Source organism: Miscanthus floridulus, chromosome 19, assembly GCF_019320115.1.
Source record: "Miscanthus floridulus cultivar M001 chromosome 19, ASM1932011v1, whole genome shotgun sequence".
Classification (NCBI taxonomy): domain Eukaryota; kingdom Viridiplantae; phylum Streptophyta; class Magnoliopsida; order Poales; family Poaceae; genus Miscanthus; species Miscanthus floridulus.
In genome coordinates this window covers 90,547,578-90,617,913 of record NC_089598.1, presented here as the reverse complement: position 1 = coordinate 90,617,913, position 70,336 = coordinate 90,547,578, and the positions used below count along the sequence as shown (strand labels likewise).

Sequence of the window (70,336 nt, the reverse complement as noted above, 5' to 3'; positions counted from 1 at the left end):
GCCTGCAGGTTTGCTAAAGCCTCTTGATGTTCCCGAGTGGAAATGGGAGAGCATATCCATGGATTTCATAGTTGGATTACCCCGTTCACAGAAAGACAATGATTCCATCTGGGTGATTGTTGATCGCTTGACCAAAGTTGCTCACTTTGTACTAGTTAAGACCAAGACCAATGCCGAAAAACTAGCAGATCTATACATTGAACATATTCATAGACTGCATGGAGCTCCCTCTAGCATTGTATCTGATCGTGGCCCTCAGTTTGTGTCTCGATTTTGGGAAGCCCTACACAAGTCCATTGGAACTAAACTTGACTTCAGTACTGCTTATCATCCATAGACAGATGGATAGATTGAACGAGTAAATCAGATCTTAGAAGACATGCTTCGCGCTAGTGTATAGAATTATGGCTCTGATTGGGAGAGATGCTTACCCTATGCAGAATTTTCTTACAACAACAGCTACCAAGCCAGTATCAAGATGTCGCCGTTTGAAGCTCTATATGGCAGACCTTGTAAGACACCTTTGATGTGGTCCCAACCAGGAGAAAGATCGTTCTTTGACTTCGCTAAGATTCAAGATGCCGAAGAAGGAGTTGCTCAAGTAAGAGAGAATTTGAGAATTGCTCAAAGTCGATACAAGAGCTATGCTGACAAAAGGAGAAGAGAACTTGAGTTTAATGTGGGGGACTTTGTCTATCTCAAGGTATCCCCGCTACATGGGACTATCAGATTCCATGTGAAAGGAAAGCTTGCCCCTAGATTTGTTGGACCATACAAGATTTACAAAAAGATTGGAAAGCTCGCCTACAAACTTGAGCTACCTGAGGAATTGGTGGGTGTACATCCCGTATTTCATGTCTCACAGCTACTCAAGTGTTTGAGGGTGCCCGATGAAGTAGTCCCAACTGATACACTTGACATTCAAGATACACTTGAGTATAGAGAACATCCTATCAGAATTCTAGACAGAGATACCAAAGAGACCTGAAGCAAGACTATTCCTATGTGCAAGATCCAATGGAGTAATCATACTAATAGAGAAGCAACATGGGAGAAAGAGTCAGACCTCCGGCTACGATATCCTTACCTCTTTGAAGAGTATGTTACACTTTAATCTCGATGACGAGATTCTATTAAGGGGGTAGGACTGTAACAACCCAAAAATCCATACACCCAAAAATACCAACTACAAAAAAAATTTTAGAACTCCTATGTGATGATGAGTGTCATGTATAGAAACCCAACCTAAGAAATGCATTAGGTCTGACCCAACCAAGACAACACATAAGCATGGCATGTCATTTGTTGATTATGATTATTTAATTTCTAACAAAATAAAATGTTGCATACAATGTTAACTTAAATTGTGATTTGGATTCTCATTTGCTTTATGTTATGCTTAACAATTCCATTAAAGTAATAAACCATAAAGTTATTATTAAACAAAATTCCCTAAACTACAATGAACAAGTTACCTCAGTTTTAAATTCAAATTCTAAACCAAATTTGAATTCAAACAATGGAAAAGAAATGAAAAACAGAAAAAAGAAAAGGAGAAGAAGGCCTCCCAGCCAGCTGCTCGGCCCAACCCGCGTGACCAACTACCGGCCCAGCCCTCCACTTCTCCCCCTTCGCTAGCCCGCGCATGCGCAGTAGCAGTCCAGCCCCAACTCGCGCGCAACAGCCCAGCTCGTGGCCCAGCGCGTCGCCCACGCCCGCGCGCCCTGCTGCCTTCGCTAGCTGCCACTGCCACTTGGCCCCACATGTCAGCCACACGTCGCCCACGCCCGCGCGTTTCCCCATCTCCCTTGCAGCCGCTGCCGCTAGACCCCGCATGTCAGCCCTCCTGTTCTTCTTCTCCACGCCGCGCTCAACCACTGTGCGACCAAGAGCCGACAGCGGTGGCAGGGGCGGGCCAGGGGTCATGCCCAGGGCATGGTCCTGTCTCCCCCTTGGCGCATCACCCACGCGACCTCCACGCCAACCACCCCATGCCGCAATGCCGTTCGATGCCCACGGTGCATCACCAACCGTCCACCGTCCGCCGAAGATGGAGCTCAGAGCTCTGGCTATAAAGCCACGCCCAGAGCCCTAGGGTTCTCCCAACGCCCCGCCGCCACCGTGGTGGCCGACCACAGCACACCTGAGCCAAGAGAGAAGAGTGGGGGAGAAAGGGGGAAAACGATGATGCCGCTGCGAAGGGGAAAAGCTCGCTAAAGTCGTAGGAGCCGAGGGCGACGCCATCGTCTACATCACCGACGTGGTTCGGTATGGCACTGCACGGCTATCAGAGCTACATGGCCTCGAATCGACACGACACCACCATCCATTCTTCCATGCCACCCACGGTGAGCCCTCCTTCTGGTCTCTCTCTGCCGCCGAACCTCACCGTCGGCCATGGCGCTCCACACCTGGAGCGCGTAGGCCAGCGCCTTGTCTCCGGCCACTCGGAACACACGCACCCACGCACACCCCGCGACCATGTCATGACCACCCCATGGGAGCCCCCTTGATCAACCATGCACATCACCGTCGTCACCATGTCACCATGGCCGCTGGAGCCCCCACCGGCCATCGGGAAACCGAAACCCTGCCTCGAGCTTGGGACGCCCTCGCCACGTCCACACGAAGCCGTAGAAGCCTCATCTACCCAGCACTAGCCACTAGAGGGCCTGCGTGCGCGGCCTCGCCACCGGCGAGCACTGCCGAGCCGCCGGCCGCCGTGGCCAACGCACTGGAGGACCTCGACCACCACTTAGACCTCAGGATCATGATCGCCGTGGCCTGGGGAAGCTTTCCCCTCCCCAATCGGACACCAGCACTGCCATGGAGGCTCACCGGGCACTCGCCGCCGATGGGAGCACCGCCGCGCAAGAAAATAGGGGAACACCCCCTCGCCGGCCACCCATGCGTGAGCTCAGTGCACGTGAGCCGAGCCAAGGAGAAGAGACGGTGGACTTAGTCCACCATGCGCCCTACCGTAAGTCCATGGACCATGAGCGCTGGTCCACCATGAGCCACATGGTGTGAGCCGCACTATGGATGAAGCCCAATAAGAGCCCACGGCCGTGACGTGGCAGCGTCACAGCGTGCCACGTGTTTGGCCCGGCCCGGCCCAGACCAGCCCAACCCGAAGCCCGTTTGAGACCTGGCCGTGTTGACCGTTGACTGGTCAACGTTGACCGTTGACCTGGCCCCACATGCCAGTGACACGGACACTTTGGACCCACACGACAGGCGCTGACGTCATGCTGACATCACATGGGACCCACATGTCAGCAGCCCACGCAGCTAGGGTGACGTCATGCTGACATCACATTGACATCAGCTACTGACGTCAGCAGCCCAGGCCCTACATGTTAGTGACCCTGATTGTTGACCGTTGACCGTTGACTCACCGTTGATCGACGTTGACTTTGACCGGACCCACCTGTTAGTGACCTAATAGCCTTTGGCCCCACCTGTCGGTGTGGATGACGTGATGACGTTATGCTGACGTCAGCTGGACCCCACCTGTCAGCTCGGAGCCGTGATGCTGATGTCATGCTGACGTCAGCAATCCACGTGGACCAACCACAGCATGACACGTGTCAGCCCCGGATTAATTCAGCCTTTTTCCATTTTCAGAAATAGATTTAAACTTCGGAAATTCATAACTAATTCATATGACCTCAGAAAAATATGAAACTAGGACCAAAATTCATCTAAAATCAAGCTCTACGCAATGAACCCATGTTTGAGTACATTTGGCTCTTTTGAATTTTCATTGCTTCTTTGTGCTATTCTATAGACGTCGCTAACGCGACTATAATGCGATCGTTTACAGACTCAGAGGAGAATTGGACTGACGAGGATCGTGAGTACCGTGAGGAGTACAGAGATGACTACACTAAAGGTGCCACATCCCATCCAATCTCGTAGCACCTATTACGCATGGCTAATGTAGAACTGCTATTGCTTTACTTTACTGTTATAATCATACTATGATAGGACTTGCATGGTAGTATGCCTTCTTGATGGCCTTTACCTTGACGCAACCTTACCCCTGCATACCCTGCTATTAGGTTAGACACACGCTTACTGCTATATTTTATTTGCTGGTACTTCTATTATGCTTATACTACATTAATGCGTGGTGTATTCTGGACTACGGGGAGAGTGCTGCGTGTGTGACTTGGGTGTGTGGAGGGTGAGGGTTGTGTCAACCAAGTTGGAGTATACGACGAGCCTAGGGCAAGTCATGCTGTGTGGTGCTACCTGGGCACCCTTGGAATGGATACCTGTGGTGGGTAAATGGTATACGAGGTGGTCTTGGGTGTGAACCAGTGATGGGAGGAGCCCGGGATGGAGGTGTTGTGGTGGCATGATAAATGGAAACCCTGATGAAGACATTCTGGCTTAGTCACCCCTAAGGACTTACTAGTACTCAGATTCACCGGGAAGCCTTACGTACCACTCGCCCTATATGGTGCGGGACGGCCGGACTACTTGGTAGGATATTGCCACTACTGCTAGGTTGATAGCGGACAGTGTAAGGAGGTACAGGGCGTGGAGGATTTCCCCCACACCCTTCCGAGACTTCATGGAGACCTTGTGGACCCGGCTCATGACTCGCAGTTTCAGCCACCCCAGATTAGACTTGGGGTGTACCAGGGCTGAATGGTAGAGTGGCATTATCCTAGGCTAGCAAGCAGCCGAAATCAGCCCAGTTGACGACGGTCAGCGAGGAAGGTGGATCTTGTGGTTATGTAAAACCTCTGCAGAGTGTATGGTTGATCGATCGATACATGCGCCGACTTCTCAGCTATGGACCTTTCCTGGGTTTCGCTTAAACTAGATAGAGAGATGAGTCCTTCTTTTCTCCCCCCTGGAAGTGAGTGTTCGGTTGTAGCCAGGGGCTACGGGCCTTGAGATAGTGCCGAGAGGGAGTTGGCCTGTCGACTGAGCGATGGTATGGTTATGGTATGGTGATGGTGTGGAGATGGTGGTATATCGATCCCAGGATCGAAACCTGGCTCTAGAATGAGAATGGGTGGAATAGGTGTGGGAATGGTGTTAAAACTTGACTATTATATACTTGATAAGCTAAATGCATAGGAAACCCCAGCCTTATAGGTTCCTCTTGACTATATCCAACTTGCATCCAATTTCCACAAAGCAATGCTCATAGGGTTGGGAGTGGCCAGTACAAATTGTACTGATAAGTTTTGGCATACAGGTTCTGCTGAGGAGTATAGCTCCGAGGAGTTTGACGGTTGAGGGGTTCGTGCCTACGCTCGAGTTTGGTGATCTTATCTTCAAGCTGTTCTGAATGAATGCTACTTTTGATTCTGCCAATGCGGCGATGTAATAATTTATGTAAATCTGCACTATTTGTACTCTGATATTATCGTTGTATGGATGTGATATTCGACTGGAAATTGGGTAATATGATCTACAACGGTCTTATTACACTTCGACGCTGTGGATTTCCCTTCGTGGAAATCGGGGTCATTTCAGGAACCTTACTGGAGTAGACTGGACGCTGGCACCCAGCGTCCGATCACTCACCTCTCAGTGTCTGATCATGTCCAGACGATTTCACCTTGATCAAATGAACTGACCGGACTCTGTGCTAGGGTCCGGTCACTCCAGAACCAGCGTCCGGTCAGCATTTGACCCTCCATTCACTTCCAACTCTCAATCATACGTGAATGAAGTTTGCTCCAATAGATCTAAGGGCTTTTTAGGAGCTACCTAGTGCTAGATTTAGCAAGTGTGCACCACACCTAACTCACTAAACTTACCTAGGTCAAGTTGCCCGTCCATACCCCCTTAATAGTACGGCCAAAGGAAAAACAAAGTCCTAAACTACTCTAAGTGTCTCCTCAACACCAAATGACACTTAGAACTAGTCCATCCTTAACCTTGTCGTCCATCCTTTAAAAACCAAAATGATTTCCATCGTAGGGGCATGACCACCATGATAGCCCAATCGATCTCCATTACCGTGACCTAACTTAATTGCCTCTGCAAAACACACGTTAGTCACAGTAATCACGTATTATCATTAATCACTAAAACCCAACTAGGGGCCTAGATGCTTTCAATTCCATTATTTTATGCAGTTATAGCTCAAATTCAATTTATATCAATTAAAATTCTATAATTCCACTTAATAAATTAAAATTATCAAACGGATCCAAAAATTTACCAAAATTTCACATGAAACAATCTATGTTCTCTATTTCCAATAGAAAAAGTTTTGAAGTCAAACCCCAATTCGACCATCACTTTGACTCCAAATCTTACTGAATCCTTCTCAATGCTACGATTCTTCTTCTTAGATGCTTTAGTTTGTAAACATCGTACGTGACAAATTATGTGAAACCTTCTCAATTTTTTACCATAGTCTCCACGTATGATATCATCACATCATGACAAATCTCATGATTTTCAGACTTCGCTTGTGTTTTTTAGAATTTAAAAACCATTCGGCCACACGTTCGTGATCTTGTTTCCTGAATAAGATGTTCGAAATTTCTTTTCATTTCCTAGGTAAGGCCTCACACTAGACTCAATAACATGAATATCATTTTTCTACTCATTTTATTCAATTATTGGAATCACTTGCAGTTAAAATTTGACTTGATTCAAAAAATTGCTTGAAATACAATAAATTAATTAAATATAGCAAACAGATTCAGAAAATATACTAAATTTTAACATGGAGTACCACAGGTTCTATGTCGAGTGTAGAAAAAGTTTCAAGGTTAGAAGAGGAAAAAACTTATTTCTTTGCCAAGTGCCAAAAAACACTCGGCAAACTTACTTCTTTGCCGAGTAGTTTGTTTCAGCACTCAGTAAAGAGTTTGTTTACTTAGTGCAATTATTTTGCCGAGTGTTTTTTAGCAGCACTCGACAAAGAGCTTGTTTGTCGAGTGCCCGAGGGAATGCACTCAACAAACATAAAAACACTCGGCAAAGAGCCGGTTTCTGGTAGTGATTGTCTAACAATCTACATCTAGGCATAGCATGAAGTGTAGCAAATAGCATGAACATTGAGCATAAGGCGGAGCTTGATCTTCCATGAGCCCTTTCATCGGAACAAATATTTTGAAGCTAGAAGTCATGAGCGTATTCATAAACGAGAGTGTGTCATCTGAAAATGATCAGATCAAGTCAAACTTTATAGAGGGTACAAGTTTTACCCAAATAGAACGAGGCCGCCGCCTGTATATATATGACCCTAGCTAAAAGGATCTATGGATGGCTAGAGAAGTGAATAGCCTAATAAAATCTTCTACAAACCCAAAACACTAGGCAAAGATTGTTAGTATAATCCTAATAGCCACTACTTCCCTGACCTAGTCAATACAAAGCAAGCCATACAAAGCAAGCCCCCTACATAAGTCTAGTTGCTAGAACAAGTAATTAAACACTCAAACAAACAAGCAACTAGAACTACCACCTAGCAACTAGTGAGCTAACAAAGAGAGCAACTAAACTACACTACTCACTAGAGCTAAGTTAGGATACCAAACAACAACAACACAAGCACAAGTTATGAAAGTAAATGTAATTGTTGAGAGCGAACCAACGAGAGCAAGTGACACAAAGATTTTCCTCAAGGTCTGGTTGCTTACAAGCAACCTACGTCTCTATTGAGGTGGATCCTTAGATCACCACTTCATATAAATATGGTAGATCATTGTCACGACCCAATTGTGACACGATCATTTTCATAATCATCATAAGCATCATTTGCATTGCAATCTCAATTTGGAAAACTACATATGCATAAAACAGTATTTTCTAGGCTCTGACATGTTCCCACAGACTATCAGGTGCACCCTTGGACTGTCCGCGAGAGCATCTCCATAGACTTAGCAAAATTTCACTAAGTTAGTGTCCCCGCGAACTGTCTGGTGCACTCCTGCAGTGTTCGCCAGGTCACATGCATAGAAGTGAGTTGTCCTCACTAGGGCTTCCCTAGCCCCACTTGTTAGCACAGGTGTTCACTTTGTGGGGAGCTTCAGCAATAGCAACTCTTCAGGAAGACACTTGATTTGAGTGGGGGCGCTCTATTTGACGAGTTGATGGTACGCATGTGCTTGTTTTCGCATGGAAACTCAACTTTGCGGAGAGTAACAATGAGTGCGAGCAAACCTTGCCTGCTTATGAGAGCCGATTTCGCTTGTTTGTGCAGCCAAAGAAATCCGAGGCTTTTACATTTTTACCATTATTAAGATTGCCGCTCATCCGATTATCACTCTTAGGATGGCACTTACAACTTTACCACATGAGAGAAGTTTGAGTTCTTAATTTACCACATTTGCGCATGTGGCAAGCCACGCCAGCCCAACACGCTGGCGCCCAGTCAGCATGGGCACGTGAAATGTCCTTGCTACCCCTGCCTTGCTCCTCTCTCTCCATCTCCGACAGCCGGGTCCCACAGCACATGTCACTGCCAGGTGGGCCCCACTCATCAGCTTCGTCTTCCAGACGATGCGCGTGACAATGCCGCTGTGGAGGCAGCGCGCGCACGGCCTCCGATGGTGCTAGATCCGCGGCCAAGCACAGCGACACGCGCCGAGCCAAGGTACCGGGCGAGGACCTCGAGCGGTGGCATCGGCGTCAGCGCCAGCGGTGAACAGGAAGGCTCAGAAGAAAGGCTTGGCCATCGGGACAGGCGGGGGCGTCCAATGCACAAGCACACCCGTGCTAGGGCGTGGGACTAGGAGGCGACGGTGCGCAAGGTGCAGCATCCGCATCCCATGGGTAGGCACCGGGTATCCCTGATGTTGGCCGTGGACAACTCTGAGATGGCATCCTCCTCGGCGTCGTCCTCCTCGTCGGCTGGCAACGACGACTGCGAGCATGTGCATGGGCACATGGAACGTGGCCTCCCTAACGGCGACTTCTACATGGGCCAGTGACGCGGCGGCGCGTCGCACGGGGCCAGCAAGTACCTGTGGACCGACAGGTGCATGTACGAGGGGGAGTGGCGACACAGCAAGGCCACGGGGTGGGGCAAGTTCTCCTGGCCGTCGGGCGCCACCTATGAGGGCGAGTTCAAGGACGGGTTCATGGACGGCTCTGGCACCTACACCTACTGAGGGTCCTGGTCCATGAACCTCAAGCATGGTAGCGGGAAGAAGAGCTACGCGTCAGCGACGGTGGACTTCGTCCCCAACCTCCGCACGAAGCGGATGACGCCACCGCTTGTATCTCCTAGGCCCGCGCACGCCCGGGGTTGGCCTTGCCTACAAATCGAGGCTCCCCAGTGTGCCGCGTCACCTTAGAAATCCTAGCCGCCCATAGCCCTAGCGCTCCCTAGCTCCCGCACGCAGCCGTCGTCCATAGAGATCCCGCCGCCGGCGATCTCCGTAGTGGCCGCATCCACGTTGACGAGAACCGGCCCACGATCTCCGCACCGAGGTGAGGAAGCCTCTGGTATCGCTCTCATCCTCCCTCTCCCTCTCTTCTGTGCGCGGTAGCTCGCCGAAGCCGCCGCCTTTACCTGAGCCGCCCAGCCGCATCGTTCGCCGTCTTCGGCCGCCGTTCGTCGGCGAGATCCACCCAGCGGAGTTCGACGTGTCGAGCTTCGCGCCCCTGTGCCACCCGCATGCCTGGCAGAGCCCCCTAGCGCCTGCGCTGCCGTCTTCCGGCGATGCTCCGCCGCGCCTTGCGTTCCACCACCGCGAGCAGAGGAGCTGGCTGTCGCCGCCGCCAAGCCGGCCGAGCCTGTCTGGCTGCCACGGGCAAGCCCCGCGGGGCAGCGTCGCCTGCTAGCGCCGCCGTCTAGCCGGCCGGGGAGCCCCTGGCCGGCTGCCCTCTCCCACGCTGAGGCCCCCTTCCTCTGCGTGAACGGTGCAACCATGGCCATGGGCAGGAGATGTGGGGCCCACCTGGCAGTGACATGTGCTGCGGGACCCGGCTGTCGGAGAGGGAGAGAGAGGAGCAAAGCAGGGGTAGCAAGGACATTTCACGTGTCCATGTTGACTGGGCGCCAGCGTGTCGGGCTGGCGTGGCTTGCCACATGCGCAAATGTGGTAAATTAAGAACTCAAACTTATCTCACGTGGTAAAGTTGTAAGTGTCGTCCTAAGAGTGATAATTGGATGAGCGGCAATCTTAATAATGATAAAAATATAAAAGCCCAAGAAATCCTTGCCGCAACAAGCAGGATCACCCAACAAAAATAAGTTTTTTTATTCTCTCTACCCAATAGTTATTTTTGCTAGAGGAGGCTAAACAGTAAGAGGCAAACAACCAGCGCATACCCTAGCCAAAAATCGTAGATTTCGTCTCTGTAGCCACGCGTGAGCTAAATTGAAGAGCCTTGACCTTAGGTGACATATATTTACTGGTCGTCATTCCCTCATTAAAAAGGCAACCGGGGCCGACAGTGTATGCACCTGCAGAATCTGAAAGTGGGCTCAGTTCATTAATGTGGGATGCAATATGGCGTGGTTTGATTCTTAAGATGTGTTCAGGAGGTGGCTTTAGCATCCAAGTACTCCACTAAAGCAGTTTCAGCTGTGATCTGATATCCTTCTTGCTTTTTAAGCCAAATAAAGCTAAAGAGGCCACTCAGTATATTGGTGAGTTTGACAACTCTGAGTGGAAAAGGGTAGTATGTCACTAGCTAGGAAACTAATGTCTCCTCTGTGCCAACATTTCCTCTTTTTTTGTTCGAAAGAAAAAAAACATCTCTAATTTTGCAAATGTTGAAGACTGTCATGTCTTTCCAGGTATCGCTCACAGTGATAGTGGACAGACTACCTACAGCTGTGTGAGGTCATGTCCAAAGGAAAATTAGTTGTGGTTACAAGCCGTTTAATCAATTAATTTGATGATGATGCTCTATGTGGATCCCACACGACAAAACCTAGTAGCTTATACCTAATCCTGTTAAGATTCAGATTTGCAAATATAGTTTGTGACTTTGTGGCACCTCTAGCTCTCAAGTTGTTTTTTTTTAAGAAAAAAAAAGGTAGAAATGATGACATCAGCTATAGACTTCACTAATCACTAATTAAAATGGAGATCACTGTCACAGTGTCACCCGGCTTTGATTGGACGGCATCCTCTACCAACCAAGGAAGGGAGCCCTACCTCCGTATTGCTCTAACTAAAAATGACCTGTGAGCTGTGACCCAATGATGTTGTGCCGTAGGCCCGTAGCCTAGCTCTACATGGTACATTCCTTTTTTGGACCTTCTTCAACCCACACCACCATCTGCTGCTTTATGCAAGAATATATGTCAGTTCTAGTTGTCACTAATCATCACGCCGGGCTAATCAGCTGACCGGTGGGCCCGACAGAAAGATGAACCCTAAAATTATCCTGTGCAAAAGCGAGCATACAAGAGGAAGAAGGGAAGGGAAGGCACGCCCGGTGGGGCCAAGGCCAAGCATGCATGGAGGCTGTTGTGTCTGCAGTCCGCGAGTGCCGGTGCCCTCGCCAACATTCCCATTGGAGAAGAGGATATACTAGCTCACTTTACCAAAGCATGCATTCTCTGTGCCAGCAGCTTCCTCAACCCTCACGGCTGATGCAATCATGAGCGTTGATCGTCTTTTTACAGCCTGTAACTGTCTGTATCTGACTTGGCTTATCAGCCAGCCAACAGTGTTTTCCTCTCATACCAAACCAACCAGCAGTACTTCAGCCATGAGCTTATAAGCCAATTCAGCCGAAACGAACATGCTATTAACCTCCATCTGTATAACGGTATGGCTAGGGCCGGGTTGCACTGATGCACTTCCAATTGATGGTGTTCACTTTCTATATTATCCTCTGTTTTTGGCTTTTTATAGTTAGGACATGTTACCTCCTCCTATCCATTTTATTTTATAGGGTGTATTAAGACTTGGAGAAGTCTTCAAAAGCCTATTATGATCATCAATTACTCTTATACTACATCATCAATTACTTCTTATATATAATACATAATCAATTGTTTCAAAATTAATTTATATTAAAAGATACGGGGATGTGAATTTATTTGTATAGCTTTCATGTACCAAGCACACGTATAATTTGAGTAATTATTAGTCACAATCTACAAAGTTTTATTTTTCCTAATGCAGCTTGTATTATGAAAAAAGGGGTATTTGGTTAGAATGGGAAAGAGATATCATATTCTCCTCGTCCCCCAAAAAAACTTGTTTTAAGATTTTTAGGATAGGTTAGTGCTCAACCAAAATTATCCATGTGCCTCCTATTTATTGAAGGTGGATCATGCTAATTAAGGAATAAACCCTTCATTAAAAGAAATACACGGAGGCATGCATACCGCAATCTCAAGCTGATGTGAGCCCAATCTATAATCCAAGATAAAAAACTAGGATGGAGCAGTAAATTGTAATCCAATCTCTTGATCACTTAGTGTTGTGAAAATATGCATCTCCTAGGTTTGGGTAATATGTTACACAAGTGGGTTTGTTTGGTAAAGATTCTCCAAACCTTTTTTTTCTCTAGAAAACAACATATACTCTCTACCAAGTGGAAACTCCAAGAGAATCCTTGTCAAACGATTATGTGGTTCAAAGTTATAATCAGATGATGTTTCTTGGGTTCACCTAAGAATTAGTCAGGAAAAAACCCGCTTCATCTAAGAATTCATAATGAGTTTTTCAAGAAATTAAATCTCTACCAAACACACAATATATGTTCTTAGTGTTTTCTTCTAAAACATAGTGCAAATGCAACAACCGATCTGCATGTATGCACACGCGCGCACTCTGGCATAGGAAATCTAAACACTGTCTTGTTGTCGATAGACATGTTGCTATCACCGAATGATATAGTGTTTTCTTCTTCCTACACAAATAGAAAAGCAGTGTTATCCTTAGTGTCATTCTCTTATTCCTCATGTTGAAGTATTCATAAATAAATAAGAGAGGAAAAGCTTAAGACTTCCTCTCCTAAAAGCAGGGTAGAAGACACAAAAGAGAACCACCATCAATAATCAGCTCTCATGCATTAAGCTCCGAGAGTCAACACGTGTCCTAATCAGATCCGCACATCGCGTTTCGTTTGGCGTAATCCACCAAAGATAAGACCACACGATCATGCCCTTAATCTACTTGCGAACGCACTTGATTTGCCAGTAAATTCTTTACTCTGATCCTGGATTACGACGAAAACTTTCGTCCGACCTGGATTCATATTTTTTACGGTGTACATATATAGTATAATATAACTGCAAGTGCCACGGTTGTTTTGTGTAGTTTGTCTCGTTTCGTAGCCTGCATTTTGTCACCACCAGCAAAGCATTAGTTTTCCCATGGCACTGTCATATTGTTTGCCTAAGATTCCTTGTACCTTGCCGTCTTGTGTTAGCTAGCGACAGACGCCGGGCAGTCAAAGTCGAGACTGTGTTCTCATCTTCATTCGTCTGATTTTTTTTAGACGATGGTCTCACTTCATCCAATAAGCATAATTGCACTATTTTATATATACCCAAACGGTTACGATCAACCAAAGAGGTTGAATTAACAAGTTGTAATTGTAACGCTGTTGAGCCATTACGTGCAGTTTCCTTCGTTCCTCTCGGGAAAAAAATCATACAGTATGAAATAAAACTATTATATAATAAAGAAGTAAATAAAAAAGATGCAGTAACCTTAAAAGTTCACCAGCACTGCACATGAAACCAAGCATGTTCGGCTGTCCTTTTAGCTTGTTTCAGCTTATTCTCTCCCACATAACACTATTGAATCAGCTAAAATAAGCTCCAAAAGCGACCAGCCGAAATCCGCATCCATCTCCGCTCTCAAAACTCATCACATGACAGCAGGAGCCTGCGGCAGTGTTCGACTGGCTGGTGGCCGGCTGGCTGGCTAGCCACCTCACAAAATCATTATTCACGTCCTGCTAGAACAGTATTTTTTTCTCACAACAATCAGTCGAAACAATATTTTTCAGTCCTGCCGAACGGCCGCACATCTGGATTGAAGCCAGTCAAGTCAAAGCAGTGGGAAGCTCATGGTCACAGTCACAGATCTGGCTCCACGCAATTTTGGAGATTGTTACTCATGGAGCCCACACATTACCACGGGATTTTAGTACAAATCCAAGGAAGATGTTGTGGCTGTGACAAAACAAGTTTGGACAACCGAGCAATAATAATATATAGGAACAGGAATATTTGTGATACTTCTATACGCACCGCATTGCTTAGGTGAGAGATGAAATCAGCGAGGGCCTCGTTTAGTTCCCCCGGTTAGTAGTATCATCATCAGTCAACCTGTTCGTTTGACTGTGGCTTGTCGTAAATGATCGTAAATTTCTAGCCAGAACAATATTTTTCTCTCACACAAACCAGCCAGTAGTATTTTTTCACGAACCAGCAACGATACGAACCAGCCAACCGAACAGGCTGACTCAGGCTCTGTTCGGCTTACCCTATATCGGCTTGTTCGGCTTCTTATTTTAGCCGGAACAGTATTTTTCTCTCACAACAATTCAACTGAAACAGTATTTTTCAGCAGTTTTAGCCAAGTTTGTACCAGCGAATGGTGCCTCAGTTTAGGTGCCGCGAGGAGTCCGGCCGGCCCCACATGGGTCCGTGACGCGGGCCATGTGTCCGCGCCCGTCCCCTGGAATCCAGCTCGGCGGCCACCCAACCCAGATGGCTTGCAGCCGCAGCGCCCGCGGCGTCCTTTTTTGCACAGCCTCGTGCGGTCCTGCCGGTGCCGGCCTCCCGCCCTGAAACTTGCGTCCGCCTCCGCCTCCTCCTCCTCTCCAGTCTCGGTCAGCCTCCCTCACCGCGCTCTCGCGTCGCGCGCCGCGCGCCCGTGCCGCTTTGTTGAATCCTCCCGTCCCATGTCGGCATCCGGCTCAGCGTGCCCTGGCACCGCAGCGCGTTAGCCTCGCTCGCCTTCGCTGCTAATCCCTCCGTGTTTGACCGCCGGCTAGGGCTAGTTAAGCTGCTGCTGGCACTGCTCTGCTGTGACTGTGTGTAGGCTTTGCTAGCTTCCATCCTACTCGATACACCATGTTATGGTTTTTCTTTTCTTTCTTTTTTTCCTTTTGGCTCATTCCATCTGCATGTGTGGAGATGGCATGCATGGGAAAAGAAAATAACGGAATGACGAACTCGTTGCCTATATATATATATATATATGTGTGTGTGTGTGTGTAAATTTTCAGAGGTTACATCATCTGATGCCCTCGATTCAGATAAGGTTCATATATAAACAATTGTTGCTCGATGTTAATCTATCTGTTACATTGTGCCGTCAGCCAAGCAGTTGGCACTAGCCGCATATAGGACCAACCAATGCAAATTATTAATGTGTGTTGATAAAGTCCAGTTCCCATTGGTATGTACCTACTACTACCAAGCACTGTTGTTAGTACTAGATCATCATGTAGCTGCTAGCTGCTAGGGAGCAGGGAATCATCATAGGAGGGTTTTGGATTCAACTTGCATGGCTTAAGGACTAATTGCATATATACAGTAGCCTACCCTGCATTAAGTGCTTAGGGTATCTTAGCTTTCCGACGGCTTTTACCAGGCAGATCTTGTAAACACAATGTTCGCTTGGGCTTGTTTGGCTTATAAGCCGTACTTTTTCAGCCAACGAACAATATTTTTCTCTCACACCAAATCAGTCAACAGTACTTTCAGCCATGGCTTATCAGCCAAACAAGCTCAAGCGAACAGGGCAAAGTAAAGTACTCTCGAAACAGCAGCAATGCAAGTACTCGTGTATGCATTTGCATGGATCATGAGATCTGAGGACGAGCCTGAAGAGTACTCTATATACAAACACAGCAAGGACAATCTGGGAAGCGGCTCGACGTGGGCAGGACAGGAACAAAAATATATATACATCATGTACCGGTGCATGCAGCATGCTCCCTCTTTATCCTGCCTTTAGGCTACTGGCTACGGCCGATTTGGTTGGGGCAGCTGGACAGCCTGCCCACACAAACATGCATGTCTAGCTGCAAGCCTGCAGGCACCATCTTCTGTAATCACAGCACCGGCAGCAGCTAGCAATCTCCGACGCTTTATTAGTTACTTTTGGTTAGTTTTAGGGCTACCTCCGCCCTCAGGTACCGTAATTTGTGCAGCCAAACTTCTTTTCATTCTGAACTTCTGATGAGATACTCTTGTTCTGTTTGGTCTTCCTTTGCGCCTACAGGCTACGCATTTTCCATTCATCTGTAGACTAGGCTTGGCCCAGCTATTAGTCCTGTGGAGGAAGAAGTACTAAGTGGGCTCAGTGCCCACCAGGACCGGGCAGATAGTTTTGGGCTTTTCTTGGTCCAGGAAGGCTCTCTAACTGCTAAGTTTCTTTTGGGCTTTGGGGGCAAAAGTCCATTTTTCCTCCCTCATCTCTTGCAGTCGTCCAAATTTCCTCCCTCAACTACAAAACCAGGAATCTTTCCTCCTTCATCTATAAAAACCAGTTATTTTTGCACCTTGGTTGGTTCCGCAGACTGTTTGTGCCTACGTGGACCGCCGACACGGCAACCACGCCCACAGCCATATCCTGTGCTCATGTAGATTTACAGTTGCTCTCTACATGAGCACTCTTTGTAGCCTACAGCCATATACAGTACTATATATAACTGTTTGTAGCCTATGTGGATAGCTGCCAGTATCTACATGAGCACTCTTTTTTATCCAAGTCAACTGTAAATCTACGGAACCAACCAAGGTGCACGTAGGCGGTCCACCTAGGCACAAACAGTCTGCGAAACCAACCAAGGTGCAAAAATAATCGGTTTTCATAGATGGAGGAGGAAAGATTCCTGGTTTTATGGTTCAGGGAGGAAATTCGGATGACTGCAAGAGATGAGGGAGGAAAAATGGACTTTTGCCTTGGGTGAGACCATCTTCTGTTGTCTCTGGACAAACAACATTTTCGGCCCTGCTGCATGCTGTACATCCGTCGGAGTTTGGCCCATGTTAATTTCCTTTCCCTGAAATCAGCCTGAACATGAAACTGCCGGGCTGAGATTTGGCCCAAGAAGGGTGCGGTACGGTGGCACCAGTGGACGCATACCGTCCCCTCAAAAAAAAAAAGTGGACGGATATCGCCGATCCCGGGAGGCCCAAACTATCGGAAAATCCCAAATGATTCTTGAGTACCAGTGTACCACCAAGTCATCTGCAGTCTGCAACAGCAGGAACAATAACTTGGCACGCTCCAATCTCACTGCTCCCATGATGATGATGATGTTCTTTCTTTCTCAACTGGGATCCAATCCGATGAAATTCCCGTAAAAGACAGGTGCCGTTGCTATCGCAAAAGGCACAGGAAAACCGTGCCAAGCTATACGGAGATGAATTGAGAGCAGGTTCTTGTCTGTACGTGCCGACGACACGCACGCCCCCTCAAGTCAAGTGGCCTTGCCGATGATCAGCCAGTCCACAGACTGCAACGTCCACCCGTCCGTCCTGCCAGCTTCACTCAGCAACATCACACGAGTAAAGACAGTGACAGAGAGAGCTCGACACCGATCACGAGCAATCCAAGTGGCCAAGACAGGGCTTGACAGCAACTCGTTGAAAGTTGAAACCTTCCAACGTGCTGCCCGTTGCAACCTGCCAGTCACCTCGCACGCCTGCTGGCTTGGCTCCTGCAGTCAATCCAGAGCAAGTGCCTTGCAAACGGCTACCCCCGGCCCGGTCAGTCTCCGCCTCCGGCATCGGCTCCCAGGCTCCCAGCCGCGAAATCTGGCCACACTGACAGCTTTTACTGGCAGCGTAGCGAGCGCCGGATGAGGACACGCGCGGTTGACGTCCGCGAGTCAGCAACCGACAGCGTCTGATTCCGCATGCTTTTTTTCATCACGGCTTCGTCCCCAGCCGCAAAATTCCCCCTGCCTCCGTCGATCACACGCGCGTCCACACGTGACAGCAGATTTTTTTTTCTATAAAATTACCACACGATTTTTCTCATCTTAGATTATTTTGCAGAGGAAGATTGTTTTGCCTTTTCTCAGACAAAAGACATATCACATAAGGGATAAACAGAGTTGATTCTTCACGAGGCAGAACAAGAGGAGATATTTCGTTGTGGAATCAAAGCCCGCACGCAATTTCTAGGGTTCATCACCGCCACTTCCCACTTCCAATCTGTACTAAACACATTGGAACATTCCTAGATGTTGCTACTATTACAAGAGTAACAATAATAATGCACTAGAGTACGTCGCTGCACAGAGGAGCTTAAGAACTCTCTCGCTCGTTTAGTAGATCGTACAGTTACAGGAGGGGGGCCAAAAAAAAAAGGTGCCATCACGGAGCGATCTTAATTCTAGGCGATGGCGATGGCCGTGGCCCGCTGCCGCTGGGTCCCCACCGCGGCAGCGGCGGCCGGCGAGGGCGGGAGGCGTGCGTTGAAGTTCCTGTACCGGAAGGCGGCGGCGGGGTCCGCGTACGCGTCGTCGTCCTCGCCCTCGTCGAAGTTGAGCGCGTAGCTGAGCGCGTCGTACCGGAACTCGCCCGCGGCCGCGCCCCGCCGCCGCCACCTCGTCCTCTCCGCGCCGCCGCTTCCCACGCCGAAGCAGCAGCACACCGTGGTCCGCAGCTTGTCGCGCAGCTTCGACGGGGACGACGGCGACGAGGCCTGCAGCGCGGCGGCGTCCATTGATCTCGCCAGTTAGTTCCCGACTGAAACGAAGGGTCACTGTTCCTCTTCTTCTTCTCTCTCGACGATTTGCTTCGCTTCGCCCTAGGGCAGTGCGCGCGGTGGTGCTGCGGCGATTAGCCGACTAGGAAGTGGAGGAAGAAGTGCTGCTGAGATTTGGGAGGAGGACGAAGAAGTGCAGATGCGTTGCGAGGCGTGAAGGGGAAGTGGTGGTTTTGCGATGGAGGCGAAGGGAGGTGGCGGTTCGCTTAATAAGGAGAGAGGCGGCCCACTGCGTGGGGTGGGAAAAGGACGGATAAGGGCAGACGGCCGAGGACGCGTGGCGTGAGTGGCAAGCGAGTGAGCGACTGGGAGGTGGGCCCACGCGCGAGGGACAGCGGAAGGCGCCGTTAACCCAAAAAAAAAAATGGTCTCGCACAGTGTTTTGCCTGTGAAATACTCGCTCCAAAAGCTGACCATCCGCGCGACGCATTTTGGCTACCGGGCGAAAGGAAACGCAAAAAAGCGTCTCTCTCTCTCTCCTCAACCCATACCTCTGCGGCGCGACGGCGTGAAGGAGGCAAGACGGGAGCGGAGTCCGGCGCGACCGCGCGCAGGGGAGGGAGCTCTTCATGTGCGGCCTCGGATTAACCCTAGTCCAGGAGTTCCAGAGGTAGAAAGAATCCGCCCCCCAATCTTCTTTGCTTCCTCCCGGCCGCCTTCGTACTCCTCCGCCGATGTGGAGCACCGCGGCGGACCTTTCCTTTCTCCAGCCGAGCGCCTCAGGTCCGTCTATTGTTGATAGATTTGCTTCACCTTTATTCTCTTTGATTGAAAGCCAAATTCCTTTTCTTCTGCTTACATTTGTTCTCTGCGGCATTTGTTAGGATTTTCTGGTGCTTTCTGAATGCTCCTAGCTAGATCTGTTTCTGCTGGCCTTTTGGAGGTACTCTTTCTTCCTGATTATTGCTAGATCTAAGTAAATCGACGAGACAATTGTGCCTCCATCAAATCCCCATTTATTTAATCAAATCTACAACTAATTTCATCTTATTCTTTTAATGATTTGACGGTCAGCCAGTAAAAAAAGGTTAGCTCGAAGTTGGGATTTAGCCGATTGAATCGGTGATGGGCCAGGTGAGAGAGCCTTGTAAAGATGATGCGTTCGTGATTTAGCTCTGCTTGTTGTCTAATTTCGTGCTAAATCTTTGATTCACGTGCGTTTTTCTTTTTCCTATTTTGGGAGCCCTTTTTAGGGGATTTTTTTTGTTCTTCGTGTTTGAGCCCGAATCTCGTGGAATTGTTTGAGGGGAAATGTTGCTAGGACCTTAGGGAGCATCTTTGATATGATCCCCCTCCAAATCCCTCACGAATTCGGCTTTTAATTTTGAATTTCGTTTTTGGGGATTTTTTCGTGTTCTTGGCCATGATCTGTTTTTCCCAGAGATTGAGGTTGGTTTGAGCCATGATCTTGTAGGAGTAGCTCGACAACTTCCTTGTGATGGCCTGTGCAAAGTTTGGGAACGAATCATTATGATTTGACCGATTTTTGGTTGATTTTGTGTCCGTCGTTCTCTGTCTTCGGTTCGTGCGTTGTCTTTTCTGTTCTTTCTTTGCAGCATCGCTGTTCTTCAGTGGAGGGGCTCGTCCGCGCGAAGGGGCTGCGCGCCTCGCCGGATCTCGCGCCGGAGCTCGCAACTCGGTGGCCGGCCACGGGGAAGACGAAGACGGAGGAGCAAGCGGCATCGCTGTTGGAGAAGGAAGGTTTTGGGTGCGTGACCCTTTTTCTATACGCGACTCAAATCATAAAATAGGTCCGGTGTTTGCCTTCTTATCGTTGGAGACAGTCTAACGGTCACAGGGTGGGGTGGGGTGGGGTGGGGCCCACGCTTCGGGGTGGGGTGGGGTGGGGCACCACGTCAGCCGCATCGTCGCCCGTGGGAAGCACCAGACTACCACCAGCCGGAGCGTGCAGGGGCACGTGCGCTTGCAGCGCGCACCGCAGCGCCTTCTGTTCTGCCTCCTTCCATCCCAGGCACAGGAAGACCTAACGCAGAACTTGCTAGTTTTGGGCGTGACATTTGGAGAACTGTAGTTTGGTACGTACTGTAGAAAACAGCAAACTTTCATTTGGATAAAACTTTGGCCCCATTCGGTTTGCTGAATCTTGCTGAAATTGGTTGAAAAATACTGTTCTGGCTCAAATATTGTGAGAGAAAAATACTGTTCCGGCTAAAAAAAAAGATGTCGAAAAAGCCAGATATGAGGTAAGCCAAAAGGGGCCTCTGGGCAATTGTAATGATGGTTTGATTATCAATTGAATTGGGTGCTACATAGAAAAAAAAGTGGAGACAGAGAGGAGACACAGACAGATCCTAGGACTTCGGAACGCATTGACGACACGAGCATTGTTATTAGGGAAAAAAACGTTTCATTTTCATTCAACTGTCCAGTCCATGCATTGAAACTAAACGATGTGGTGGCCTGCCTAACGACACAAATGACACCAGGTACTGGAGAGATATTTTTCATTCTACGTGACTACGTACATCAAACCATCTTAGATTTTGTGGCACTCTTAATACCAGAGCGAAACTTTCCCTTGAGTTTGAGTTTTTTGCCTGAAGAAAAATCAGGAAAGTGAGTCCGGAAGGCTATATCATACTTCACCCATCCCATAATAAGTGCACCTCTAGAGTTAAAAATTTGTTCTAAAATAAGTGCATCATCTCTAGATATAAGACAAACTAACTTCACTTATTTTTTCCTACCTGATTACACCTTAATAGGGGCATATATGTAATTTCTCTCTAACCTTGATCTCTCCGTCTAAACTCTAGAAGTACACTTATTTTGAGACGGAGGGAGCATGCGCCAATTTTTTTCCCCACGTCAGAGTCTACGAACAACTAAACTACACTCGAACTCACGTGTCAAAGGAGGCAAGGAACTCAGGTCTCTCCCGATACACTCTGGAAAATCGGACAATTTAAACAGCACACGTCTTATTTTCCTGAGCCCAGTGTGGCAAATGCACCTTTATTAATTAGTACTAATCACGCGACCTTGAGAAAAATCTTACTTAGAGCAAGAGTATCTGAGCAAGTATACAACACAGACAGAGCCACAATCTGCCCAATGTTCTTGTTGGCACACTAAACACTAGACGCCTTGGCTGCCGAGTGCCGACCAGGTTTGACCTTTCTTGGTAAGCTCAGGCTCGCCGTACGTGCCGTTCCACGGCGACGGCGCATCCACGTCAAAAACGTCCGAGACCGATCGTAAAAAGTGCCTTAACACGGCCTTTTCCCGCCAACGGCAGCAGGCTTTTGACGCTTTGGAGTTTGGACGCCCGGCCTCGCAGAGTCGCGGCAAACTGGATATGGTTCCGTTCGATGACCCAACCAGATCAGATCAGATACGCTACGCCTACGCGCGCAGCCGAAAGGGACGGAACGGGCGGGCCAGACACAGACAGGAAGGCCGAAGCCAAGCCGTGCGAGGGAGGGGAAGGCACCCGCTGCGGCATGTCCGCGTTGAGGCAAAAGGGCCTTCAAATCAAAGCGTTGGTTTGATTGATGCTTCCGTCGATGTGAACGCGGGCGGCTGGAACCGGATGCCCCGCCGAGACATCGGGCGGCGGAGGCGACGCGGGCAGGCGGCCAGGGGATCGGGACATCGGGTGGAGCCGTGGTCGGCCTTAGATACCCGGCTGATGGTCCCTCTCCATGCAGCTCGCAGAGCGGCAGCGCTTGCTGGCGGCTGGCGCCTGCCGCCTGCTGCCGACGTTGGGTGAGACTGAGGAGTGACGAGGCAAGCAGGCAGGCAGGCAGGTTTCGCTGCTTCCTGCTGGCATCGCTTTGTTCTGGGCTTTTGTTTTTTGACGTAAGTGTTCTGGGCTTTTACAGAGAAAGCGTTTGGGCCGTTGACGGCGCACAGCAGTTGTGCGGAAAGAGAGAAAAGGAGGCAACCACGATTACGATACTAGAGTTTGATCGAGATTACCGGAGAGGCAGCAGGTGGTGACTCATGCATAATCAAGCGCTTTAATTGAACTTGCCACCGGATCGAAAAGGCGATTGCAAGTGCGATATCGTTCTGTTCATTATCATCGTCGTCGTAGTCATCATCGTCGGCTAGAAGATAAGGATCGATTCAAATTCCATCCCATCATGGGCACAGAGTAATAATTATATAGTGATGGTCCATCGCATACTCGGTGCTCAACGAGCTAGGAGTATAGTCGATCTTTCCTTTTGGTTTTCAAAAATAGAAGCGGTAGTCTGATTGCACTTTTGATGACGCCCAAAAGGTGAAATCCAATCCAATCAGCTAATAACAGAGAGTAAAACGTTGCCAATTCTCGCTGCGTGCCCCCTGATGACTCACATCGCACCGTTTAGCTAGCCTCCCAAGTGAAAACAAGAATCATTTTTCAGCTGCCTGCAATGGGCTATTGGAGTAGCTAGTCCGGGGTTAACGCCTAGTATACCCAGCACTCGTTCTTGCTCGCATAGAAATGGCGTCGTTTATCGCACGAGTTGCCAGCATAACCGCAGTGACGTGGATCGGTTTAGTACAGATTAGTACAAATGTCTAATACGTACATATTAGTACAAATTAAAATCTACCTTTCGTTCCTGAATAAATTAATTTCTAAAATTGTTTAAAACACTTTTTAACATTTAACTGAACTTGTAAAAAAGGCCAAGATTTATAAGACCGAATTACTATCATTAGATAGATAGACCATGAAATATATATTCAGTGGCGGAACCAGCAACTTTGATTAAGGGGACCGAACAAATATTATGATACCTCTAAGTGTGATAAATATTTATGTAAGTTTATGTTTCAACAACTTTTTCATTGTTTTCATATATGTAGTTAATATCTATAGCAAAAAACACAATATTATGATACAAAAAGGTGAATTAATACCTTAATATGCTATATAAATTGCAATGTTTATAGGGGTATTAAAAAAAATTCTACTGCATTGGGGGGCCATGGCCCCTGCTGGCCCCCCTAGTTCCTCTACTCTACTGTATATATTTCTATATAATATATTTATTTAGTGTCATAAATATTATTGTTTTCTATAAATATGGTCAAGCATAAAGAAGTTCAACCTAAGACAACTCCAAATAATAATTTATTCATGGCGAAAGGAGTTATCCACATAATAGTCACCGTACTGAATTAATTTATCCAAATAGGTCCGTCACCTCAAACATATCATTATCATTTTCTGAAGTCAAATATTTTTTAACTTTGATGAAATATATACAAGGAAATATAAACATTTATGGTACATGATAAGTATCATTAGATTAGTCGTTGAATATATTTTCATAATAAACTTATCTGAAAATACAAATGTTCTAATATTTTTTTTGCAAACCTAGTCAAACTTAATAATTTTGACGCACAAAGCCTCATGCGACTTTCGTTAGGGTGGAAATTAAAGTGATCTAAAATTTAAAATTTAAATGACATTATTCCATTAGACCACACAAGTTAATGATGAAAGTGATCTAATATTTTCTAAAAATAGACAACCTCATAAAAATTGACATTATTCCATTAGACCACACAAGTTAAAGTGATCTAAAATTTAAATTTTGAACTTTCATCATCTAAACTTTAGATGAACAATGGATTAAGGTAGCCGTGAGATTTACACAAACACAATGAAAGATACTAGCGCCCGAATGTTCGGACATAAGAGCATGCATGGATGCTCGCGCAACCTTTGTCACGCGCGCGCTCGTGGAAAATGCCACGCCCGTCGTTCCTTTCGTCTAGCCCCTCCTCTCTTCCTGACCACGAGTCCGGACGCCCGCACGCCCGCGGGAAACATCACGTCCGCCGCTCCTTCCCCCTGACCCCCTCATCTCTCTCTACGGGGGCGGGACACGAGAACCGGCATGGGGACGAGCACACCCCGTCCGCAGGATACTAGGTGCGCTACACACCCCATCCCCTGGTGCCCAGTCCATGCCCCATGATTCTCTACCTCTGAAACATGAAACATTTGGATGCAACATACATCTGAAGCAGATAAAACATTTGGAACATACAATTGCAACATGTGTGTGAAATGTATATAATATCTAGATAAAACACTTACAACTTGCAACATGAAAACCCTTATTGCAACATAAGACTGAAACAGCTGAAATATTTTGAACATACTCTTGAAACATGTGTGTGAAACATGAACAACATTCATATAAAAGCGTCTGCAACATACGTCTGAAACAAATGAAACATCTTGAACAAATGCTTGCAACATGCCTATGAAACAATTACAACATGCCTCTGAAACACTTGCAACATATGCAACATCCCAATCTACTTTTGCAACTCCACATAAAACACTTGCAACATATCTCTGAAACACTTGAAATATATATTTGCAACATATAAGAGGGGAGGCCGGGGCCGGTTGATTCTGGCCTCGGGGTGGGAGCCGGCGGCGCGCGAGCACCACCAGCACGGCCCGTGCTCATGGGTGTCTGAGGCGCGCGACGGCACCACCAGCACCAGCAAAGTCGGGCAGCACGGGTGGGTGACTGGGCGCGTGAGAGGTGAGATTGCGGGAGCATGAAGCGAGAGGCGTGGGTGGGGCGTGCGACGGGTAGGAGCGAGGAGCGAACAACACAGGATGGGCGTGTGCGGGGAGATGGTTGCAGCGGCGAATGCAGAGTGAGGCGGATGGACGGCCGCACAGCGCCGTGAAGCGCACGATGGGCGAAGTGAGGAAATATTTAAGAGAGATGTTAGAGACGTTGAGAGAAGAAGGTAGGTTTATTGGGCCGGTAGTACGTAGGCCCTGGAAGGCAGCATCCGATCGGACGTACGCCCCACCCCTGAGCATGGCCGAAACACAATTGCTTGTGGGCTTGTGGCCCGTCGCTGTTTGTGACCGAGGGCTGTGCCGCACAGACCTTGCACTGAAGCTTCAGGTAACCAGCACCAAACAACGGAGTGGTACACAGCGGCACAGCAGGGCAGCAGCCGTGGCTCCAGCAACCCGCCTGGAGCTAGCAGTTCCGATCAAGTCCTTGGTCTGCAGACAGAGACAGATGATTGTTTCCAGCACCAGTTGTTACTTTGCCGAGAATAATGCCGTTGATCGCTTGCAGACTTCGAGCGATGTAGCGAGGCACGATCGCATGACATGATTCATTGAGCTTCCTACCCTTTTTTTTGTTTGGAAACGATGGAGCTGTGTCTGACGCAACCGAAAGTACTGTATGATCGGCCGGGAGACGCTTAGTACTACACAGTTACATACACTACATCAGGTTTATCTCTGCACGCACACGCCTTCCCCGGACAAGGTAAAACGTCTCCCTCCAGCTCTACGTCCCGTTCGTGGTATAATATTTTTCTCTCGTAACAAAAACAACATTAGCCGATTTATCGATGACAGACAGTCGAACAGAGTCCTTCATCAGACGCTGACGGCCTATTTTCTACAGGAGATCTATTTTCCTACGGGGAAAAAGTGTGTAATTTGATCTGTGACACGCTGATGTTGCCTCTGCTATGTGCCGGAGACGAGGAAACGAACGAAAAATCTTCACGCGCGCGAGGGGTAACCACTGCAGAGCGGCTAGCCACGCGGCCGACGCAGGATCAGAGCCGTCTCGCCCCCTTGGCGAACGGGCGCGCGTCGCGCCACGCCACGCCGTAACCGCTGCCACCCACCACAACGAACCCCCCGCGGCGAGCGCTCGCTGCACGCTGCTCGCCAAGAACCCGCCAATCCAAGCACGCAGCTCCGCCAGGCCGGTCGCTGTGCTGCGCGCCATGGAGCTGCAGCTGCTGGCACGACCCGCGGCGGCCGCGCCGTTCTCCTCCGCGCGACCCTCGCTACAGCTCCCCGCCCCGGCCCCGGGCCCATCCCGTCCCCGTCGGCCCGGGTTCCCTACTCTCCTCGCCGCCGCTGCTGCAGCTGCGGCGATCGCCGCGGAGCCGGTACGTGCTCCTTCTCGTCGGGTTTACAGGTTGCTTCTGTTGTATAGTCAACGCACTGGTTATCTTGCCCGCCATGTGTTTGCAGTTATGCTCGGCTCGGTTGCCAGCAACCGGTTGTTTGGTCGATTAGCACGGCTTCCTTCACTGCTGCTGGTACCTGGTAATGGAGATCTTACCTGCAATGCCTTCTTGGCAGTGACCTTTAGGCTTTAGCTCAGCTAAATGATTTAGGTGCCGTCGGTCCGTATTTCTGGTATCAGTTGTCGAGCCTGGTGTCTGCGTACTACTGGTGATACCATCACACTAAAGACCTGCCCCATTGGATAATCGACTGATAAGTTTATCCGTACACATGAACCTACGCATCTTCCACAATCACCTTGCTTTGCTCTTGGGTACATCCAAATCACGGGTAACGTGGTGCCTTGGGAACCAGTTAAGTGGAAAGCAGAGACTATAGTGGTTCCTACTTCTGATTGTCAGAGTCGTTTTCTGCCCATGTATGCCTAGATTATGGTGGCTTTGTTAAATTTTGGTAGATGCTGCTTGCCTCTGAGAATTCCTCTGGGGTTTGTGATTTTATGATGCGGGTCAATTGTTTGTTACTAGCAAAATGTTTCCTACCAGACCCTGCTATCCATTTCTCTAGGACTTTTGGCATTCCTCCCTAACAATAATACTTTCCTTGTACCATGCAAACTGAAGATCTCGTAATTTTCGTGATTACAGGAAACAAAAGAGCAGCAGCAGAATAGCAATATGGAAACTGAGGTGTTTGCCTGCCCTGTCTGCTACGAGCCATTGATGAGAAAAGGGCCACCAGGCATAAACTTGTATGTCCTAGTATGTTTCTACTTATCTTTCCAGCAAATGTTTTTGGCTTGATTGACATTTATGTTCTTTTGGATTATATATGCATGCTCCAGGCCAGCAATTTATAGGTCAGGATTCAAGTGTTCAAAGTGCAACAAGTCATTTACCAGCAAAGACATCTTCTTGGACCTCACTGTAATTGCAGGGACAAAAGAATATAGTGAACAGAAGCCCGCTAGAACTGAGCTGTTCAGGAGTCCACTTGTCTCATTTCTTTATGAGAGAGGGTGGCGACAAAACTTTAATCGGAGTGGTTCCCCTGGTCTTGATGAAGAGGTGCTTTTCTGGTAGATAACTTCATCTTCGACACCATTGTTTTACTGCATGACGAGTTAGAAAAGTCTTTCCTATGATTGAATAATTAATACATTTTAGACAGTAAGTATGTTGTGCATATTGTTTTTCTGTTGCAACAAAAGACTTAAGTCGTCGCAATTCGAAGATTGTTCGTCTAGCAAAGATCTTCAACTCTTCACTCTCTTATGCATGTCCCTCTTCGGATCTGCTGGCATTGTCAGTTTCAAATGGCTCAAGACTATTTTCAACCCGTTGCTGGTGGTATCCTTCTTGATGTCAGCTGTGGCAGTGGCTTGTTTACTAGGAAGTTTGCAAAATCTGGGACATACTCAGCTGTGATCGCTTTGGACTTCTCTGAGAATATGCTCCGCCAATGCTATGAATTCATTAAGCAAGATGATACTCTCCTCAATGCGTAAGCTCTCTGTCCTGTTTCTGAATCTTTTTTTCATGTGTGGTGAGCTTCCCTGTAGCACTGAAGGAAAAGTTTCTTTTGGATCATGGATGCAGATTAACAGGGGATTTAGGGTTGAATTAGGAGCCATAATTTTCCAATCCAGTACTCACTTCATGCTCACTAACTAGCTGTTGAGAAGTTGGAGAAGGTCAAAGCATTTTTTGATGCAACAAACCAAGCATATTATCAATAAAAGATTAGGGCAGGGGATCACTATGATGTTTGTTGGAAGCGAATGTTTTCTCTAGTTTAATACTCCCTCCATTCCAAATTGTAAGACGTTTCGGCTTTTCTAAATACATTGTTTTTAACTTTTATTATATATATCCAGACATAGTGTATATCTAAATGCATAGCAAAAGCTATGAATCTAGAAAAGCCAAAACATCTTATAATTTGGAATGGAGGGAGTACTAACAATACTAATATCTATTGTCTAAAGACTGTAGTGGATTGTAATCAACAGTGCATCCATTACACCTTGTTCGCTTGAACTTATCAGCCTGGCTTATCAGCCATGGTACAGTGTTTTTCTCTCACAACAAATCAGCGAACAATACTTCTCAGCCTGGCTTCTCCCAAGAAAATTTTACCCCCATCGAGCTTTGAACAATATATATAAGTCAAGCAAAAATTGATAACTTTTGTTATCTTTATTCCAAGATCAAGCCATGCAAACCAATGACTGTTTTCCTCTTTTGGTTCTGCAGGAATCTAGCACTCGTGAGAGCTGATATTTCAAGGCTCCCTTTTGCTTCTTGTTCAGTAGATGCCATTCATGCTGGAGCGGCTATCCATTGTTGGCCCTCACCCTCTAATGCGGTACAATTTCTCATTTGCACTTTTGACTTGTGCAGTTGTGCTAATATTCCAAAAAAAAAAGATTAAAATTTATGTTGTTATACAACATGTAACTGCACAATATCTGCTAGTTACATCTGGTACATAAAAGCTTTTCCTAGTCAACCATAACTTTTCATCTCATAAAGATTTGTCTTGTATTAAACAAAAAAACTGATGAAACCAGGATGCTTATAAGTCATACTCTTACCTTCTCCATTGGGACTGTGCTGAAATTTTAGCAAAAGTATATAGAAGCATGAACGTCCATTATTTGATATTAAATAGTGATAACATTTTCCCCTATGTGTTTCCAGTATAGCTTCCCTGATTCTATTCATGCTGTTGTCATCTGAATATGACATTGCATCTTAGCCAACTCGATAAATCAGAACTTAAATTGTATCATTAGTGCACTGCCAACCGACAATGACAATCCTGCCCTTCCATTCGTGTGATCATGGAGTATTTACTGACGTCTAATTATCAGGTAGCTGAAATAAGCCGTGTCCTGAGGCCTGGTGGAGTCTTTGTGGGAACCACCTTCTTATCCTCTCCCAGGAACAACCCATTCTCTGTTGAAGCACTAAGGCCACTTAGACAGGTATTTGGCCATCTTTGCTAGTTACTTTTCTCTTTTTTGCTGAGCTTATCTAATTTGTTCTGCCTTTAACCACTTATTATGGTGCAGATTGTTGGACCAGTTAACACCAGCTACAACTATTTTACTGAAGGAGAGCTAGAAGACTTGTGCAAATCCTGTGGCCTTGTCAACTACAGCAGCAATGTTCAGAGGTCATTTATCATGTTCTCCGGGCAAAAGCCGTATTGAAGAATTCTGTCCAAGTCCAAGCTCTATTGTTTCTTTTTATCATGTTCTCCGGGCAAAAGCCATATTGAAGAATTCTGTCCAAGTCCAAGCTCTATTGTTTCTTCAGAATTCCTTGTAAAACACGTTTAAAAGTATTTGCATATATTTGTACCATATTGTGCATAGGTTCCTTAATTTCTCTACAGTGTTCCTGAATGTATTCAGTACAAAAATGCACAAAAAATGCATGCTGCAGACTCTTAAAAAAGAAACATTGTTGCCCTACGTTTTCTGTGAATCAACACACTCTTTGTTCTTGGCTGGGCTACTAGCCTGGAATAATGCTTGAATTCTATTGCTCTCCCAAAATTGCACGTACCAATACTGTAAGCCGAGACAGATTCGGAGTCCGTCTCCGGTTATGTAATGGAGTGTTAAGGTTGGAGAAATCAATCCATTCTAGATAAGGTGATGCACCATGGATTCATTCTTTAACAGCCTGTTTGGTTGCCGGATCAACCAATCCGGATTGTCGTGGGACGAGGTGGCTCCTTGTTTTTCAGCGGATGAGTTGATTCCAGGATATAGAAGAGCAGCCTTCACTACGAAGTATCAGTCGGTGCCGGATGAAATCTTCCATACCTCAATCCAAATAAGTTATAGGTTCGGACTTAGGATCAGATGGCTCCAGAGGCGATCCATGATGCAAACCAAACATGCAGTAAGATTAGTGAAAGGACCTCATTTATCATACTAGTGCTAATTATGGGCTTACAGGAATGAGGTGGTGATGGATCAACTTTATTCTAAACCAAACAAAAAAAACTAAAGAGTGAGATGTTGATGGACCATTTCATTCCATAAACCGAACACCTCCTAATTGTTCCTCTTGTTTCTTTTGCACAAGGAGATTTTTAGAGAACCTTGTCACAGAATTACAACAAACTTTGGTATATATGGAATTGTCAGACTTATCGGCCGTGACTATTTGGCTGCCTACATAGGGCATATTTGGATATATGGCTAGTTATTAGTTAGGGTAACCTAATAGCCCTCCTGTTGATGTACAAGAGCTAATTTTTATCTAATGCATGAATAAAGTCCATTTGGCCTTCCTCAATTATTGTGTAAGTCTGATTTGCCTCCTTTAATCGCAAAACAGAATTTTTAGACTCCCACAACTTTTGAAACCGTACAATTTACCTACCTAGGTGGTTTTGAAAGCAGTTTTGGCTGACATATGATGCCACCTCAGTCATGAGGGAGGTAAATCGAATTTTCACGATAGTTTAGGGATGCCAATTAGACTTTAACAAAAGAACATAGAAATATTTTTTCAAAAAATATCTAAAATTTCTATAACAAATATGAATCCAATTTTATATATTTTTTCTAAAATCACGCTTTATGGTTTTTAAACTAGGAACAATAATATAGAGCATGATTTTAGGAAACACACATCATGAGATTGTCCAATCTGCCTTCCTGCTCGAGCATGTGCTCCCTATGTCTGCATAGACCTACGACGACGATGAACAAGGAAGCGATCATGTCCATCCTGATGTTGTCCAAGTCGTAGATGTCTATTCGGGAGTCTGAGAAGACGCACATCGGCTGCCCACTGATGGGCCAATGAATCGGCACACATCATTGTCGTGATATTCCTTAGAGAAGAAAGTGTTGCTACAAATTTAAACCACATGATACACATTGTTAATGTGCTATTAGAACTTGTATTATATTTTTATTTGGTTATGGTGTATGTCTTGTTGGTTAAGCAATACATTGTTGTTGAGGAAATGCTTTTGTAGTTTGCACATCAGGTTGCACGTTGATTCACGTTTCAGTCTGCAAGGATTTGTCTTGGCTCGCATCCTCTATTTCATATTTGACCTAGTTTTAGATTTTAGGAGAACATATAAAATTATAGAGCATGATTTTAGAATATATTTTTTAAAGTTAAAACAATTTGTCTATGATTTTTCTAAGGTTAATCAGATTTACTATTTTTAAATGCATATTTTGAAGCATTTTTTCTTTAATTATTTTGATAAAGATTAATTTATTTTTATGAAGTATCATGAAAGTCCAATTTATCTCGTGGCTGTCGTGGCGCCATATAGGATGGCTTATGTGACGCTACATCATCTAAAACTGCTTTCAAAATCTCATCGGCTAAAATCGCTTTGAAAACCACTTAAGACCTTGTTCGTTTCATCGCTAAACCATGGGGATTATCCCTCCCAATCTTCATGGTTTGGACAGAAAACGAATAAGGGCCTAATAAACAGGTAAATCGAACGATTTTTAAAAGTTGAAGATTAAAAATCTGGTTTTACAATTAAGGGAGATAAATCGAACTTGCAAAATAGTTGAGGGCCCAATTATACGCTCATGGGCTGCCGTCGCGCCTGATTTGACAGGGTTAGTCGACCCGATTGCTCGTGCTCGTTCATATTAGGTCTCCATTATGGGCCCATATTCTTTTCCGGCCCGGCCTGGCCCGCACTCGGCGCTCGGCAGGCCGGCACGCGCCGCCGCCGCAGTCGGCGCCCCAGCCCCTCCCTGCCCTCGGCTTTGCTCCCCATCTAGCTTCCCCACGACCCTCCTCTCCGCCCGTCCGCCACCGCCACCGCCACCGCCATCGCCATCGCCGCGCCGCTTCTCTCATCGTCGCCAGAAACGAAGCAGGACGCCCCCGCTACACCGCTGATCTTGCGCTTGAAGATCAATCAGTCCGCTCACATAGTTCCCTACGTGCCGAAAATCCTGCGGAGACCTGGCGGAAATCGCCCGGTCTCCCCCGCCTCTGGCTCGGCCTCGCCCTTTACGCTACGCCTTGAGATTTTTTATTCACTCGATCCAATCCGGCCCTGCGATTCTAGAGTTTGCGTGGTACGGCGCCGATTAGGGGCCTGAGGGTGCGGCGGCCTAGGGTTTGTAGCTACTGGTGCCGTCACGGTCCGGGGAGGCGGTAGAGGACAGCGACAGCCGCAGCCATGAGCGACGGTGAGCTCCATGAAGAGGAGAACCCGACCAACAGTGCCGCAGGTGAGCTCGACGACACCCAGAACTTCATCACAGCCACGTTATGCTTTTGGTTTGGTGTTGGTGCAAGAGCCGATGGGCGGCCCCTAGGGTTGTCAAATAGCTGGGTTCTGATGTGTTGGGTGTGCTATGTTAACTAGTGTATTTGCTGGGTTTTGTGCAACTGATTGTGGTGCCTGTTTACAATGGGATTTGATAAGCCGATGACATGCTGTCTGGTGTTATATAGAATTCGATGTTCTTTTTTGTGTGTGTGTGGAGAAGATTTTAGTTGCGGGAGCTACATGCACCCATGTAAGATGAGGTGGTTGGTATGCTGATCTGCTATGGGCTTGTAATTGTGAAGTTGCAGTCTTTAGAGTCGGGCTGTGAGAATCATAAAACTGCAAAATGATGTTATGAGTATGAAGGTGATCCTCTGTAGGGTTAACTGTTCCATGATGATCTTCTGTATTTTATGTGATGTCTTGAAACTTAATTTGATGAAATGTTGGTTGAAACTAGCATTAAGATTCTCCGATGCTGCATCTTTAAAATACTGAAAACATGTAACCCTCTGTTTGGGAATGCATCGTGTTATCATTAGTCCTCAGATTCTTAGTTTTTCTAACAATTTCCTGAGGTTGCTCCAAAACTGGATTTATTTTAAGCTAAGTACAATTGATGAAATGTTGGTTGAAACTAGCAATGAGTTTGTTTGAATAACCCCATCTTATTTATTAGTGATTACTGTTGTCATCCTTACAGATGACGATGACGAGGATTATGAGGAGCCTGGTGGAGGAAATCACTTCTTGGGGTTTATGTTCGGCAATGTAGATGATTCTGGTGACTTAGATGCTGACTATCTTGATGAGGTACAGACTTCTAATATCTGATTTTGTTGACATGCAAATGTCCTGTTTTTTGTTGTTTTGATTATTTTATTTCACGTGTCTGCCTCTAGCAGATGACATGCATCTCTATCTGTTTTTGATCTTAGTGCATTCTCAATTGGTCATGATTTGATACAGATTAACTTCTTTGTTGGTGCTCTTTTTCTTAACATTTTGATCCGTATAACTTATACTTTAGGGTGCTCAGTTGCTTTATAGGAACCAGCATTACTAAAAGAACCATATTCCACTGATTAAATTGATTTGATTTGAGTTCTGAAAATGATGAGATAGGGAAAATCAATGCTATGAACCAAACTATTCTCAGTCCATGCATTGTAATTTTCTCGTAAGTTGGATGTTTTCTGAATAGTCTTGAGCTCACTAAATTTTAGCCAGAACAAAGGTTAGTTGCGCAGCCTTAGGGTACTTTTGTTTTATTGTTTTCCCATTGAGTCTCTGCAGGAAACTAAGTCACTATTTAGTTATGTTTACAATGTAATTTGGATGTTGCATTTCTTTATTACTTTTATTTTGCTTAATTCAGGATGCGAAGGAACACCTTTTTGCACTGGCAGATAAGCTTGGTCCATCTCTCAAAGACATTGACGTATGTTATCTTATGCATATAGTTAATTTTACTTACCTATTTCATTACCAAACAAGTTAATACTATGTTGTTTGCTAATTAGCTAATCAAGTCTTCTCCAGCACCAACTGATCCTTCTGAACAAGGTTAGTGACATATTAGTGTTTCCATATAAGCTGCGCCTACAGTTTTGAGAGTCATTCATCAAGCCAACTTTGCCATTGCTTAGGAAGGCCTTATTCTTCTTTTCTGTGTCAAACTATGCACATAATTGATAACACATCTTTTTGCTGTTATGTAGACTATGATGAGAAGGCAGAAGATGCTGTTGATTATGAAGATATTGATGAAGAATATGATGGACCTGAAGTTGAAGCAACTACAGAGGAAGACAATGTGTTGTCAAAAAAGGATTACTTCTCTTCATCTACAGTGTATGCATCGGTGAATAGTACAGTTTCAGTGTTTGACGATGAGAATTACGATGAGGAAGAAGAACCACCCAATGATAATGAACCTCCTGGTGATAGTGCTGCCCAAAATTTATCTTCAGGTGATACTGGATAACGTGCCTAATGTTTTCAAGTTCCATTTATGTTAGTGTTCATTCCATTTCTTACTACTTTCTGGTTCCCATGCTACCCCTGTTATTTGTTCCTTCCATCTAGTGATTAAACATTTGTAGCTTGGCACCTCCTTTTTGGTCTGCAACCTTTTGTCTTCATATTTGCATGTCCAACTTCTGGCTTGGGCGAGCGTTGGTGGTAGTGATCAAGTCTGTTCCAGTCTAACTCTAATAAAACCTGAACTGAAGACTTGACCATCCTTTTTCACCTTTTTTCTTTTGTGACCATAGATTCTAGTTTGGCATAAACTTCACTTTTAATTATTGAAGATGAAAACTTGTGAAAATGTTATGCAACCTTTTTGTTCAAGCACACTTGATTTTAATTGCCGAGTACATGTTATAAAATAAATAGAGCATTTGTTTTTCTTGAAACAACTAGAGCATTCTGTCAGCACTAACACATCGAATTTCAATCTTTTTATCTATTAATATTTGTTATAGCTAACTGACTTGATTCTCATTTCTCGTAATCTTTTTGGATATAGTTTCTATCGAGCAGGCAGCTATGGCAACCTCAAGCGATAACCTTGCCATGGAAAAGATTGGTTTGTTATCACATCCAGAAGAAGGCATGGACTTTGAATATGAAGATTTGGAGGTATGTGAAGCCTGAACCTAGAAATTAACATTGCATTGTCCTGTATCATATTTATATAATTATAGCACTTTTCTTATTCATCTCTAATTAAACAGAATGAAAAGGGCACTGGGGAAGGTCATCTTGAGCCTGAAAGTGCGACTTCCCTCCCTGTTTTATGCATAGAGGATGGGAACGCGATCCTGAGGTTCTCTGAAATTTTTGGTATCCAAGAGCCTGTAAGAAAAGTGAAAACAGATCACCACAAACGTCCAGTGAATAAAGGTATTCTGCATGTTGCAACAAAAAGATCCAAGAAGCACCACCCTCCCCCATGTATGCAAGATCTTGATAGATAGTTGGTAGCTGGAGGGTGTTACCTGAAAGCAATGGTTACTGGGAACATAGTTATCCTTACTGCTCATGTGTTCAATTTGAGATGAAGAATTTTAACTGCCACTGTCTATGTCAACAGTTTATACTTATCATTTCCAAAAATCTGATTTCCAATATGTTCATTCTGTCTGAGGGCAAGTATCTGATTTGATGAAACAGTAGTTCTATACAAATTGGCTCCTGCCTCTTCTGATTAGGCCTAGTTATTATTACAGTGTTTTGAAACTAGGCCAAAAACAAATGCTGCATGTGAGGTCTAATTCGCCTCATCGTTCCGATAACTGTAAAAAAGATATAGCCTATCAAAAGGGCCAACTATATGGAAAGGCAAGCAAATTGTTGGCTTATTTCTTTCAGGTCTTCGAATTGATTGGTGTTAAGAAAAATTATTAATATGTGAACCTAATCTGCATCTGTATGACTTCTAGTTTGATTTATTGATCCTTTTGCAGCATAGCTATTGTTGACAATTGCTTTATTTTCTGCTGATTTCCACAAAAGGAATGTATTTGATCTTTTTTTACTGCTATATGAATGTACATATGTACTTGATTTTCCTAACATCAAACTGCCACAAGGCTTTGTTGCTCCTATGTGCCGCAAGTCAATAGCTTGTTATCGCAGTTACTCCGGGTCAAAACATTTGAATACATCTAATATCATATTTGTCTTGTTGTAATTACTTCCAGAGCTTCAGATCACAAATGTTTCTGACAATGTTGAAGAAGATGAGGAACTAATTCTCCGGAGCACTATCCAAAATTTCTCAACTTTGAAGCACATCCAGATGAATGCAGATTTTGTTGAGAGTGACAGTGATGAGTCTATTTCTGATGTCACTTTAAGGCTAAAGGATTCATGTCTTTCAGAACAACCAATGAAAGATGCGCATAAGGATATTCGTACTGTCCAGCGATCTCCAATTTGTCCTGATTTTTATCCACTTGAGCATGATGATTGGGAAAATGATATCATTTGGAACAATTCACCAGCAACTGATCAGCAGCCTTATGCAAAAATCTGTGAATCTGAAGAGAGTGTGGACACTCATGGTGAAGACCAGGGTAAAGATTATGGCCAGGTCTCCAGGTGTTGGGATGTACAGAGTAAAAGCAATGGTTCCCCAGTAATTGAAGAGACTTTTGGTTGTACAGAAATGCCTGCTCCAGCTAACTACTGTTCCCCTGGGAAAAGTTACCCTCCACTGACAAATGAAGATAACTTAGATCACATAACGCCAAATAACTTAGATGATACAGTTAAAATTGACACCACGATGCGTTTAAATAACCTTAGTTTACTGAACAGGGAATTATTAGAAGGATCATGGTTGGACAACATAATTTGGGATCCTACTGAGGTTACCCCAAAGCCTAAACTGATCTTTGACCTCAAAGATGATCATATGCTTTTTGAGATCCTAGATGAAAAGAATGTGGATCACCTCCGGTCTCATGCTCGTGCTATGATTGTTAGTCAGTCAACCAAGACTTCAACACCAACAGTTGATAATTTTGACAATCAAGCAAAGACATTGAGTGGCAGATTCAACATCTCCAATGACAAGTTTTATTCAAATAGGAAGACTCCACAGCAAGCTAAATCTCACACTAAAAAACGTGCTTTAATGGGCATAAAGGTGGTGCATTCTGCTCCAGCTCATAAGCTGCAAACCATGAAGCCAGTATTGAGCAAGTATGAGGCCTCCATCCCTTCCTGCCAAATTCTGATTATGTGCATCCATGATTTCTCATCTTCTATTGTCTTACAAGCGACTCAAATGAATTTGTCATGCTTTCAACTGTTACATTGTTACTTCATTGACGTGACTAGAAATGCAAGAGTGAATAATATTTTTTTTAGTAACATATTCCTTTTAACTGAATGTTTATTTCATTTTGAGCCTTTATCTATATCTAATCAAGAGTAGCAGTGGTTTGTTGTTCCGAGGAAATATTTCTGTAACTATGAATATTCTTTAGTCTGCATGGCTGTTTGATGGAGATAGTTATGCCCCTGTTCAAGATAAAGATAAAGTATCAGATGCATGGGAGTATGTATTGGAAACATATGCACCAACTCGTTCTTGTGCTCGGAGGTGGAAATTTCGCCATCCCTCAGCTTTCTATCTGTCTGAATCCTCAGTCTTAAGAAATATGAAGAAGCTCCCACCTCCCACCAAGGCAAAAAATTTAGTTTGTGTGTGTTCAAAGACTCTTTGTGCACCTGACATTTCCTCTTAACCAATAAAAGAAAACTTTCAGAACTTGAAAGTGTGATCATAGGTTGTTTTTCAAGTCATATTTGGTTAAGTGGAAACTAAATCTACTGCTTGACGAAAGTGTGATCATAGGTTGTTTTTCAAGTCACATTTTGTTGTCATGCTTATGTCACCCACTGCATCTTTATTTTTTCTTTGCACATGGAACTGCACTATAGTGTTTATTGATTTTTGGCCAAATCATCTCTAATAAACAGTAACTTCTCTGATTGTCAACTTTGTGCAGTAAGGAAATTGCAAACTTTCATAGACCAAGAGCTAAGTGGTACCCACATGAAAATAAAATTGCCGCTCAGTTACAAGGAACTGCTTGTAGCCATGGGAGGATGGCTGTTTTACTTATGTCATTGGGAGGAAAAGGAGTCAAGATTTTGGTAAATGCTGAGGACACTCCGGTCTCTGTCAAATTAAAAGCATCAAAGAAGTTCGGTTGGTATCCGTTTACTACCCCCATTTGTTTTGATTTTTCTTTATTTGGATTTTTTTTGTTATGCTTATGCTTTTTGTTGAGCAGTTGGTTGCTAATACATGTACTGTGTAATTTAAGCCCCCAAAAGGAAAGACAAATGGTCATTTCCTCCAGTTTAATTAGTTTTCTCACTGCCTTAGCTTTTTGCAGAATTGAAGCCTTCCGAGAAGATCAATTTGTTCTGTTCTGGGAAAGAGCTTCAGGATGACATCTCGTTAGCAATGCAAAATGTGCGACCAAACTCCATTGTGCATGTTGTTCGCACTGAAGTGTATCTATGGCCAAAAGCACAGAAATTACCTGGTGAGGACAAGCCTCTACGCCCTCCTGGGGCTTTCAGGAAAAAAACTGACTTGTCTATCAAGGATGGACATGTTTTTTTAATGGAGTAAGTACAATTTATTCCGTCTTATTTTTTCTTGAAGTATTAATTTCAATGAACCTTAACGTATGTGACTTTGTATAGACGCTGATTTTTTGAATGTTAGTAGCTAGTTCAACCAAGTGGTATTGCACAACTTTTGATGTGGCATGGTCTGTTAAGTTAAAATTTGATCGTAGATATCTCTTGAATTATGTTGTTATGAGCTACAAAATTGTAACCGTAAGAATGCACATTGAAATTGGGATATTTTTCTACCAGTTTTGTATCTCATTGAACTCATATATAGTCGACCAAATTATTATCTAGAAGTTACTTCCTCCATCACATAGCTTTATTTATAGTGTTACGAACTTTGGCCAGAGATTTCTCTTATAATATTTTATTAATAGTTACAAAATCACAATTCTATGTACCTTTGAATACAAATCTAATGATACCAATTTTCTATGATTTGATCACATACCTCGTAGATTCTTATATTAATTTATCAATTAAACTCGAACTTAGACAGTCAAAATACGGCTTATATTTCTGGATGGAGGAATTACAATGTTTGAATTTTTAGATGATGTACCTTACACTAATGGAGGGAGTATGTGTGAGGTTGCTTGTTGGGTAGGTATTTGTGCTTGTGAGATTTGCTTGTCGATATTATGGACTTCCTATCATGGTAGCACATGTGTTAGTGACACATGAATGCAGATACTGTGAATAGAGAGCTCTGATACTTTACAATGAATTTTTTTATTCTTTTACCTCTATATTTTGGCCAAGTGCTTATCATTATGTTTACATGTGCAAGACTGTGTTGGTTATGCACATTGGCAAATTCTGATTATGTTTTTTCCCCACTATAGTAATTCATCTGTCATTTATTGCCTTGAGTGCAGATATTGTGAAGAGAGACCTTTGCTTCTCTCGAATGCAGGAATGGGAGCCCGTCTCTGTACATATTACCAGAAAACTTCCCCTACTGATCAGACAGCTGCATCACTGCGAAACAACAGTGATGGACTGGGCACAGTGCTTGCAATTGATCCTTCTGACAAATCCCCTTTTCTAGGAGATATACATTCTGGGTCCCACCAATCTTGTCTTGAAACAAACATGTACAGATCACCTGTATTTCCTCATAAGGTTGCACCAACTGATTACTTATTAGTTCGTTCAGCCAAAGGGGCGCTTTCCCTCCGTCGCATTGACAAGCTATATGCTGTTGGCCAACAAGTAAGCTCTGGTGCCTGAAATACTATGTTCTGTATAAGTAGGATGTTCAATGTTTCCAGCCCTTTCCTATCTGAAGTTTCTCCTTATATTGTCAAGTACAGGATTCCCTCACTGAATTATCTGCTGTGGTGCAATTCCAAGCTTTACACTGCAGACCATGTTCCAAAATATTCATTGTTTCCTCTTAGGTTTAGCTTGTGCTTTTTATGTGTGGGACCTTTAGGCTTTACCGCTTTAGTGAACATAGCTGAAACATTGGATATTCCTTTGTTACAGTGGTAGAGATAGCTCTCGTCCATCATGTTTTTCATTTATGCTTAGCAGGGAAATTCAATTTGTTTTATTGATAGGGATCTGCTATGAAGTTCAGTAATGTAGTGTGTTGCATGTTTAGAAGCTTCTTTGGCGCAGTTTTAGCATGGCATTGCACTTGTTGAATGACCCTACACGGTGGCAGTTTGTTGTCAGCAGGTGAGAACAGAAGTACATGAGAACATCTGAACATGAGCGTTACAAATATGACTGGTATATGGTTATTGATTTCTGCGTAAAAATCTGAAGAAATTATGTTCCGTATTCACTTCTTTTGTCAAACAAATGTAACACTCCTTGAGTTCTTTGTTTTTTGTGTCAAGAATACTCCTCGAGTTCTTGTTTCCATTCAATTTCTGCTGTTGTTAGAACAGTACATTTAAAATAAATCATAAAGTGTTTAGGAGCTGTTCTGTCTTGGAACTTTAACAATTTCATCAATAACTTAATAGTCATGGTTTCCTGCAGGAACCTCATATGGAAGTCTTTTCACCAGGGACTAAGAACGTGCAGAATTATCTTCTGAACCGAGTTCTTGCATATGTTTATCGTGAGTTTCGTGCTAGAGAGAGGCCTGATGGTATTCCTCAGATTCGAGCTGACGAGTTACCCATACAAAGTCCTCTGACAGAAGCTATAGTGAAAAAACGATTGAAGCATTGTGCAGATTTGAAGGTATCTGTCTAGTTTCTTTATCTGTACATTTTTATATTTTAATTCTGGACTCTTATTCAACCATACTTAATGCTCTCCTGCACTTCCTTACAGAAAGGACCAAAGGGTCATTTTTTCTGGACACAGAGACCTGATTTCCGGGTTCCATCAGAGGAAGAACTGAGGAGATTATTGACGCCAGAAAGTGTGAGTTTCTGCAAATTATTGTTGCCCTTGTGTCAATCAGTTGTTTCTTGATGACAAATTTTTTTCCACGAAAGGATGGCAAAAGCTTTGCCGCAAATTTTATTAGAAGAAGAAAAGAAACAAGTATTGGCCCAGTTTTTTTTTGGGAAACCAGGCCCGAAAACCCAACAACACCTCCCCCAAACACAACTACTAAAACAACAAAAGTTCTCCACGGACAAACTCAACACCACTAGCTGCTCAGAAAAACAAACAATGAGCCAACTAGAAAGAAACGGCCAAACCACTAAACAACTCACACTCCAGCTAAACCGACTAAACATCTATCACAACTAATAACCAAACATCTACCAAGGCAAAATGGCACCAACTTGGACAACAACTATCAGGCTTCAAAGGTCTTGCATGCTGTCTCTCCAAACCTTTTCAATGCTCCTTTCACTAAAAACCGGCCAAGTCTTTTGCCAATTGCCAATACAACAACAGAACTGGATGGCAAGCTTATCTTTCGAAGAAATGCTTTATTTTGCACGGAAATTCTCGTGGAAATGTGAATGCTTATCACATTGTGCTGGCTATATATGGACCACAAGCACTGGTTATTAAGCCATACCCACATTTCCAAATATATAGGGTGAAATGTTTTTAAAAATTGGATCATCAGAGTAAGTTGACTGCGAATATTTTTCTTATAGAAAGTTCTACTGAAAGCAAAAATACCTAAATAATGAGGATATTTATTCTTTGAAGGTTGCCTTACCTTGTTGCCTTGGTGTCTAATTACAGTTCTCTTTTCAATCCGAAATATCACGATGACTCAACTAAAACATCATTATCCAGGTTTGCTGTTATGAGAGTATGCAAGCTGGTCTTTATCGTCTCAAGCGCTTAGGAATTCTGAAGCTTACTCAGCCTGTTGGACTGGCTTCTGCCATGAATCAGCTTCCTGATGAGGCTATTGAACTTGCTGCTGCATCACATATCGAGAGGGAACTGCAAATCACTAGCTGGAATCTTACAAGTAATTTTGTTGCTTGTACTAATCAGGTACCTTACTCTTTGTCTCATATGGTGTTTTACTCAAGTAATCTGATCCGGAACATCACTAGTTTTATTCAATATCAGTTCATTGACCTAAAACCATGTATTGTTCGTAAAAACTGCTGAGTGCTACTTGATGTGCTCTATGCTTTAGAGAGACTGCAGATAACCTTCATATTTATTCGTTCCCGATTAATATTGGGAGATAAGGGTCACTGTTTGGTATCAACAGAAAGAAAACTTGTACAGGGTAATTAGTCGTTGATCACATTAGGTCTTGTTGGGTGTACAGAGAATGAGAGCAGGAATGCTGGGAGCCCAGTCCATTTCCTATGATGTTGATTTACATGGAATATCCCCCCTCGACCTGTTGATCTTTGGATGTGACATGGTCCAGAAAACCCAGCTGAGTCCATGGCGATTCCCCTCAGCCCACTGGGATAAATAAGTCTTCGTGGGATGGGTACTTTTGATTCCATTTGGGCTGAGCTACTGGAGAAGTAATAGAGCTCTAGCGTTACCAGAATTATAAATTAAGCTCTGGAGAAGCCATAGCGATTCCATCTGCTTAAAGGCTGAATAAATTTGTGTCCTGTAGTGAGCCAGATTCAGTTTTCTTGGTGTGTTTTTTTCAAAAAAAGGTTTTGAAGTTTGGTGATTTTATTAAACTACAATATATATGTTTGGGTGTATAACTGCCAGTCTTCCACTGGTAGGATATATGCTCTCCAATCAACAAACAAACCATATAACCAGCCGGTTTTGGACCTCCATTGTCCTGTATATCAGAAAGTTGGTGTGCCTTAGTACCCAGCAAGATAGATGGGATGTTAGAGAATTAAGATTGATTCAGGTGAGGTATGTTAAAAGTGGGAGAAACATGACACTAAGTGGAGGAGAGAAGAGAATCAAGGAAGTAGAATAATCAGTTTAAACAGATATATTGGTAGCGTTTCTATCCTGGCAAAGTTAAAGGATGGCAGTCCTAGTTTGGTTGGGTTATGTATGTTCGAATGCATGTCTATCTGTCCGTTTTTTCTAAATGCGAAATGTAAAGATATATGATGCTAATTTTCCTTGCTCCCTAGTTTCTTGGTATACATTTTCCTGATTTTAATCAAATTTCCTTTGGTGCGTGCAGGACAGAGAAAATATAGAAAGATTAGAAATCACTGGTGTTGGAGATCCATCTGGTCGTGGGTTAGGATTCAGCTATGTGCGAGTAGCACCAAAAGCACCTGCCTCCAATTCAGTGCTCAAGAAGAAGTCAGCTGCTGCAAAGGGTACCACTGTAACTGGGACTGATGCTGATCTCCGCAGGTTGAGCATGGATGCAGCCCGTGAGGTACCATTGTACTAATTTCTGTAATAATAAACATAGGAGACATTGCCTGGCTTTGGAGATATTGGCATGCCTAAGGGTGTGTTTCCCAGGCAAGACTGCCTGGCTTGGGCGTCGCCCCCTGGCGTCTGATTTCAGAGGCCTGGGGCTAGGATCGATGCCTGGCGGGAATCTTGCCTGGGAGGCTACGAAAAAGCCCTAATATCATTGAACATGCTTCAGTATATATGAACATATAGAGTGTGTATTAATATTTGATGGTCTTTGGCATTCTTATTTAGGGGATCATTATATTATGCAAGCCACATGTGGGTCCTCTAAACAAGAAACACTTGCCTCCATAAAATGAAAACAATTCTCATTTTGCCATTGCAGTGTTGACTTATACAATAACAGGTGGGACCTACTCCCATACGTATGGCATTTTGGCATACTGACTTTCACTCTGTTGAAGCAGACATCTACGATCTCTTTCATTATTGCATTATAGTGTATGAGTGACTTCTTTTCCTAGCTTAATTGAAGGACAGCTCCTGCCATTTGTGTTTTAAAAAATTATAGTGTACGATTGATTAAAAAAACTGGACCAACCTAGGAGGAACTAGGTGGCTTTATGTTAACAAGAAAGTAGGCACTCAAATGCACCTCGATGAGGACTTGAACTAGGTGACATTCACACCCTCAACCGAGCTAGGCTGAGCTTAGTGTATGTGTAATATTTTTGAGAATGAAAGTTGTGAATCTTTTTAGGAAACATAAACTTATTCCAGCCATTGCATAGTTTGCATACAGCCTGGTTCATTGATACATCATATCAGCTCACAGCTGAGAATTTGAAGGAAGCAACTATAATATAATATATGGTGTATCATTTATCATTGATCACAAAGCATATTGCTAAACCATTCTTGGTGAAAAGGAAATCCATAGTGACCACCTCCAAAGCTTGGCATGTGTTGCATGTCCTTCATTTATTCCACCTTTATACTTTGTTCACTAAATAATTGATGCACTGCTATATATAGTTGCTGCTGAAATTCGGCTTACCTGAAGAGCAAATTGATAAATTAACAAGGTGGCATCGGATTGCTATGGTGAGGAAGCTTTCAAGTGAACAAGCTGCATCGGGAATTACTATTGACGAAATTCCTGTTAGTAAGTTTGCACGTGGACAAAGGATGTCTTTTCTGCAACTTCAGCAGCAAACTAGGGAGAAATGTCAGGAAATTTGGGACAGACAAGTTCAGTCACTTTCAGCTATAGATGGTGATGACAATGGCAGTGACACAGAAGCTAACAGTGATCTAGACTCATTTGCTGGGGATCTTGAGAACTTGCTAGACGCAGAAGAATTTGATGATGAGGATACTAGTACAGCAGACTTGAGAATTGACAAAGCAGATGGAATGAGAGGACTTAAAATGAGAAGGTGCTCTTTGCATGCCCAAATTAACGAGGAAATTGAAGATGATGAAACAGAAGCCTCTCTGGCAAAGAAACTACTTGAAGGTAGTTATTTTCTTCTATGTTCTTTGCAAAACCGACCGCTGGTGCATATGATTTATGGCCTCTTACGATGCAGACAATGGTAATGATGTCAAGAGGAAAAAGCAGCCTGTGGAATTGGCAAATTGTGGCACCTCTATAGGTGCCAATAAAATGAAGCAGAGTAAGACTGGGCAAATGATCAAATCATCTGGTTATGCTGGTGCATTAACCCCAAAGGAGAGCACACCAAGAGAAGGAAAAGAGGTATTAGTCTATCTGAGGTTCTGGACCTGGTCTTCATTGTCCTGTCCTTTTGATTTATTGTTATTCTGGCAGAAACAATCTGTAATGATGATTCATCTTACTCCATGCAGGTTGAAAATTCATTTGCTGAGGGTGGTTTGCCCTCAAAACTAAAACCAAAGATGGCACTCGATGTAAATGAGATCCTTCTAGTTAAAAAGAAAAGTGTTCTAGGAAAGGATGGACCTGAAGGTAAGCCCAGAAAGATGACTATGATATGTGAAGAAGTTCTATCCACATGAATACTTTTGTGTGTCGACTTGAATCAGCTTTTTTCTCCATTATACTTATTTTAATATTAGACACCTGCACCAGTGCATATGGTATAATGATATTCGGTATGTCAATTATGTTGCACTTGTGGTGTTTTCCTTTCCATCAGGCTTAACGCAGAAGTAGCTGATGGGTGTTAATCTAAGTTGGAAAACAAAATGCACAAGTTTGTATTTGTAATATGGTGGCAGTTTAAGGTATTGCTGCCATTCAGTGCCACTGGATATTGGTTTGCTATTGTGCCTATAAAAGTATTAGGTTGGAAGTATGCTCTAAAATTCTAAAATTGAATACGTGTTAGTTCGATGATTCATAGAGAAGCTTTCTTTCTCAAACGCGCGATACATATAGAAGCTGATCTGGTCTTTTGCTATTGTGGGTCTTATGTGGCATGCTTTTCCATATTTTCAGGAGAAGAAACAGGGTGCAAGGGGGGATACTCTTGTTTGTGGAGCCTGTGGTCAGGTAGGCTCAGTAAAGCAATTTCTTGCATGCGCCCTTCTGAAAAATATTATTATGTTTCATGACTTATTATTTTTTTTGTCTCATTGCTGTTGTATAGGTTGGGCATATGCGGACTAACAAACTGTGCCCCAAGTATGGGGAGGATCCAGAAATTTCAGAAATGGATGCTAATTCAGTTAAGTCCAACCCTACGGATACAAACCATTTGCAAGCAAAGATACCTAAAAGATTGATAACAAAAGTTTCCTCTGAAGTTACTGAAACTGAAGGGCCAGAAGGTATTGAAAAGACAAAATCTGTCCCAGTAAAATTCAAAGTAGGGGCACCTGATAAATCCTTGGAGAGGAACATGTCACTCTCCGTTTCACTCATTTCTGATAAACGTGTCATGGATGTTACAGACAGTAGATCTACTGGAAAGGTAAATAAGATAGTGATACCTAATAAGATGAAGTCTGATGATTTCCCTCCTGACACTCCAAAGCCATCTGTTGTATTTCGGCCTCCTGCTGAAGAAAAGAATGCACCTCTCAAAAAGATCACCATCAAGCAGCCTAAAGGCATAGACCAGCAAAGACATGTTGAACCTAGGAGTGGTCAGGAGCCCACCAGAAAGACAAGAAAAATTGTAGAATTATCGAGTTTTGAGGATAAAAGTAGAGAGGATGATCATTGGTTTGGTGGGGAACCCAGCCAGATGAATTCCTCACATGAGAGGAGGCTGGGTCTGGAAGGAAAAAGAAGCAAAGCCATAATGCAAAATGACAGATCCTGGAGAGATTTTGAGGAGCAAAGAGAAATGCCACAGCCAAGGCTCTTTGATGCTACGATATATGCATCGAGGGATGAAGACCATCTAAAGGCAAAAAAGAAAATAAAGAAAAAGAAAAAACATGAATTCAAAGATGATGACTTACTTGATCACAGGCCGTACAGAAATGACAGAAGGGTACCTGAAAGACATCGAGCAGTAAAAAGATCTAGTCCGGCTCATGTGATTGGATATGCGTCATCTGCTAAGCGTCGCAGAGGAGGAGAGGTGCATTTTCTTAGCTTTCACCTATATGTTTATTGCAAGTGCTTTGGAAAATGACGATAGCATCACCTGTGTTAATGTCTTGCCTCTTGCCTATTGAGAATATAGCTGTGTGATAAAACAATAATCATGGCAAAAGAGAGAAAATATCATTAAAATAAACACACTAAAGGATTTTGAAACAAGATGGCAAAAGCTAGTATGTCTTGTCTTTTGAAATGCAGTAAATTTCTGTGGTTTTAGTGTTACTGTCCACCCACTTGTTTAAGTATTTTACCACTATTTGATAATTGTTTTGCTGAACTTTTTCTATACAAACTGATAATTTGATACAGTAGGGTTTGCTTATTGCATTGTACAACTGTTAAAAGAGAATAAAGTAAATTACACATGGAGGGATTTGTTGGAAATGGAATTCGGGCTTGATTAATTGCTTCCTCGTCATGCAGGTTGAGCTCTCCAACATATTGGAAAAGATAGTTGATCACTTGCGGGGTTTGAGTGGATCACTGCTATTTTTAAAACCAGTGACAAAGAAAGATGCTCCTGATTACCTTGACTTCATACAGCACCCAATGGATCTTGGTACCATTAGAGACAAGGTGAGAAAGATGGTGTACAGAAACCAGGATGAATTCAGGCACGATGTAGCACAGATACAACTGAACGCACACTTATACAATGACAATCGCCATCCTCACATCCCTCCACTCGCTGACGAGCTCATGGAGGTCTGCGACTATCTGCTTGACCAAAGTGCAGATCTGCTCACCGAGGCGGAAGATGCTATTGAATAGCAATATAATAATTAGATTTAGCATGTGGATCTTGCTATAACCTAACATAGATGATGTATTTGCTGATCTGTAGGAGGGGAAACGTTGTACATTTTTGGGTCCTAGCATTTACATACAATCCCAAATCCAGCTGTTTTTACCTACTGTTGGTATTGGGTTGGGAGTTAGTGGAAGTACAAAAGATCTAGGTTAGTCACTCAGAGTCCGCTGTAACCAATGGCCTCATGTTGTAAAAATGTAGAATGTAATCTGTCCATTTACATGATATCGGTCCATCAATCCGATTGTCTTGCAGTATTTGATGTAATGTGAATGGCGCGTTCAAGTGCAGCATCAATAGACTGCAGCACGTGCCTGGGTGCACACTTTCTAACTTCTCTTGGTCTTTTTCCAACCTTATTTCTTATATCTGGAGGTGTATGCTTTGAACCCTGAACCACAAAGCTGATGGACAAATTTCAATCATGCCGAAATGACCAAGGTCAGCTCAGGCCTCTGAGTCTGAACCATCTGATATGAATATATATAATAGTATAATGCATCTGTTGGCAACTTGGCATCTATCGTGGCATGTAGTTACGTCTTTAATCGGACGTCTGACATGAATGCCCAAAGTCAATACTAGTAACAAAACGATCTATGCCGAACAAGTTATTTTGCTTAACTTGCGAGACGTTTAATGATGTGCACTGGCCTTGACTGGGTACTCATGGCGATGTCATTGGATGTTACCCATGGATGTTAACCTAACCGGGCAATTATTCGTCGTTTTAAACAATGCGCTACGCGCACTTCCGTACTCCCGTGTGTCCTTATTGCACAAAGAGATAAGTTTTTTTTTAAAAAAAATTCTAGGATTATACACCTATTATTATTATTTTAAATCTTGGATATATACGTCTATTAGAGTATAGACAACTTATGTTTGGATCCACCGTCTAACCTTTAGCTGACTAATTTAGCTGCTAGGGATTCAAATGACCTAGCTAAAAGACCAGCTAAAGTTTAGGTGAGTTTAGCTACTTCAACCTAGCTAAACCCAATTAAAATTTAGCTGAGTCTATTAGCTGAAGGATCCAAACACCTAGGCTAAAAATTTAGTTGGGAGAACTTTTAGCTGGCTAAAGTTTAACTTTGAAATTTTACCTAGCTAAGCTTAAGTTGGGTGGATCCAAACAGGGCTTGTATTAACTCGTGAAGGTTCGATTTGAGATGCTCTGACCTAAGGTATAGCAGTTCCCACACGGCTAAGGAAAGTTTCAGAAACCTAGAAAGGTACGATGGCGCTTGGATCGTCCGTTCAGGACAAGGAACACCTTTTTTTTTTTAAAAAAAAGAAAGCCAGGAGACGAACATCTGGTCTCAACATATTTATTATATAAAAATATGAATATATAAACTACTGTCTATTTTTTTTCTTTTTGCAATGGCAGTGACGAAACTGCGAAATGACCTGAATTTATTTACTCGAACAAGCAGAGCTCTTCGCAGCGCCTCATAACAAGCTCTGCATTACTTGGCAACAGATGGAGACCCGGCCAGCACCCAGCAGCGTTTGCATGCATCTCCCAGACGCACACGGACACGGTCACACCTAACACCTTGTGCCCATGCATCCACTTCTCTGACGACAAGAAAACATTACAATTTTCGAGCGACCAGTTCGCCGATTGCTGAGTGCATATACTCGGTCATGTACACATTTCGCAGTTGATTTGATCAGCGTCGCCTCGGAGCTTCGCTTGCGTAGGTAGGGCAGCCATGGGACCGTCTGGCAGAAGCTGGCTCGTCGTCCTCCTCGTCTCTGCAACCCTCTGCGCCCATGTATCAGGTATAGCCTTTTCATTCACATGAGGAACTTCTTGTGCGGACCGAGATCGGTGAGCTGACACGTAGAGGAATCGCAGCTGCGGCGTCCAACACGACCGTGTTGGCGGCGGAGCGGACGCGGCGGAAGGATCCCCTCGACGGGCTCAGGTACTACAACGGCGGCTGGAACATCAGCAACAGGCACTACCTGGCGGTGAGTTCTTGGTTTCTTTTTGTGTCTGCCGGCTGCCGCTTGCCAGTTCAAAGCATGATTCATGGTGTTGCATGCAGTCGGCAGGTTTCAGCGCGGCGCCCGTGTTCGCGTTCGCCGCGCTCTGGTTCGTCGCGGTCGCGGCGGCGGCGCTCGTCGCCTGCTGCTGCAGCTGCTGCTGCCGCGGCGGCGGCGGCAGCAGCAGCTACTCCTACTCGCGCCGGGTGTTCGCGCTCTCGCTCCTGCTCCTGCTCGTCTTCACAGCCGCAGCCGTGTAAGCAAAGCAACCGATCCCAGCTCGATCAACCAACCAATCGTCGCACCTGCGTGCGGATAAGCCGGCGGCAATCATGGATTGATGGTGACATGGTGGTGTTGCAGCATCGGGTGCGCGGTTCTGTACGACGGGCAGGGCAAGTTCAACGGCAGCACGACGGCGACGCTGGACTACGTGGTGAGCCAGGCTGACGGCGCCGCGGCCACCATGCGCAACTTCACAGGCCTCCTGCAGACGGCGAAGACGGTGGGCGGCGGCGTGGCCTCGCTGCCCCCCGACGTCGCGCGGAGCATCGACGACGTCGCGCGCCGGGTGGACGCGGCCTCCGACGAGCTCACCGCGCGCGCGGCCAGCAACTCCCGCAGGATCCGGACAGCGCTGGACACCATGTACGTACGAAAGACGAAACGTCGCCGCTGACTCTAATTCATTGTCGTCTGCGACCTGCCTGCGTGATTCTTGATGGGTTGGGCGCGAGATGAACTCGTGAGACCATCCATGGATATGGATGATCTTGATCGGTTGTTTGCTTTACGTGATTACAGAAGGAAGGTCCTGATCGGCGTCGCGGCCGTGATGCTCGTCCTCGTGCTTGTTGGCTCCGGTGAGCATAAATTGCTCTTTCCAAGTCTTATAAAGAAGAAAAATATATATCTACTTGTTTACTTGACCTGCTTGAAACTACGACATCGTTTATTTTTCTGATTCTTACGCAATTTCTCTCAACAATTTGTTGCAGTGTTCTCGTTGACCGGGAAGAAGTCGCTTGTGTCCATGTAAGCACATTAGCACAGCATACAGAGAACATACGCATCCAATTCTGACTGTGACTGTAGTTGATGGAACACGTTCTTTCAGAGATTATGTTGGTGTGCTAAGTTTCAGTTTCTGAATTTTGGCAGAGTGGTGTTTCTTGGATGGATGATAATCACCGCGACACTAATACTGTCCGGCACTTTCCTTCTCCTGCACAAGTAAGCTGTTGTCGCCTGTTGTGGTTTGATTTAGACGATTTTGAACAAATCTGGATGTTTTTGTTCCAGTTCGTCCAAATTTGAAAACTCATTTCAAATGCTTAGTAATGTACAAGTTAAAACAGAGCATACTGCGACCTTTGAACTTGGCCATGTGTTCAGCGTGATAGGAGACACCTGCGTGGCCATGGACGAGTGGGTGGTCCAGCCGCAGGGGCAGAGCCACACCGCGCTGGACGACATCCTCCCCTGCGCCGACGCGGCGGTGACGGCGGAGGCCCTGCGCCGGAGCAAGGAGGTCAACTTCCAGCTCGTCACCAAGCTCAACGAGCTGGTCTCCAACGTGTCCAACCGCGACGTGCCTGCCCAGGTCGGCCCTCCGCTCTACTACAACCAGTCCGGGCCTCTCATGCCGCTCCTCTGCAGCCCCTACAACTCCGACCTCTCCGACCGACCGTGCGCCGCCGGCGAGGTCGCCGCCGACAACGCGCAACAGGTACGCACGCACGCCGTACGGCACGGCACGGACAAAGAACCGCTATCGCCAATTCGCCATGGCGCGTCGTTGGTTGCGTCATGTCTGACGCGCTTTTGCATTGCGTTGTTCGCATCAGGTGTGGCAGCGCTACGTGTGCCGCGCGACGGGGTCGTCGGGGCAGGAGGTGTGCTCAACGGTGGGCCGCCTGACGCCGGCGATGTACTCCCAGATGGTCACCGTGGCCGGCCTCAGCGACGGGCTGCGCGGGCAGTCCCCCGCCCTGGCCGACATCGCGAGCTGCGTGACCGTGCGGCGCGCGTTCCAGACGGTGAGCCAGCGCGGCTGCCTGCCGCTGCGGCGGGACAGCAACCGGGTGTACCAGGCGCTGCTCGCGGCGTCGGTGGCCGCGATGCTCGCCGCGGCGGCGTGGGTGGTGCACTCCCGGGAGCGGAGGCGGCGCCGGGAGAGCGAGCGGTTCAAGGTGTCCCCGTACAGGCTCCCCATCGAGGAGAAGGTGCTGCTCAGCAGCCCCAGACGGCCGTACAGGCGAGTGTAACAGGAGCTTGATCACCAGCCAGACGCCGACAGATTTCTGCAGCACAGTGACGACGGTGAAGGTCCGGTAGAAAAAAAAAATCTGAGAGGAAATCCGTCTTCTGAATTGGCGTGATATGGACGTGTATTTACGCAGCAGTTTTGGCAGTAGAATTATGTACACTATATGTATCTGTCCTTGTACTGTGATAATTGTACATGAGTAGTTTTGCGAATAAATTACCTTCCTCTTGGATCACACCGTACCAATCTGTGTGTTTGTGATGTGGAGAAAAACACACACACAATTCGCTGGTCTGAAATTTGGCTGAAACTGACTGGTTTTGTGAGAGAGAAACACTGTGGCGGCTGGTTGATGAATAGTGTCTTGTGAGGGGTTCAGCCGGCAACGCGCCCAAAAAAAGAAAAAAACAGAAGAGAGAGGTGAGGCAGTCACGCCCTTGGGTTTGGGGCCTCAGTAGCGCCCAGGCGCAGCAGTTGAGGCTCAACGGCGAGCGCCCCAGCAGCTCCTGTGCCCGTCGCCCCGCCTGCCCAACCACCAGCGCGCCCAGCTGCGCGCCGCCGCCCACACAACCCAGGGCACGGTACACGCGGCTCCACCCAGCTCACGAGTGTGTTCTGCTTCACCGATCCGGAGGCGGACGCAGCGCGCCGCTCGCCCATGCCTCTCCTCGCTGGGCTACTAGCCCCATCAGGCCATCACCCGCGCACCGTCGGCATGTCGTGCCGTGCGTGACCGGTCTGGAGCACGCCATCGCCGGCCGCGCCCGCTCGGGAAGCCTCGGCCTCAACAACGCGCTGAAGCTGTTCGACAAATTGCTTCTCCACGTCAGGCCCGCCTCGGTTATTGCCTTCAACCAGATCCTCACTGCCGGCGCTCCTCAGGCCGGCGCTCCTCCACTTCAGACTCAGACCTTCGTCATCTCCCTCTTCAACCGGATGATAAGTGACTGCTCCAACAAGGTGGCTCCCGACAGTTTCACCTATAGCATCCTCATCGGTTGCTTCTGCCGTATGGGCCGCCTGAATCATGGCTTCGCCGTCTTTGGCCTCATCCTTAAGACAGGCTGGAGGGTGAATGACATAGTCATCGATCAACAGCTCAATGGTCTCTGTGACGCAGAGAGGGTGGGCGAGGCCATGGACGTTTTGCTGCAATGAATGCCTGAGCTTGGCTGCACGCCAGATGTAGTTTCATATAACATACTTCTCAAGGGTTTCTGCAATGACAACAGAGCTGAGGAGGCACTTGAGCTGCTCCAACGAATGCCTGAGCTTGGCTGCACGGCAAATGTAGTTTCATATAGCATACTTCTCAAGGGTTTCTGCAATGACAACAGAGCTGAGGAGGCACTTGAGCTGCAACATATGATGGCTAACGATCAAGGTAGACACTGCAGACCAGATGTGGTGTCATACAACACCGTCATCAACGGTTTCTTTACCGAGGGTCAAGTGGACAAAGCTTACAACCTCTTTCTTGAAATGATGGATCGGGGGATTCAACCGAATGTTGTGACATACACCACAGTAATTGATGTCCTGTGCAAAGCTCAAATGGTTGATAGGGCCAACGGTGTCTTTTAGCAGATGATTGATAATGGTGTTAAGCCAGACAATGACACATATAACTGTCTGATCCATGGATATCTCTCCATAGGATAGTGGAATGAGGTGGTTCGATTGCTCGAAGGTGGTAAAGAGTGGGACATTTACACATACAACATAATTCTAAATGGTCTTTGCAAAAATAATTATGTTGACAAAGCATTCAAAATGTTTTAGAGCCTGTGTTCTAAGGATCTTCGACTTGACATTATAACTTTTAACATCATGATTGGTGCTTTGTTCAAAGGTGGCAAAAAGGAAGATGCCATGGATTTGTTCGCTGCTATCCCTGCTAATGGTTTGGCTCCAGATGTTGTGACCTACCACTTAGTTGCAAAAAATCTCATAGAAGAAGGGTCGCTAGGGTGACAGCTATAAGTCTTGTGCTTATTTACTTAGGATGTTTATCTAGAGTAGTTGGTGCCTGTGTCAGCACCCTTATCATCTACCTTATCCTACTTTAGCATCTACTTTAGTAGTTGAAATATATTGTAGCTTTCTTAAGTTACAAGCAAAGTACCCTATATGTATCCCCAACCTGCCATGGTTTGTGGCAAGGCTAATGAAATGGAAATCTAGGCCCAAACCTATGATTTGTCTCCATCAAATGGTATCTAGAGCCCAAGTTCATCTAGGTTCTACCCTTACCTCATCCCAATCCGTCGCCATGTCCCTCCACTCCTCATCCTCTTCCTCCAACCGTTCCACCACCTCTAGCACACATGCTGCAGCAGCCAGGCACGAGGAGGACGCGGCCAAGCGTGCAGTAGCAGCGGAGCGGGTGGCTCGCATCGCCGAGGCGGAGCTTGCTGCGGCGCATGTGGCTGAAGCCTCCCACTAGGCAGCAACAGAGGCGTGGGAGGTTATAGCAGCAGCGGCTGTGCTCCATGCGGAGGCAGACGTGAGCGAGCAGGAGGACAACGGCGCCCGGGCGGACATGGATGCAGGAGCGGTGGCTGCTGTGGCTCTGCGCCGTGGAGCAGACGCGACGCTGACCAGCGCGGCGACGGACGCTGTCGGGCTCGCGAACGCGGACGTGACGACTACGACGCGGATGTGGATCGGGCGGAGGCAAGCGACCTGGGCGAACTCAGCGCGCGAGCAGTGGACGCGCGGGAGGGGGACTTGGGCGGTCGCGACGCCGAGTGCGAGCGACTGCACGATCCACGCGTGGAGCGAACGCTGGAGGGAGTGGAGGCCCTGCAGGACCGGTACGCGGCGCATGAGTGGGCCCTATGAGACTTCGAGCAGGACTGGGACAGACACAACTTCAACGCACGCTACCCTAGCAGATGTGGCCCCAACAAACGTGACCTGGACGACTGGGACTTCAATGACAACGGGGACCTAGGCAGACAGGACGTTGGCGCTCGGAACCCTCACAGGTGGCGCGCCTCCCCTTCCCTGGACCAGCGTAGTGTCGCCGTGGCCGGCCCTGGCTCCCCTCCCGTCGTGCAGACTGCCGTTAAGGGCACCGACGGCGGATGGCCCATGCTCACCAAGACCTAACTACACCGAGTGGTCCATGGTGAGGAAGGGGAAGATGTAGGCCCGGCGCATGTGGGACACAGAATGGTACTGGTGACGCCGACTTCGACGAGGATCGGCGGGCGCTGGAGGCGCTTCTTGCTGCTGTTCCGACAGAGATGCACTCCTCCCTCAAGAACAAGCGGACCACCAAGGACGCCTAGGACGCCATCACCGCGACACGCATCGGCAGTGCCCACGCCCGCAGGTCCACGCTTCAGAAGTTACATCAGGAGCGGGAGAACCTGGCTTTCAAGCTGAGTGAGGACGTCGATGACTTCACTCTCCGCCTCAACACCCTAATGCAGTAGTTGGCACGGTAATGTGACAACGACATCGACATGGAGAGAGCTATTGAGAAGTTCCTCCGCATCGTCCCCAAGAAGTACACGTAGGTCGCTATCGCGATTGAGATGTTGCTGGACTTCTCCGAGCTATCGATCGAGGAGGTGACAGGTCGCCTCAAGGCCATCGACAACCATGAGAAGCTACCTCCCTCAGATCCGATCACCATCGGTGGCAAGCTTCTCTTCATCAAGGAGCAGTGGCTCGCCTACCAGCGGGAGCGAAAGAAGGAGGAGGCCTCTGGCTCTTCAGGCTTTGGGTTCATCGAGCAGCCGCAAGTGTCGGTCGCGCAAGCGGGACAAGGCACATGGTGGCGCTCCTGACGGTGCTGACGATGAGCGCAAGGCTACCCAGGATGACACCTGCAAGAACTGCGGGAGGACCAGCTACTAGGCTAAGGACTACCGGTAGGCGAAGCGAGGTGGTCAGGCACACGTCGTGCAAGCGTAGGAGGGTGATGAGCCAGTTCTATTATTCATCCACGTGGAGCATCGAGACGCACTCCTCTCCTGCACTGGCTGCCACCAGGCTCCTCCACCTCGATGAGCCACGGGCCCACGTCTTCCTCGGCAACGGGTCCGACGGTGACAAGATCGACGGGTGGTACCTCGACATCGGTGCCACCCACCACATGACCGAGCGGCGGGAGTTCTTCTTCCGAGCTCGACTTCGGCGTTTGAGGCTCTGTCAAGTTTGGGGACGTCTCTGCCGTGGAGATCAAGGGTGTCGGCTCCGTTGTCTTCACCACCAAGACCGACAAGCACCGGCTTCTCACCTACGTCTACTACATCCCCGCACCAAGGAACTCCATCATCAGCTTGGGACAGTTGGATGAGAATGGCTTGCACGTGGAGATCGAGCATGGGGTCCTATGCATCTGGGATCGCCATCGTCGCTTTCTCGCCAAGGTGAACAGAGGCACCAACCGCCTCTACTTCCTCCATGTGCAGGTGGCGCAGCTCGTGTGTCTTGTAGCCCACTACGATGATGACGCCTAGCGGTGGCCTAAGCTCTTTGGGCACCTCAACTTTGAGGCACTAAAGCAGCTCGGCAATAAGTAGATGGTGTAGGGCATGCCACAAGTCAAGCACGTGGAGCAATTCTATGACACCTGTGTCCTCACCAAGCAGCGTCGGCTTCCCTTTCCTCGCTAGGTGAGCTTCCGCACCAAGGAGAAGCTAGAGCTTGTGCACGGCGACCTTTGCGGCCCCGTGACACCGGCCACACCTGGAGGCCAGTGCTTCTTCCTACTCCTTGTCGACGACGTGTCCCGCTACATGTGGGCGGTCCTGCTCAACACCAAGGCAGCAGCTGCGGATGCTATCAAGCGCCATAAAGATACTGCAGAGAAGGAGTGCAGCCACAAGCTTTGGGTGCTACGCACCGCCAACGGTGGCGAGTTCATGACGGCTAAGTTTGTGGCATACTGCGCCGATGAAGGGATCCAGCGCCACTTCTCCGCCCCATACACTACGCAGCAGAACAACGTCGTTGAGCGCCGCAACCAGACGATGGTTGTAACACCCTAGGTGTTAAGCATGCATCTAACCTTGATATTGCATGATCACAATCATCATTGAACATTCATGAGCATAAGCATATAATGTATTCTATCTATGTTGGCTTATATTGCATGTGTATTACTTAATGGGAGAATTATTTATTTGGCACTGAAACAAATCAGTGTTTCATATTTGGCACTCGAAAATTTGAACTTTCTTATCTGGCATCAAGTTGAAATTTCCTTTCGCAAATGGCACTGTCGTCCATTTAGGACAGTAACGGTGTCAAGTGACTGGTAAAAAGACATGAATACCCTTGTTTGCAATAGAAATTCACGGTGCCAAATAGGGAAGTTCAAGTATTTTCGTATGGACAATATTGCTGGAGCTCTTGCGCAGCCCCGTGCCATCGCCCCGGTGACCCGACGCATAGACCCCGTACCAATGTCCCCGCATCACCGCCCTACCGACTGAAGGAGGCAAGACGATGGCGTGTCGCTGCCCCCATGGGAGCGCCTAGCTCGCTTTGCCGCAACCTCGCTAGTGCCGCGCGCTGGTCATCACGGTCTCCGCGTGCCGCTCGCCGCTGTCCGCACGAGGTCTACCGGCACCACAGCGCCTCACCATGCACCGGCGCCACTGTTGTGGCCCCGCACGCGAGCTCCCAGCTCGCTGCCACACGTGAGGTCCGCTCGTGCTGCTCCCCGTGCGAGGTCTTCCTGCGCCGCTGTGGCCTCGCCGTGAGCCAGCTCCGCCACTTGCCAGTCGTCGCTGGACCTGTGCGCGGCGTGGAAGTGTTGGAAGTGTTGTAGCTCTAGATGTCGCTGGACCTGTAGCTGATCTGCATGGGCGGCGTGGAAGTGTTGCAGCTATGAGAGGTCCATGTCCCGGTGCCCAGAGAAGAGACCCAGCCAGGCCGGCGACATCATCGGAAACGCAACAAACGCGGCCAGGATGTGCACGTCGATGAACGCACCCACCACGGCCACAGCGGCGATGACGGTGATGAAGGAGGCCGAGAGCAACTGCCTGAGCCGGGCGAGGCTCTTGATCCGGAGCCGCGCCTTCTTCCTGCTGGCGTCGAGGCTCCTGAGCAGGTCGGCGGAGCTGAGCTGCACCTGCCGGAGCTTGCCCTGCGACACAGCCGGTACCGGAGGCAGATCTGCTTGATGTCCCTGAGGAGGTGGCTGCATAGGAAGGACGCGCTGGCCGTCTCGTTGAAGTAGGTGGCGAGCAGGTCGCGCACGCCGGGGTGGAGCTGGCCCTTAAATGGCGAGGCGAGGGCCGCGCGGACGGCACGCTGGTCCGGCTCGAGGAGTTGCTTGGCGAACAGGCGGTAGGAGGGGAGGCGCTTGGACGCCGTGATGTTGCCGCCACCGCCCGTGTGCGGCACCAGCCCCGGCGTGGGAGTCTTCTGTGTATAGGGGTATATCGGACACAGGGAAAAAAAACTGACACGGTCGAACCAGTCAACTAACAGATTGATCAATGAAAATGGACGGCAGTGCCATTTACGAAAGGAAATTTCAACTTGATGCCAGATAAGAAAGTTCAAATTTTCGAGTGCCAAATACGAAACACTGATTTGTTTCAGTGCTAAATAAATAATTCTCTCTTACTTAATTACCTTACTTAAGTTGGGGTTTACATGTAACCAATGTATGAAATGTGTGTGGAATCTTGGGAATACCTTAAACATGTTTAGAATAGCATAAGGAACAACTTTGGTATACATGACTAAGCTTAGTTTGGTCTCTAAGTCCTAGTTATGGTGTATGACATCAAATTTAAGTTGTATGTTTGACCTAGTTTGAACTATGTCATAGAGTCTTTGCATGGCAAAGCACCCTTAAGCAAAGTTGTAGTATTTGAGTAGATCAAGATCTTTTATTTTGGGTCATGAGCTAATTCAGTGCATAGCTTGGTATTTTTGAGCTCACAAAAATAAACATTTCACTATTTTTCTACACTTAGAAAATTTCTAAGTCCTGGCGCGTTTTCAGTTTGGTTGGCTCGACTTTGGGATGATTTTACTCGCTAACCATTGAGAATTAGGCCTTGGTCTTTTAATAGAAATTGTAGATGGTATGAAGGGCTATAATTGTTGTTAAGATTGTTTGAGCTAAGGAGCTACAGATTAGGAGAATTATCGTCGCCAACTCGTGCTGTTAGTCGGTATAGCGGGCTCTGATGGCCGAAGCAGCTGGGCCAACAGTGGTCGACTGCGTCATAGTTTGACCACCATGTGGAGGCCGCACGTCATCGATGTCCTAACTAGCCAGGCCACGTCGGGCTAGAGAGCACCACATCATGCCCACGCTCGCCCATGACGCCCCTACGCTCTCATTTCCCCGCTTTGCTTCCTCCTTCGCTCTTGCCTTCGTCTATAGCAGCCACAACAGCTTGGTGCAGCGCTGCCGTCGCCATTGCCGGCCCCAGCTCGCATCGCGTTGCTCTTTCACCACCGCAGCAGCTCCAGTCGTGATCCCACCGCATTCCGCAGTAGCTAAGTTTGTGGTTGTGTTCATCGATGATATCTTGATTTATTCTGAGACAGCAGAAGAACATGAAGAGCACTTGAGAGTGGTATTGTCAAGACTAAGAGAGCATAAGTTGTATACAAAGTTTAGTAAATAGTGAGTTTTGGTTGAAGAAGGTACCTTTCCTAGGCAACGTATCAGGTGCAAACCAATCCAATCTGTGCAAACTTGGAAACTACCAATCAAGACCACTAGATGCTGATCCAATGGATGGAGTGAGAGGTGGGATTTTTTTGCGCTTAAGCCCCCCCACCCGCTGGCCTTTTTTTGCGCTTAAGCCCCCTCACCTCATCCATTGGATCAACATCTAGTGGTCCTGATTGGTAGTTTCCTAAGTTTGCACAGATTGGTTGGTTTACACCTGATATGTTGCCCCTTTCCTAGGTCACGTATTATCGGAGGATGGAATTTCTGTAGACCCATCCAAGGTGCAAGAAGTGATGGATTGGAAAGCCCCAACCATAGTTCATGAAGTTCAAAGTTTTCTTAGGTTTAGCTAGATATTATCATCGGTTTATCCTAGATTTTTCCAAGATATCCAAGCCTATGACAAGGTTACTTCAGAAAGATGAGAAGTTTATGTGGACATCGGAGTGTGAAGTAGCTTTTCACACTTTGCGGACTTTGTTAACTACTGCTCCTGTGTTGGCACAGCCTGACATTGAGAAACCATTTGATGTATTTTGTGATGCCTCAGGTACTGGTTTAGGATGTGTTTTAATGCAGGAAGGCCGAGTCATTGCTTATGCCTCGTGCCAGTTGAGAAAGCATGTAGTCAACTATCCAACGCATGATTTAGAGCTTGCAGCAGTTGTCCATGCTCTAAAAATTTGGAGACATTACCTGCTTGGCAATGTTTGCCATATCTACACTAATCACAAGAGCCTTAAGTACATTTTCACTCAACCCGAGCTGAACATGAGGCAGCTGTAGATGGTTAGAATTGATCAAGGATTACAACCTAGAAGTGCATTATCATCTAGGAAAGGCCAATGTAGTTGCTGATGCCTTAAGTCAGAAGTATCATGGTAAATCTTTGTTGGAATGATGGTTTCAACTTATTGCATCCAAGCAGTCCTACACAATATCACAGTTAGTTGTTCTCTAGAGTCAAAGATTATTGAGCTCCAAAAGACTGATGTTGGTATATTCCATATCAAGAGAAAGATGAAAGAAGAAGAGAGCAAGCATTTTTGATTGGATGAGAATGGTGTTCTGTGGTTTAAAGATCGACTTATAGTGCCATAAGATAGGGAATTGAAGAACCAAATCCTTGAGGAAGCTCATTCTTCCAAGCTATCTATTCATCCAGGTAGCAGCAAGATGTACCAAGATTTCAAGACCAGATTTTGGTGGACAAAAATGAAGAAAGAAATTGCGGCATACATGGCAAGATGTGATAACTGTTGTCGAGTTAAGGCCATTCATATGAAACCAGCAGGGTTACTTCAGCCACTGTCCATTCCAAGTTGGAAATGGGATGACATTAGTATGGATTTTTTTGTCGGACTTCCAAATACCCAAAAGGGTCATGATTCTATATGGGTAATTATTAACCTGTCTCACCAAGGCTGCATATTTTATTCTTATCAATGCCACATATCGACCTCATCAATATGCAAAGCTATACATTGAGCAAATTGTCAGACTGCATGGTGTACCTAAGAGTATTATATCAGATCAAGGGCCCCAATTTGTTAATCATTTTTGGGAACATCTGCATAAGTACTTGGGTACCACATTGATTCATAGCTCTGTTTATCACCCCCAGACTACAGGTCAAACTGAACTGTGTGAATCAGATCTTGGAAGATATGTTGAGAGCATGTGTGATTTCTTCCAAGGGTTCATGGGAGGACTGGTTACCGTTGGTTGAATTCTCCTACAATAATAGTTATCAAGAGAGTATCAAGATGGCTCCGTTTGAAGCTTTATATGGTCACAAGTGTAGGACCCCTCTAAATTGGATTGAGCTTGGTGAAAGAAGGTATTATGGGAATCGACTTTGTCAAAGAAGTTGAAGAACGAGTTCAAATTATTCGACAACATATAGAAGCCGCTCAATCAAGACAAAAGAGGTATGCAGATAAGAGGAGAAGTCCTATTATGTTCCAAGTTGGAGATTATGTGTATCTGAAGGTATCCCCAATGAGGAGAGTACAAAGGTTTGGAGTGAAGCGAAAACTTGTTCCTAGGTATATCGGACCATATCAGATCATTGCATGAAAAGGACCAGTAGCCTACGAACTCCAGTTACCTCTAGAAATGAAAGCTATATTCAGTGTTTTTCATGTCTCCCAACTCAAGAAATGTTTTGTGTGCCCGAAGAAGCTATTGAACCTACTAATATCAATATTCAATTGGATTTAACCTATGAAGAGAGACCTATTAAAGTGCTTGAAGAAATGGAAAGAGTGACCTGTAGCAAAGTCATCAAGTTCTACAAGGTGATTTGGAATAATCATAGTGAGCAAGACGCTACGTGGGAACGTGAGGACTATCTTCGTGAGGTTTATCCAAGTTTCTACGAGGAATGGTAGGTCGTGCAATCTCGGGATGAGATTTTTGTTAGGGGGGAAGGGCTAGAGCACCCTAGGTGTTCAGCATGCATCTAACCTTGATATTGCATGATCACAATCATCATTGAACATTCATGAGCATAAGCATATCATGTATTCTATCTATGTTGGCTTATATTTCATGTGTATTACTTAATTACCTTACTTAAGTTGGGGTTTACATGTAACCAATGTGTGAAATGTGTGTGGAACCTTGGAAATACCTTAAACATGTTTAGAATAGCATAAGGAACAACTTTGGTATACATGACTAAGCTTAGTTTGGTCTCTAAGTCCTAGTTATGGTGTATGACATCAAATTTAAGTTGTATGTTTGACCTAGTTTGAACTATGTCAGAGTCTTTGCATGGCAAAGCACCCTTAAGCAAAGTTGTAGTATTTGAGTAGAGCAAGATCTTTTATTTTTGGGTCACGAGCTAATTCAGTGCATAGCTTGGTATTTTTGAGCTCACAAAAATAAACATTTCACTATTTTTCTACACTTAGAAAATTTCTAAGTCCTGGCGTGTTTTCAGTTTGGTTGGCTCGACTTTGGGATGATTTTACTCACTAACCATTGAGAATTAGGCCTTGCTCTTTTAATAGAAATTGTAGATGGTATGAAGGGCTACAATTGTTGTTAAGATTGTTTGCGCTAAGGAGCTGTGGATTAGGAGAATTATCGTTGCCAACTCGTGCTGTTAGTTGGTATAGCGGGCTTTGATGGCCGAAGCAGCCGGACCAACAGTGGTCAACCACGTCAGAGTTTGGCCGCCGCGTGGAGGTCGCGCGTCGCCGACGTCCTAACCAGCCAGGCCACGTCAGGCCAGAGAGCACCACATCATGCCTGCGCTCGCCCATGATGCCCCTACGCTCTCATTTCCCCGCTTTGCTTCCTCCTTTGCCCTTGCCTCCGTTCGCAGCAGCCGCAGCAGCTCGGTGCAGCGCCGCCGTCGCCATTGCTGGCCCCAGCTCGCACCGCATTGCTCTTTCGCCACCACAGCAGCTCCGTCGTGATCCCACCACACCACCGCACCCACATTGCTAGCTAGAAGCACTCGGTAAGGTCTTCTCGTCGTGCACGGCCTCATCGATGTTTCGTCGCTGTGCCCCGTCGCCGTGGCCAGTCCGCATCCGATCGCCATTCGCCGCGATAGCATGTGCACTAGGATCACCGTAGGGGGTAGAAGCTTGGCGTAACCCTAGATCGAGCCATCTCGGTTAGCTCCAACGCCTCGCCGTTGACCCGCTCCGCCGCACCGCCATGAACGCCGCCGCCATCGTTAGCTTCGGCAATAGGTCCAACTAGATAGCTCAATAGGTGCGGGATGACGTAGGGGTCACTGTAGTGCCAATGCCATCGTCGGAGAAGCTCGTCGTCGGTGAACTCCAGCCATCCCGCGCCGTTCCTCTATTTTGCCATCGCTGACGCATGGGCCCGTCTGACCGTTGGACCCCAGCTGTCAGCGGCTCTGAGTTGAAAGATAGTTCATTTATTTTTAGATTTGAATGCAACTTTGAAAAATCATAAGTGGAGTTCTAGAGGTCCAATTCTTGTGAACCAAATTTTGCTGTAATTCTCATGAAGTGTAGTTTTTTATAAAAATATGAAATATATAGTTTATGGTATTTTCCTTGGTCATTAAAATGTATTTAAATAAGTGTTTTTTGAATGTTAGTAATCTTGTAAAATAGATATCTTGAGCTAGAAAACTAATAAAATGGTGATTCCAATTTTGTTGGTTTTGTGTTGACATGCTCTAGCTAGGAAAAATAATGAACTTGCTATAAACTTGATTGAAGTATGGTCTTTCTATTTATCTAGCAATAAATGGTATTTTCTAAGGAAAATTGTAGGGATAAAAATATATAACATATGGATATTTAAATTTTTGTACAGTAGTATGGCACTAATATGAAGCTAGGAAAAATATATAATCTGTTGTTTGACACTTTTCTATAGGGTTTACTATTTTCACTAAAATAGGCCTTGTTAGCTTGTCATTTTTGTAAAGGATGTTATACATGGTCAAATGGTGTGAAACTTTTACAAGTAGTCTATTGGTAGTACTTGGAAGCAACTGTAATATTTTGAGAATTTATTGTGCACATTTGTTATATGTTTGTTATTTTCCCTAATTATCTAATTAAATTGATAAAGACATTTAAATAAATAGTTTGGGCTTGGCCATTATATTTTCTTGAGTGTATTTGATGTTCTTGAACTGTTTGTATACTTGGTGATGTCAAATTTGGAATGTTTATATGCAATAAAAATATTGTTGCTTTATAATTCGAGTTAGAAGGGTTTTCAGACGGATTCTGTGGTTTGGTATGTTGCATAGTCAAAATGATGTTTTATGTAGAAATGGTTAATAACAAAGTTGTAGGGACTTCTTCATCTATCTTTTGTTAAAATTATAGGTCAATAGGCCAAAGGGTTTAGGAGTTATAGCTGTTTAAAGTTTATTTTCCGAAATGCTTGTTCTCTGGAATTTCTGGACAGCACTGGATAGATTGTCTGTTTAGGTTAGGATAGAGTGTGAATTAGCTTTTGGTGATTTAATAAGAGTTGTAGGAAATTTTATAAGATTTCTAGAAAGTCTAAGATCACAGCATTTGGATAAGTAGAACTGTAGTTATGATGTAAACTTGCGACTGCCATGTGTAGCTTAGACATTGCTTTGTGTGAAATTTGTAAGTAGATAGAGAAGAGATATGCACCTACCCAGTTAGTATGGAGTTAGCATTTCTATCATGGTGTAACTCAACATCATTATCAGCAACATGTACCTTTCTATATCGCATCATCTATGATCCCTCTTATGCATTCATGAGACTTACTTATGCATATGCATGCAATAGGTGCCACCGAGGAGGTCACGTTGGTGGAGCTAGATGATGATCCACAAGAGGAGAACCCTGGAAGTGTCAGCACCAGGAGGTTCCCGGATGAAGGCGAGCCTGAGGTTGATCATCTCCCGGAGTGTCTCGATCATCAGCCAGCAACGTTTGTGAAAGGCAAGCCCCGGAGCATTATAAGCCTCCCTACTTTATTAATGTCACCTAAAGTTATTCATATTGATGCATTACGTGACATGAGTTGTTTGAAAACACTTGCTGCATATTACCTTTCCTTGACCAAAAATATGTACTATGAATCCTATTTAAGTCCAGGAACGCTTATCATGCTTAGCTATGCTTAAACCGGTAGAAGTCGGGTGATTTCCTATCACCTGCGAGCTATAGGTGATAACTTGATCACGGTTGGCTATATTGTGCTATCATGGAACATAACCTGGTATTGTTGAATAAATGGAGACCGGACGGTGTCTTATGTTGTGGTATCGTAGTGATTTCGTCTGTGTCATTTAAGGACCGGCCGTTGGAGGTCATCTTGTCATGTTGAACGCATGTCTTTCACATAGTTGGCTGGATAAGTTGTTCCGACCGTGAAGCCGAGTAGCTCAACTCAGGCTAGGGACACGAGTAGTTAAAGTGTGCAACCTGAAGTCAGTAAGGATGTGCGGAGAGCCAATGGCATAAGCCCAAGGGCGGGTTAGAGTCCCAAGCACCCTTGGCAGATTGGTTGTATCTTTGAGGGTGCGGCGCTGGTCCTACCCATGATTGTACTTGACTTGTCCCAAAGGTGACCTAATGCAACCTCGATGGGGGAAGTATGTGTGTGTGTGTTAGGAATAATTTCACAGCTAGGTAGGAATCGATTCGAATCGTCGTTTCTCCCGGATAGTGAGAACTTGACAGGATCACACTTCATCATAGTAAATGATGGAAATGTGGTTATGAGATTATGCAATAACTCAACTGGATATGGTTATTATTGTGATGACTTAATGGTACCAACATGTTTGGCATAGGATAGTGCTAATCTAGTATGAGATATGATTAATAACCGGTGATTCACAATTAAAGATATATTGGATAACTTATGCTTTTTTTGCAAACAATGTCTACCAGCTCTACTTATAAAACCTTGCATACTCCTTGGTGTCTTAGTATATTAGTTGGACGGGTAAGTCTAGCTGAGTACCTTCTCAGTACTCAGGGTTTTATTCCCATTGTTGTAGATAACATTATGTATCACGGCTACTGCAAGAACTGCTTTGCTCCTTCAGTGGATAAGGACTAGGACCATGGGCAATGGTCATTCTGTATATCATCTCACCCTTGTGCTTTTGGTTGGAGATGACTATGACACTGGCTTTGTATTAAACTACATGTGATGTTGATGTTAAACTACTTTGCTTCCGCTACTTTCAAACTTGGTTTGTAATAATTATTCGAACTCTGATGTATGGGAAATATTTATGTACTATGATGTAACTTGTGACTGGTTACGTTGAATCTCTACTGATCTTGGTTTGTAAGTTGGTTGTTTGAGATCCTTCATGATTTCGTTGGACTACCGGGTTTATATGAGCTCAAGTATGACTGGTTTGATCGCTTCGGTGATTGCTATTGTACTTGTGCTCTTTTAAATTGAACGGTTCTATGATAGTGGTGGCCACCACCCATGCCCTCCTCATGCAGAGAGGGATGTTGGCAATCTACTAGGGTGAGGTGATGATGATCGCCAGTTCACCTGCTCAACCGCTCGCCCACCAAGGCCCTCGACTGGCATGATACCATACGAGGCCTAGCACGGGCGCAAGCTAATGGTGAGCCACCTCCGCATCTTTGGCTATCTCGCCTTCACCAAGGAGCTCAACCATGTCAGTAAGCTCAACAACTAGAGCATGTTGGGGGTCTTCATTGGCTACGTGGAGGGTATCAAGGCCTACCGCATCCTCAACCCTGTGACATAGCATGTTCGCATCTCCCAAGACTGTTGTGTTCAATGAAGGGCGAGGTTGGGCCTAGGACAAGGTGGTGGACGATGGCTTGACTTTGACTCTCAAAGACTTTGTCATCGACTATGTCCACTTTGAGGGAGCCGGGGGAGCTAGCAGCTTGTCTTCACCGAGCTCGTCTACCTTAGCGCCTAACTGGCCATCAGCTCTGGTGAGTCCTCCACCGCTTACACCACTAGCGAGTCCACCACCTGTACCACCAGCTACGCCTCACTCTCCACCACTAGCTACGCCCCATTCTCATGCACCGGTGCCCACACCTCTGAGATCGACACCAACAGCTTTGGTCCGTGATGGGCAGCACACGGTGGAGTTCACCACTTTGCTATCGAATGACAAGGACCACATTGATGCCTACCACGATGATGAGCCTCTATGCTACCGTACCATGGACAACATCTTTGGCGATCAGCCTGTCCCTAGACTAGGCGACGCATGACCTCGAGGGAGAGCTACACCTGGCGCATGAGGACGACGAGCCCTGTTCCTTTGCTTAGGTAGAGGGAGGATGTGGCGTGGCGCACCGCAATGCAACTAGAGATGGACGCGGTCGAGTGAAACCAGGACATGGGAGCTGGTCGATATTCCTGCCGACCACCATGCCATCACCCTTCATTGGGTCTACAAGCTCAAGAAGGATGAGGCCAGGGACAGTGATCAAGCACAAGGCATGTCTGGTGGCAGCGTGGGTTCGTTCAGTAGGAGGGAGTCGACTTCGACGCCGCCTTCGCACCCATTGTGCGGATGGAGTCTGTTCGTCTCCTCCTCACGTTGGTGACCCAAGAGGGTCGATGTGTGTACCACATGGACAGTCAAGTACTGCCTTCCTCAATGGTGACCTAAAGGAGGAGTTCTACTGTCCACCAATCGCTAAGATTTGTGTTCCTCGGCAAGGAGAACAAGGTTCTTCACCTGCATAAGGCCCTCTATGGCTTGCGGTAGGCGCTCCCAAGCTTGGAATGCCAAACTAGACTCCACCCTCAAGCAAATGGGGTTCCAACAGAGTCCTCACAAGGCTATAGTCTATCTGTGGGGCAAGGGAGGCAATGCCCTATTGGTAGGCATCTACATCGACGACTTGGTGATCACCTGGCACCAAGAGGCCGATGTGGAGGCGTTCAAGGAGGAGATGAAGGCAACCTTCCAGATGATCGACTTGGGCCTTCTCTCCTTCTACCTAGGGATCAAGGTCTACCAGCATAGCTCTGGCATCTCCCTTCGCCAGATAGCCTACTGCCAAGCACATCGTCAAGTTGGGCGGGCTCACCGGCTGCAACCCATCCCACACTCCCATGAAGGAGAGGCTGAAGCTGAGTCATGATAGCACAACAAAGGAGGTCGATGCCACGTGGTACTAGCGCATTGTGGGCAGGCTTCAGTTACCTCATCCACACGTGAACAAACCTGGTGTTCATCATAGGCTATGTCAGTCGGTTCATGCAGTGACTGATGATGGAGCACGAGCAGGCCATCAAGAAGATCATCGGCTACATTGCGGGCACCTCTGACTATGGCTTGCACTACCCAAGGTGTCCTGGTATGGAGCACTTCATTGGGTACAGCGACAACGACCTTGCCGGTGACATCGACACAAGAAAGAGCACCAGTGGACACTATTCTTCCTTAGCAAGTGTCTGATTAGCTGGCAGTCGGTCAAGCAGCAAGTGGTGGCTATTGACGGTAGTTAATAAATATTATAAACCATCAATATAACATGCATAAGGGCATAAATATAATCACCAACAAAGGTCTAGGGGTTTAAACTAACAAATTTCAAGAGTTTTGGTGAATCCAGTATTTTCTATTAGGTTTATCTAGAAAACCGTTAAGGTGGACCTCGATGTTAGACTTAATCACACTTATCCGCAGCAAATGGACACCTAGAAGGTTCCATAAGACTTGAGAGGACTCCACACCAAATTGGAGGGTGAGACACCGCCAGGTGGGGCCTGACCGGCCCCACCTATAGGCCGGCCGGCCCCTGGGGCCCACCTGTCAGTCCCTCATTGCTATGTCAGTTCTCTACCACCTCCTAGATTGTATCTACACTAGTTTATTCAAGTTGGTTTGATCCAAGGGCTCAAGATTGATGCTCTGGCCGATATATACCAGCCCCTACCCCCCTTCCCTCAGGCATTGCATTGCATTCAAGAGAAGACATAAACCTTAATCATCCTCAGAGCTCCACCATATTCTAGGGCATAGCTAGTTAGGCTAGGTATAGAGGGAGGCAAGCAGGCTTCGCTTGGATTCCTGATCGTGTAAAGAGTGTGGTTTGGTATAATCTTTGTACCCCCTCTCTTTTGTATATCTCATTATTTTTATATGTTTTCTATAATTGTTATGACAACATTATTCATATTGTTTATGTTCCTAGTTATCATGTTCATGGTCTACTTTGATTATATACTTAGTATAGCTAGATTATCCTTATATTTATGCATAAGTTCATATAGCGCTCACTCTAAGGTACCATGGGTGAGTGGTCGATATTGTGTAAACATGGTGCTTATACGTTGTTTACCTATAGATACACCCTATATTCTAGGTGATGTGGTAGATCACGGATGTGACACTCCCATTGAGTCCTTTGTAATCTACTCCCCGAATATAGGTATACAAGTAGGATCTAGTTATGAAGGAAGAGAAGCTCTGTTCTTAATCTTGCTTAGTAATATCCCTTATATGTAGATATGAAGTTGGTCTTAGCCATGACTACTAGGTGTAATTGCACTAATCAATGTATACTTTGACTTGTAATTAAGAATGACTTAGGAATTATTCCTCTAATATTCTACTTAACCATGCTAATGCCATAGAATGGAGTACTCTGAGTGATC

At 45.8% G+C, this 70,336-nt stretch overlaps 6 protein-coding genes across 7 annotated transcripts; 4 read left to right on the top strand and 2 right to left on the bottom strand.

Moving 5' to 3' along the window:
- Positions 1-18,176: 18,176 nt before the first annotated feature.
- LOC136528008 (uncharacterized) lies at positions 18,177-18,841 on the bottom strand. The gene has a single exon (XM_066520887.1). The coding sequence runs from the start codon at positions 18,600-18,602 to the stop codon at positions 18,270-18,272; it is 333 nt and encodes a 110-aa protein (XP_066376984.1). The 5' UTR covers positions 18,603-18,841; the 3' UTR covers positions 18,177-18,269.
- A 7,369-nt stretch (positions 18,842-26,210) lies between these two features.
- On the top strand, positions 26,211-30,133 carry LOC136527487 (uncharacterized methyltransferase At2g41040, chloroplastic). 2 transcript variants are annotated; one of them, XM_066520239.1, is made up of 8 exons: positions 26,447-26,570; positions 26,656-26,730; positions 27,300-27,403; positions 27,497-27,719; positions 27,962-28,155; positions 28,908-29,019; positions 29,528-29,641; positions 29,729-30,133. In XM_066520239.1, the coding sequence occupies exons 3-8, from the start codon at positions 27,330-27,332 to the stop codon at positions 29,867-29,869; spliced, it is 858 nt and encodes a 285-aa protein (XP_066376336.1). In that variant the 5' UTR covers positions 26,447-26,570; positions 26,656-26,730; positions 27,300-27,329; the 3' UTR covers positions 29,870-30,133. The 2 variants fall into 2 exon arrangements, with proteins under 2 accessions (XP_066376335.1, XP_066376336.1); XM_066520238.1 differs by lacking the exon at positions 26,656-26,730 and having other exon boundaries at positions 26,211-26,570.
- Positions 30,134-32,415: 2,282 nt separating this feature from the next.
- On the top strand, positions 32,416-48,633 carry LOC136529589 (transcription initiation factor TFIID subunit 1-like). The gene is made up of 22 exons (XM_066522664.1): positions 32,416-32,899; positions 33,644-33,753; positions 34,319-34,381; positions 34,464-34,506; positions 34,662-34,913; positions 35,474-35,586; positions 35,682-35,850; positions 36,651-37,656; positions 38,469-38,671; positions 38,862-39,099; positions 39,987-40,323; positions 41,104-41,310; positions 41,404-41,496; positions 42,337-42,543; positions 43,679-43,882; positions 44,905-45,388; positions 45,462-45,631; positions 45,742-45,862; positions 45,896-45,897; positions 46,358-46,408; positions 46,506-47,447; positions 47,894-48,633. Exons 1-22 carry the CDS (start codon positions 32,848-32,850, stop codon positions 48,239-48,241), a joined length of 5,415 nt encoding a protein of 1,804 aa, XP_066378761.1. The 5' UTR covers positions 32,416-32,847; the 3' UTR covers positions 48,242-48,633.
- Positions 48,634-49,800: 1,167 nt separating this feature from the next.
- Positions 49,801-52,767, top strand: LOC136529217 (uncharacterized). Its single transcript, XM_066522309.1, has 9 exons — positions 49,801-50,072; positions 50,149-50,264; positions 50,342-50,535; positions 50,643-50,927; positions 51,084-51,142; positions 51,278-51,314; positions 51,441-51,512; positions 51,675-52,008; positions 52,127-52,767. Exons 1-9 carry the CDS (start codon positions 50,003-50,005, stop codon positions 52,544-52,546), a joined length of 1,587 nt encoding a protein of 528 aa, XP_066378406.1. The 5' UTR covers positions 49,801-50,002; the 3' UTR covers positions 52,547-52,767.
- A 939-nt stretch (positions 52,768-53,706) lies between these two features.
- On the top strand, positions 53,707-54,132 carry LOC136526347 (protein Rf1, mitochondrial-like). Its single transcript, XM_066519041.1, has one exon. The coding sequence runs from the start codon at positions 53,707-53,709 to the stop codon at positions 54,130-54,132; it is 426 nt and encodes a 141-aa protein (XP_066375138.1).
- Positions 54,133-58,396: 4,264 nt separating this feature from the next.
- LOC136526346 (UPF0496 protein 3-like) lies at positions 58,397-59,038 on the bottom strand. The gene is made up of 3 exons (XM_066519040.1): positions 59,006-59,038; positions 58,738-58,941; positions 58,397-58,660 (listed from the first exon to the last, which is right to left on the bottom strand). Exons 1-3 carry the CDS (start codon positions 59,036-59,038, stop codon positions 58,397-58,399), a joined length of 501 nt encoding a protein of 166 aa, XP_066375137.1.
- Between the last annotated feature and the right edge of the window lie 11,298 nt (positions 59,039-70,336).

Coding starts and splice junctions, on each gene's coding strand:
- LOC136528008 (XM_066520887.1), bottom strand. CDS start 18,602: ATGGACGCCGCCGCGCTGCAGGCCTCGTCGCCGTCGTCCCCGTCGAAG.
- LOC136527487 (XM_066520238.1), top strand. CDS start 26,403: ATGGAGCTGCAGCTGCTGGCACGACCCGCGGCGGCCGCGCCGTTCTCC. Junction 27,720..27,961: donor CCCCTGGTCTTGATGAAGAG/GTGCTTTTCTGG, acceptor TGGCATTGTCAG/TTTCAAATGGCTCAAGACTA. Junction 29,020..29,527: donor GGCCCTCACCCTCTAATGCG/GTACAATTTCTC, acceptor TCTAATTATCAG/GTAGCTGAAATAAGCCGTGT.
- LOC136529589 (XM_066522664.1), top strand. CDS start 32,848: ATGAGCGACGGTGAGCTCCATGAAGAGGAGAACCCGACCAACAGTGCC. Junction 41,497..42,336: donor GATTATTGACGCCAGAAAGT/GTGAGTTTCTGC, acceptor ATCATTATCCAG/GTTTGCTGTTATGAGAGTAT. Junction 47,448..47,893: donor AGCGTCGCAGAGGAGGAGAG/GTGCATTTTCTT, acceptor CTCGTCATGCAG/GTTGAGCTCTCCAACATATT.
- LOC136529217 (XM_066522309.1), top strand. CDS start 50,003: ATGGGACCGTCTGGCAGAAGCTGGCTCGTCGTCCTCCTCGTCTCTGCA. Junction 51,315..51,440: donor AAGAAGTCGCTTGTGTCCAT/GTAAGCACATTA, acceptor GAATTTTGGCAG/AGTGGTGTTTCTTGGATGGA. Junction 51,513..51,674: donor ACTTTCCTTCTCCTGCACAA/GTAAGCTGTTGT, acceptor CCATGTGTTCAG/CGTGATAGGAGACACCTGCG.
- LOC136526347 (XM_066519041.1), top strand. CDS start 53,707: ATGCCTGAGCTTGGCTGCACGCCAGATGTAGTTTCATATAACATACTT.
- LOC136526346 (XM_066519040.1), bottom strand. CDS start 59,038: ATGGCACTGCCGTCCATTTTCATTGATCAATCT. Junction 58,942..59,005: donor CCATTTTCATTGATCAATCT/GTTAGTTGACTG, acceptor CCCTATACACAG/AAGACTCCCACGCCGGGGCT. Junction 58,661..58,737: donor CCACCTACTTCAACGAGACG/GCCAGCGCGTCC, acceptor GCTGTGTCGCAG/GGCAAGCTCCGGCAGGTGCA.